This window comes from Populus trichocarpa, chromosome 19, assembly GCF_000002775.5.
Source record: "Populus trichocarpa isolate Nisqually-1 chromosome 19, P.trichocarpa_v4.1, whole genome shotgun sequence".
Taxonomy (NCBI): domain Eukaryota; kingdom Viridiplantae; phylum Streptophyta; class Magnoliopsida; order Malpighiales; family Salicaceae; genus Populus; species Populus trichocarpa.
In genome coordinates this window covers 7220647-7292735 of record NC_037303.2, presented here as the reverse complement: position 1 = coordinate 7292735, position 72089 = coordinate 7220647, and the positions used below count along the sequence as shown (strand labels likewise).

The following is a 72089-nucleotide window of genomic DNA, read 5'->3' as shown; positions in this document are numbered from 1 at the left end:
TTATAGTAAGTATTCGATTATGTGTTTGAGATTGGTTATTGATACGGTTTAGTATATGGTTCATTCACCTTGGGTTTTTCATGATGGGTTTTTACCAATGAATGCATTTGGTCAGATTGAGGTTCTTATGGATGATGGGTTAGACCCAATTCTTTTGGTGAGTAATTCGACCATATTAGGACAGGCTATATGCATGGGATGTTTTTGGGCAACAAAGAAAGTTTATTTGGAGTTTATTTTGGGTCTAATTTGGTACCTTTTAATCAGAATTAGTACTTAAAAGTGCATTTTTATCAAGGTTTTATATCATAATTTTGCACTTAAAGCATCAATAACTCCTTAACTAAACATGTTTTTATAATAACAAGTCTGATACTATAAGATACCTTAAATTTATGGTAAATGTTCATCTTAAATGCATATCACATAAATCAAAAGATTGATTGATGAGTTTAACTACTGAAATTGAGAAGACAAAGAGAGGGTTAAGCTTAAAAAAGAGATGGTGGTTCAGTCCAAACTGGAACACTGCTCAATCATTGGGTCATATCTGGAGCTGTTGATCTTGGATTTCAATTTGGTTTATATGGCTAGAAAGCTAAGACATGGGCCTAAAACATTTATGGGAATGTAAGACTCAATTCTGTTGTTTGGAAGTCCAAATCTTAGTAACAACGGAGAAGTCGAAATCTGTCCTACAGCCTAGAACTGTTTTAGTGTTCAGCTCATATCTCGAGCTCTAGAAGTCCACATGCACTGATTTTTTTTATGGTGGAAAGCTGATACAATTTCTTATAACTTTCATGATAAAAATTTGTTCCAATTCTGACGTTATAAATGACGTTTTCTTCAGACAAGAAGATAAGAATTGTTACCAAGTCAAGATGTGGCCACCCACTCAACAATTAGTCATCAAATCAATAGTTCCAAATTTTGGCCTATAAAAGGAGGCATTTGCCATGCATTTAGGCATCTTGGTTTTCAGATCAAGATTATGACCTTGCCCTCTCTCTTTATATTTTTGTAATGCTTAAGTTTTGTTTATATTAATCTCTTGTTTATGCTTTTCATTTCCTTTCCTTTACTTAGTTATCTATGTTTCTCTTCTTCATTATGTTTAGTTTATTATGTCAAGGTAAAAAGGTTACAATAATGGTGTAAGAATAGGTATAGTATAAACTCAACATGGACGTTAATGTTTGATACTAACATGTTTTGTATTTGTTATCTTATTCACTCTTAATACTTTGCTTGTTAAATGGTTAATCTAGATTTATGTTGTATATAACCCTTGGTACAACAAATACTTAAATTTATAAAACATTAAATTTATATACCTACTCAATACCTCTTAAACAAAATATTAATAAACCTTCCTTTTTATGTGCTCAATGTATGAAAACATAGATGATGAGGCTTTTATTGGAAGAAAACAATATTATGTTCTAATGTTTAAGGTTAACTTCATTGGGTTGAGATTATTATCTTTTTTCATCTTCTTTTTTTTTTCTTTTTTTTTCGCTTTTTTTTAATATATATACATATAACTTAAAACACAATGCATATTTAACCCATGTAACGAGCTTTCGGCTAATGACTCCCAGACTAGTTGGTCTTAGGGCATTAGGTGTTGAGACACCCCTACGAGCTTAGTAACTCGGGTTGCAGATACTGATACGTAGATAGTGCAATGTTTTTTTATCTACTTTGGATGCTAGATTTCTAGAATTTGAACACATAAAAGAATTGTACAAGGATGATAGTGATTTTTCTAATGTTTACAATGCTTGCGAAACTTCAGCTTTTGGGAAGTTCTATAGACTTGATGGATATTTGTTTAAAGAGAGTCATTTGTGTGTTCCATTAAGTTCTATACGTGAAGCCCATGGAGGCGGGTTGATGGGGCATTTTGGTATTGTTAAGACTTTGGATGTGTTGCATGAACATTTTTATTGGCCTAAAATGAAAAAAGATATGCAACGTATATGTGATAAATGCATAACTTGCATGAAAGCAAAGTCTAGGACTAAACCACATGACTTGTAAATACCCCTTTGCTTGTGCCAAAAGAACCATGGGTAGACATTTCGATGTACTTCGTCTTAGGTTTACCTAGATCAAAATAGGGTAGGGATTCCATCTTTGTAGTTGTTGATAGGTTTTCAAAGATGGCACACTTCAGCCCGACGATTGGGTTTAGGTGCATATGCGCAAGGAGAGATTTCCGGCCTATAAGAAATCAAAGCTACAACCACGAGGAGATGGACCTTTACATATCATAGAGAGGATCAATGACAATGCTTATAAAGTTGATTTTCCAGGTGAGTATGGTGTTAGTGCTACCTTACTATGTTTGATGTAGGTGATGATTCGAGGTTGAATCCTTTTGAAGAGAGAGGGGATGATAAGGATCAACCCAACACCAAGCTTAATCATGCCAACGACCCATTAGAGGTGTCAATTTGGCTAATTACAAGAGTTAGGGCAAATAAGCTTAAAGAAGTATGAAATGGGCTTGTTCAGAACATATGGATCAAAATAGACCTAGAGGGGCTTGGGACATTTAAGGAGCATAAAGGACAACCTATAATTCATCTAATTCAAGTCCAAGAAGAGCCCAATTCATGTGGAATAAGGGGCTGATGTGTCCCGCCCCATATTAGCCTTATTAGGCTTGTTTTTTCCTAATGCTACAAAGATAGAAAGTCAACAATTTATTATCCTAATTAAGTAAGGAAGTTGGTCAGATCTTATTCCTAAATAGGGGAGGATTATTTAATGGTCTTCCTAACTTAGGAAGGAAAGTAATTAAATCAGCAACAAAGGGGGGAATTTGTTTTCTTATTTGTCTAAGTTAAAGAAGGAAATCCAAGCTAATCAAGGATATCAAAGGGGTCAGCAACATAAATGTTCTAAATTAGAGTTCTCCTAGTTTATTTGGGGCTTCTTAAGGGTGACAAATCTGATTCTAGCATATTTAAGATGGTAATTTTCGGGTTTTTACTATTTTCTTCTTAGTCTTTGGGTTATTATTACTATTTTGGGTGAATTGTAAGTGGGCTTCATATAAGTCCACCTAAGAGGGGTCCATTAGGGTTTCTTTAAGTCTAGAGGCAGTATAAATAAAGGCATAACCAAATATGTAAGGTTATGCAATTTTCAGATTAATAAACTTATTTGTCGCATTTATTGTTTGTTGGTGGGATAATCTCCCTTCCTTGGTTCTCTAAAGAACTGAAAACGACTTATCGAAGAACAACTGCCTTCGTCGCGTCATCCTTATACTTCTCATTCGTGAATCAATATTCATTGGGTGGGGGTTTTCTGTTTTTAATAGTGCTAGTGCCTAGGTACAAGTTATTTTTGTGTCACACTCCTATCAAACCTGATTTACTTGGCTTTCTGGAAATTGGTATCTTTGCATGTGGGTTGCGTGACCACGTGATCACGAAGTTCGCATCAATAAGGGAGAATGGTTTGCTTGAAACTAACGTGTAGTAAAATAAAGAAAGCAACAAAGAGAAAAAAAATACAAAATGGTATAAATAAAACACTCTAGAAGAAAATAAAGATAATTAAATTGCTAAAAATAAAACCTTATAGGGGAAATAAAGATAAATAAATTGTTAAAATTAAAATATGTGGGGCTAGCCATTTTCTACAGTAGTATCTAACCCCATTTATATTATTATAGAGTTTAAATTCTATTTATATAAGTAATTATGCTTTTATACATAAATTGGTATTAGATAAAGAGGTTTATTGAGTCTTAATACAAGCTTAATTTCTCTTTTGTTACTACACATATCTAACTTATGAATAGTTATTCTATTGAGAAATCCTTATTTCAATAAAATTATATCCTTTTGTTGTGTGTGCGCATTCAAACTCTATTGGTCAATCGCTTGTTTTTTTTTTTTCAATAACGACTTTTAGTTGCTTGGTTTATTACTTTTTCAAAATTCTTGATCAATTAAGGCCTTTTTTCAACTTATTTGATTTTTTTATTCATGATTTTATCTTTGTTTCCTTGCTTTGTTGTAAACAATTAATGTTCTCTGTGTCTAACATGTATACATATATTTTAAGTGTAAACAATGCCCTCATACATTACTCTATTTTTTAGACGAAATAATATTAACCCCATTATAAAATCAACAAGGTATGATGTGAAATTAAACATTGTTCACTTAAAATCAATCGATCATGTTCTAAAACATATCCAATATGTCAAATGCTTTTAGTCAATCAATTTCAGTTTAAGCACTACGCATGAGCTTTTAGGTTAGATGTTTAGGCTTTTACATAAAAATCCTTAAATTTTCTAAGATCCTTGTAGATTATTTTCTATGGTTCAATCAAGAACTTCTCTCCTTCTCAAGATTAGTCTACTATGAGTGCGATTTAGAGTGAAAAAGGAAAATGTTTTGGTCTATTTGACAAAAATATACATTGAAAAGAAAGAAACCCTTTTTAGAGCAAACGTGTCACCTTAAATGTCTAAAAGAAAAATATCATATTATAACCAAGTGTTATTCCTACATATTACACCAAATGGATGGATAAGATGCAACACCATTTTGGTACACAATGGAGATCCTAAAGAATTTTTAACGTGATCCAAATTTCATGTGTTATATCAAAACCCAACAAACAACTCCTAACAACCCTTTTCTTATTCTAGTAGCAATGCTTTGATTTTCAAGTATGGATTACAGACCATTACTCCTATGACTTGGCCATAATAGATGGCTTCTACCCAGCTAGTGAAGAATTCTATATGACTACATAAATCGATACTAGTTATTTTTAGGAATTAGTAAACGGTGCACCATAATTTTCAAGTCTACTAAAATAAGGAAAAGAAAACACAAACCTTCCTTCCTTCAACAAACATGTAACCTTCATGTTATACTACGTAGGCAAGTACCTTATCTATTTCAAATATGAAAATACCTACTAAATCCTACTTAAAAATAACGGTAAACTTAATAAAAGTAGGATTATAGCTTTAGGTCCCTTTGTTTTAGGTTCTATCTATAAGGCCTTAAAAGAATGTCAAACCAGAATTGAGGAAAAACTTTAATGATAAAATGGAACATCCATGGGTTAATGGGTTCAGACATGGGGAACTGCATACTTTTACAGGTTAAACAATGTAAAAACAAACCATAACCCGAATCATTTTTTTTCAAGAGAAAGCTCCTTAACATCCTCCAATCTTGAGCATTTTCTTAAAGAATATCCCTTTTAAAATCAACTATGGTAAGGCCTTACTAGATACTAATATAGTACAATAAAAAATCAAATACAAAGAAGCTTCAAAATACTAAGTCTAGAAAAGCATCCTAACTTATTGAGATTTGCTCTTTGGACTAGTAACAGCACATGTCCCAACAAACAATTTCTCCATGGTATACCCTTTCTCATACCATATGATGTAAACAAGGGTGGTACAAATAAGGTAATTTTTTATATTTTAGATAAGTAAGGGAGGTCATTAAGGCATTATAAAAGCACCTCGACCATTGCAAAATAATGGATTTTGCACTCGATGTGGGTTATTAATCAAGCTTTATCAATGTCTTTAACAAAATAATTTCTTAAAGCGCCTCCTTTACTTTCCTCTAAATGCTACTAAATTGAATATGTTTTTCTCAAAAAAGCAATCCAATTACAAAATCAAAGAAAACTTATAATATTGTTTAATAGCATTATGATCCAGGCCTATCTCTTTTCACGATCTTTTCTCAACAAAGTAATACAAGGTCTTTTCACAAGCTTCTTAGGATAACTCCTAGAATCGAGTATATTCATTTTTTATTATTGGAAACAAATATTTAACCCATATCAGAGCACATGTCAAATAGTTAGTTTAATCTTATACAAAGACTGTAAAATATTTTCACTTCAAGAATCGGTAAGCACTTCAACTTGACTCCATAAACTTGATCCTAGCAAAAATATGATACTTAAGTAATGAGTCAAAAATCTCTACCTAAGAGTGTTTGATACGATCCAAGCTAGGTTAGATTCAGATTTTGGTGTAAAATTTTCTATTATCTAGTTTTACACTATTAAGCATAACTCCAAATTAAACTGTTGGATTGAGCTGAAACTTTACCAGAAGATTTCAGAAGTATGTTTCTATGTTAGGGTAAAATTGCAGGTGAATCAGAGTTTGGGAAGGACTTGCGATATAGGTCAGGACAAACTATAAATTTTGTTATTTACTTCCTATTTGGCAAGGATCATTTTCCTACGAGGATGTGGGAGCTTGTTTTGGGAGTTTTCCAGTTTCACAAGGATCTTTAATAGGCTGCAACATAATTTGCAAGTGTGGCAATGATTCATTAATGTTCCAAAATCCTTTTCTTATAAGGATTCCTTATTCATTATAACTACATAATGAAAGGAGAGTTGGTGGTATTTAATGACAGATTGGTTATTTTTATTATTTTCTTTCATGTTTTGGGCTTAATTAAAACTTTATTTTCAGCTAGGATCGAAGGCTTGTTTGGATTAGCGTTTGGACTTACTAGTAAAGGTTTTTAATGAGGATCAGCCCAACACCAAGTTTAATCATGTCAAAGACCCATTGAAGGTGCCAAAGGGGCCAATTAATAGAGCTAGGGCAAAGAAGCTTAAAGAGGCATTAAATGAGCTTGTTCAAAACATATGACGCAAGATGAACCTAGAGGAGTTTGGGACGCCTAGGGAACATGAAGGACAACCTCTAACTCATCTAATCTAAGTCCAAGAAGAGCCCAATTTGTATGGATCAATGGGCTTATTTGTCCAAGATATACAAGGAAATCCAAGCTAAACAAGGAACTAAAGGGGCGGCAAATCAGGTCGAAATTTTCCTAGTCTAAAAAGGACTTACAGTGTCGGAAACTACTACTGTGAATACAAGGAAGGGTTATTCAGCTATAACAACTTATAAACTATGGAAATTAGATTATTTAGCTTTTATTTTCAATAGTGTTGGTGCCTGGTACAAGTTGTCTTTGTGTCACAGTCCTATCAAACTTGATTTACTTCACTTTTTTGAGAATTGGTGTCTTTGTGTGTGGGTTGCTTGACCACATGTTCAAGAGGTTCGCATTATTTTTGGGTCAATTTCTATTTGTGGGTCAAAAACTAAAAAGTTGATGCGGATCAGCTCAACACCAAACTTAATCATGCCAAAGACCCACTGGAGGTACCAAGCGGGCTAATGATACAGTTTATAGCCTTGTGATACGATCCAAGCAAGGTTAGATTTGGATTTTGGCATAAAATTTCCTACCGTTAAGTTTTATGCTATTAAGCGAAACTCTAAATTAAACCGTTGGATCGAGCTAAAACTTTGTCGAAAGATTGCAGAGATATATTTCTATATTTGGGTAAAGTTTCAGGTGAATCCGAGTTATAGAAGAACTTGCAATATAGGTCAGAACAGGTTGTATGAATTTTGTTATTTACTTCATTTTGACTTGTGGATTTTCTATTTGGAAAAGATCTTTTTCCTATGAGGATATGAGACCTTGTTTTGGGAGTTTCCTAGTTCCAGAAGGATCTTTAATAGACTACAATATAATTTCTAAGTGTGGCAAGGATTCAATAATGTTCAAAAGGATTCTTTATTCATCTTAGCTACATAAAAAAAAGGAGGGCTAATAGTATTTAATGACAGATTAATTATTTTTATTATTTTCTTTCATGTTTTAGGCTTAATTAAAACTTTATTTTCAATTATAATCCAAGGCTTATTTGGATCAGAGTTTGGGCTTGCTTGTAAAAGTTTTGGGTTAGTTTTTGTATGTGAGTGAAAAAGTAAAGCCCACAAGGGTAGATTCATTAGGGTTAATTTTTTAGAACTATTTAAACACTTGTAAGCCTAAATTTCAACAATCATTGATGAATATTACTTCTGAATATAGTTTTAACGCGTGAGAGTGATTCTTGCATTCTTCAGTTCTTGAATAAACTAAATTGGACTTATCAAAGATTAACTGGTTTCATGTCTTCATTCTACTTCATTCCAATAGTATTGGTGCCTAGGGGCATGTTTCCATTGTGTCACACTTCTATTAAACCTATTTTAGCTTTCGTGGATCAAATCTTAATCTTGATTATGAGTTGCGTGATATCACGAGGTTCGTATCAGTATCTATATCCCCAACAAAAACTCACATGATCCTAAAATCATGCTTAAAAAATAAGTTTAATTGTAACCCACATATTAACAAAATCTAAAATTGGTTGAGAGTTTAATGTAGTCATAGACTCACTAGCATTATTTACTAAAACAATGTAATGATGTCTTTGCCCCTCTCACTAAAAAACTTAAAACTAGAAATTTAAGGCATTAAGGTCTTTTCACGAGGCACATTAGTCATTTCTAAATTGATTAGGGGAAATTATAGGTTTTCTTTGAAAGTTCAGATAGACATATTTGACACGATTCATCTAGTAACTTTGACCCTGTGAAATAATCTCTGAATCTGACCTTACTTCAATCATATCATTTATTGGATCATAGTAATAAAGAAGCCTTAACATGGTTGCGAAAAGTTGTTGACCCTCTTATCAATACCAGAGAGATACTGTAAAAAAAAAAAGTTACAAGTATACGAGGTTATCTTTTACAGCGTAGTGACAATTATGGAGGCTAAATATTATCTAACTAATAGGTTAATGATGCTTCTTTATTGTTCATTCCTAAGAAGCCCAGGTGGTTTATATAAGAAAAGAATTGGCCAACGCTAAAATAAGCTTACAGAGGGTAAAACCGATCTAGCTTATAGAAAGATTGAAATCATAAATCATATAAAACAGAAGCAAATCTCTCCATAATTCAGCCAACACTACCTTCACTTTTCTCAAGTAGCAAAAATCATCAAGGAAGCAAGCCTTATAAGACCTTAGTGTCATTCATCTTAGGATTCTTATAGATTTAGGGTTATTAGCTATTTTCCTAGAGAATAATGATTATGTAACATTTATTTTTAAATATAGTCATAATTTATTCTTTGCCTTTATATCAAACAATAATGTTCATTTTTTTGTATCTTACTCTTGTTTAATAATTCCAACTCATGTTAAGGAGAAACATAAATCCAATGCTCTTATAAACTCAAGGAAAACTAATTATACTTGAGGTATAATCAACATAATCCTAGAGTGATCTTAAAATTACAATCTTCAGGCTAACCTTTTAGTTCCTTCAAGAACTCCATCTTTTAGCTTAATATTCTATTATAGATAATATCTTTTAAAACATCATCCATTGATTGATTAGTAATGTAGATCTTGGTTAACTAGGAGATAAGAACATCCTTTTAGAACTTTGACAATAACATCTAGAAACTTGTAGTTAGGAGACCATTTGCCATATTTTGAATCCTCATGTACTTATTATATACCCTTATACAATCCTAGAGTATGGCTTTTCATACTAGAAAATTTTCAATGAAATGTTTTGATCAAAGAAACTTATTATATACCCTTTTGACCTTTTATACGGTATCAAATGATCTAATGCATGTAATTTTACCTTATCTAAGTCCATTGATAACATGGCCAATTAATAGTGTAAACTATTTGTGTCACACTATACAATCATTTAAAATGATTATAGTTTAAGCTTCATTGATAACATGACATCATGTTCATATATTAAGGTAAATGATGAAGTTCATAAATTAGTTTTCCATAAAGTCATGATTTATGATTGTTTCTAACCAATTTTTTAATGTTGAGGATCAGAGTCTTGTTAATCGATTCTACTTTCCTATTAGCTTGGGAATAATAAGGAGAAGAGTAGGCTATTTTGAATCCATACCATAATGCGAATTTCTTCATATCTTCTCTAGTGAATATTGATACTTGGTTAGTGTTATAGTTTTCAGGAGTTCAAATCTATGGATGATTTGTTCCTTAATAAATATAATCATTGTTTCTTGATTGATAAGTCAATAAAAATAACTTCAACCCACGTAGAGAAGTGATACGTGCTACAAGGATCTAGTTATTCTTTTTTGAAGATGAAGGACATACCTTGCCAATGATGTTCATTGCAGGTGCAAACCTCATGATCACACAACCCACAATCAAGATTGAGATCTTATCCTAGAAAGCAAAAATAGGCTTAATAGGAGTGTGACACAATGAAAACCTCTCCAAGGCACCAACATTATTAGAATGAAGTAGAATGACACCACGAAGCTAGTTAATCTTCGATAAGTCAGATTCAGTTTGTTCAAGACCTAAAGAATGCAATAATCACTCTCACATGTTAAAACTGAAAAATTCAGAAGTATATTCACCAAATGGCCTTCAAAATTTAGGTTACATGAGTTTAAATAGTTCTTGAAAAATTAACTCTAATGGATCTACCCTAGTGGACTGATTTGGCCCATTTAAAAAACTGACCCAAAAATCTTAAACTAAAAAACTCATAACCTAATCTAAACAAGCCTTAGATAGCTGAAAACAAAGTATTAATTAAGTCTAAACAAGCCTTGAGCTGTAGCTAACAAAATAAAGTCCATAATATTCAATTCATGTTCTATCGTGAGAAGAAGAGAAGGAAAGAAAATATTACAGAACTGATTCAAGGTTTATTTATAGCATCCCATATAACCCATTAATCCTATAAACAATAAGAAAAGATAGCCACCCATGTTATTTTCAAGTTGTAGTAGGATTCTTTTGTTTCTTTTGCTGTGTTTTCTCCTCAACTCATGGCTTAAATAAGGTTGGATTGGCCCCTCTTGCACATGGATAAGATGTATTAAGGCTTCCTCTTGATACTCAATGGACCCTTGAAATCCAACTTGGTCCAAAACCAATGTATTCAATGTCTCTTTCAATGCCTTTGTCTTGGACCAAGTAGTTGGCCCATTTGAAACATGTAATGAGTCCTTGTTGGTGTTTGTGGGCTGATCCATATCAGGTTGGTTACTTTGCAAAGCTTTTTTTTTACTATTTTAGTGATGGCTTAGGCTTTGTTTATGTTCTTAATGATTTCTTTCATCACTTATCTTTTCAATAGATCTTGATTTATTACAAACTCTTAAGACATTAATGTTGTAGAGACATGAACCCTCTTCATATTTTTTTACTAAAATTTATGGTTACCTAGTGATTTTATCCTTAACAAAGATCATTCTATGATCTACTAGCTTGTACATGAGTTGGTGAGATCTTGTCCAATATTAATTCCTTCATGTTTGAATTTCTTTCCTTTCTACTAACTTGTTGATCTATGTTCTTCTAAACTAAGTTTTGGATAACTTTCCTTGTTTATATCTCCTTTTCGAATCTAGGAGATGTTGGTTATGGTTAAAAAGATCATCATCCTTATTATCATTAAGCGTAGATGATTTATATTTGGCTAGTGTGTGGCATCATTGTTAGTTGATCTCCTAAGTCTTATTGTTTTGACCTATCATTAAGACACTACTTGCTCAATATTGCTCTCCAAGTCTTCATCTTTTAAAGGATTGTATTGTAAGTAAGGCATTTATATACCTCATTGTGAGGTATCAATTGGGCTTTTCAAACCATTCCTTAAGCTTTTCCTAGTATTCCTTAAGCCTTTGTCTTGGTCGATCAACCATTGTCTTTTAAAACTTCCATTTTCTAAGAAACCCATCGATTTAGATATAAACATTATTATAGTGATTTTAGGGAATGAGTCATTATCCATCTTCATCTTCTTCTCATAAATATAATGTGTCCAGATTCTTAAAGCATTCTAAATTTGATTCCTGAAGAATGTACAATTAGGTTTTATTGTTGTAAAATAATTTACCAAGTAGAAAGCTATTGTGTAAGTTAAAAAAATTTGTAAGGCCAAGTAGTTAGTTAGTGGTTGCCATCCCTTAACTTTTCTATCATGTGTTGTTCTGATGGAATATAATGTGGTGCGAATAGTGAGAGGTCATGAAATCGTCTCTTATACTCGAGTACTGATATTCCCTCCTATCTCAAGGCTAGGAATTCTTGTTCCTTCATCTTCCGATGATATTTGGAGTAATATTGATTCTCAAACTCTATTTTGAAGTCATCCCAGGATAGGGTTTCTGTAGCCCTCCTCAACTGAACTGTCTCCCACCAAATCATAGCACCGTCTGATAGTAATTGAGTAGCACAATCTACCCACAGATCATGTGGTATCTTAATTTAAATCATTGTTTTCTCCACCTTTCTAATCCATCTTCCCGCCACTTCAGCATCCTGTTCACCTGAGTAGGGTTCACAATCCATTTCTCTCATACTCTTCACCAAACGAACTAGATGTACCACGTCATTAGTAGCTGTAGCTGCTTCTGAAACGGTTGGTATGATGGGTGTAAGTGGGGGTGCTGGCATAGGAGTGACAACATTAGCCATACCTTCCATTACTGCTTTGACTAGCTAGGCCAGGAGCATCAGATCAACATAGGAAACAGATGGCCCTGCAAGTGTAGTATGAGGGGGCTCCTCTACTTGTTCCCGTGGGGCTGACATGGTCAGCCGAACATCCCCAGTTTGCCTTGGTGCCTGTCTAATTTGAGGCCCTGACGATTCTTCATGCCCTGTTTGAGTCGATACTACCGGTGCATGTGAAGTAGTATCTTCCAAAGGGCTCTCTTATTGCCCCTCGAAAAAGTCTATATCTCTATTCCCCCTCCCTGCAGAGGTTAGATCTATTCTAATCTCTTGACGGGTACATACCATCCTGCAATAAATTAATGAACATCAACAACCTCTTTTGAATTCTTCCCAGAACCCATACCAGGGCTCTAATACCAACTGTAACAGTCCGATTGTACAACTTGCTCAATGTTAAAATATCCCAACATATCCTCTTTATTTGAGGGTAAATTTTTTTTTATATATATACCAAAAATTCGGCAGAGTTTCGTTTGTATTTAAGACATTCCAAATTATCGACTACTATCAATTTACTCAATCAACCCATCATCACAAGGTCCCATAATTTCGGACCTTTCATCAAACATCATAATTCAACACCTCATACAATGCACACAATAAATATATATCCTACGAGTAAGTTCAATATGAACATAGTCTACATATCATATATCATAAAATTTAAAAGAAAAGGAATACTAACATGTAAAGAAAGCATTTACAACATAATAAGTGTTCTTAAACATTTCAAAAGGGTTAATTACAAGACAACTAAAATACTACATTCTAAGCTGAACTTTTATAAAAATACATCTAAGTTTACACAAAAGTATACTACATAAACGCATTAATTCCTTTTAGTTTAAGTTAAATATTTACATAAGCTTGACAAAGTAGAGTCCTAAACTAATGATCTCCCTGGATATTTGATGGACCTGATATATAAATAAACATATCATTATGTTGATAAAGAATATATATATATATATATATATATATATATATATATATGCTCATGTAATGTATACGAATAAAATATTAATTTTCTATCAGATCCATAAGAATTCTAACAGAGAACTTATATATATTGCTTGTAAATCTTTTAAACCCAATTAACACTCATTTGCATATTCTTTATTTGGATACTCTTATTTACTTGCGTGAATTGGGTGACCTTGCAAAGTCTAATCTTGAAATTCATTTCCCAGCAATCCTATCACGGATGCCATTAGCCGAAGCAAATCTTGTAATTCATCTTCCAGCAATCCTATCATGGCTAATCTTGTAAATCATCTCCCGGCATTCCTATCACGGATGCCATTAGCCGAAGCTAATCTTGTAATTCATTTCCCGACGATCCTATCACGGATGCCATTAGCAGAAGCTAATCTTGTAATTCATCTCCCGACAATCCTATCACAGCTAATCTTGTAAGTCATCTCCCGGCATTCCTACCATGGATGCCATTAGCCGAAGCTAATCTTGTAATTCATTTCCCGGCGATCCTATCACGGATGCCATTAGCCGAAGCTAATCTTGTAAATACGCTAGGCTTTATTTATATTGAACACGATATTTATTATAATTACATTCACCAAAAGAATTTTAAATTGTATAAGTGCAAATAGGAGGGAAAATCACGCACCTGCTTTGCCTGCCTCGCGACCTCCCCTAACAGAAGATCCAATCCTGGTTGCTCCTCCTGAATCACAAGAAAGTTTTTGGTTATGATTCCTTCAAGCCGATATTATAAAGAATCCATATTCATCCATTACTCATATGTTACTTTCTATGCATGTTCATTTCCTCATAATAACATACATACATATATCATGTATATTTTCAGAGTTAATATCTCAATGTGCAAGTGTTCGTATGACTCAATTCTTTTATATTCTTATTTATAGTATTCACATGAAAGTCTACTGTTACTGTCTAACTTTGAATTGTTACTGTCTAGACATTTGAACTGTTACTGTCTACACATTGAACTGTTACTGTCCAACCGTTACTATCTAACTTTGAACTGTTACTTCTACACATTGAACTGTTATTGTCCAACTGTTACTGTCTAGACATTTGAACTGTTACTGTCTGAACACTCATCAGATTTTTAACTATATCTAAAGTTCTAAAACTTCATTTTAAGTGAGATTGATCTCGTTAGAAAGCTAAGACACGAGGCTACCAGTTCTATGAAGAAAGGAGAACCCAGTTCTAAGAAGAAAGGAGAACCCAGTTCTACCTCCAAGATAGTCAAAATTGGTCATCAACTAATCAGTCCTACTACCCTACATAATCCGTCATGACTCAGTCTCGGTTGGTAACCCATAACTGGAGTTCTACATCTCCAAATTGAGCAAGACCAGTTCCCTTGGTTAGCTAACATTCAAATCTACAATTTCTATGAGGAATCCGATCCTAATTCCCTCATCCTCCTACCTGAAATCTCACCGAAAGTCAGGAGACAAGTCTGTCCAGATTCGTCTCCCCCTCCCCTTCACACAATACTTTCATAAACTACATACCACACACATGAATTAACTTAATCTTAACAATAAGTACTTTTCCCCAATTCATGTCTAAGAACCCTAACCTATGATTCAATATCAAGGCATCAATTCATTTTCGAATTTAAAATGAATTTTTAAGATCATGTTTAGAACACCTTACCCGGTACGAATTAAGATTTTGATCTTCAACTAGTTGAAGATTTTTAACTCCCTCCTTTCTTTTCTTCTTGTTCAATTTCTTGGTAATCCCTTGCTCTCAAGTGTTTATCCCATCTATAAACCTTTAATCTTGGGTGGGTTCTTGAAATTTTAGTGTTTCTCTCTTGATTTCGCAAGAATGGGTATAAAACTTCCTATTTTCTCTCCTTATGGTTCCTGCAGATTTTTGGTGAAGAGAGAGTACTTATACTCTATATTTTCCCTTATTTGCATTTAGGCCCCCTTTTCCTTTAAGTGTATTATTCTCTTCAATTAAATCCAACCCTCAACAATACCGAGTTTATTATAATGTCTCGAATTATTTCACCCGGAAATTTATATTCAAAAATTTCTGAATTACTGTTTTTATTTAACCATATGCATGAATATTTTCACTTTTATTTATTTATTTTTCCTGGGGTTTACATATTGTTTTAAAACAATTTATATGGTATAGAACTGCCTAGTAGAAAGCTATTGTGTAAGATAAAAAAAAGTTTGTAAGGCCAAGTAGTTAGCTTATGGTTGCCTATATGCTTGACTAGTGGCTAGCATGTTATGAGCTATTACACCCAAATTGTGTTATGTCTGTTACTATACCTAATATGTTGGGAAATACCCTCTTATAATAAGCATAGTTATTCCAAACACATATACTAGAGTGCTTGTTATTGTAAAACTCCATGGGATTTGCTTCTAAGTATGAATGTTCATATGGTATAAGGCCTATTATGATGAAGCTCATTCTATATCTAATTAAATTAATTAGATATGGTGTGCATGGTTTTGTTAACCACTACTATGTTGTTGTGATAGTTCATTTTGGTTATGTTCTCCATCTCCATCTAAAGTGCCTTATATCAAATATTAGTGACATTTATATGATGATAGTAAGATGTTCATTCAAAATCCACTATAATTAGTTGGCTAAAATTTTCCACAGTTGGTTGTGACTATCGTACAACATTTTTTTATCTATAAAATCGATACGTGTATGGCTACGTATGGGGTATTGATGCACCAATATGCATGTTTATGGTTAGTGGTAATGACCCTATTGTAATCAATGAAAATGTAAGGGACTACATAAAGGAACTAAAAATGTGTCTAAATGCAATTATATATTATAATGGTAACTTAGGTGATGAAAACCCAACTCTAAGAATGTCTACCACTATTTGATCCACCAAAATTTAGGGAGATGATGGATTTCTAGGCTCTTCACATCTAAGAAATTGGCCTCTTTTCATTACTTGTACTGACTATTCATCCAGCATAATTGTGATCAATTTACTTTTATTCTTTGTGGTAGGCATGTTCTAATGGCTTCTGAAATAAGTTTTTAATCTTTGTCCCACTAAGTGTACCAATATATTTTCAATTAAATTTTTTAAGGACCGAATCTACAACGAGGTATCGACTACCTTTAATCAAATAAAGTAAGGATGTCAATTCTTTGACCCAAGTGGCAACCTATTCTAAAAGCACCACAATGTAAAGAAAACACTTGAATTCTATGCGAGGATAAGTTTGTAGGAAACTAAAGTGCTAAAAAACAAAGAAAAAAAACTACAAATATAAGTTTCTAGAGGGAAAATAAAGATAAATTAATTAATGAAATAGAATATATGGGGTTGACCATCATTTATATTAGTATCTAACCTTCTTTATATTGTTATAGAGTTTGAATCATAATTGCATAATTAATTGTAATCATATACAAATATTGTTATAAAATAAAGTGGTTTATTGAATCTTAATAGAAGCTAAATTTCTCTTTTATTGACACACATGTGAATATTAGTCTAATTTGTTACTTTTTATTAGTTATTTTGATACGATCAAGGTAAGGTCAAATTCGGATTTCGATGTAAAATGTGCAACTATTCAGTTTTACGGCAATAGTCATAATTCTCAATCCGACCGTTGGATCGGACTGATATTTTACATAGAGTCTCCTGACATGTTTTCCTACCTTAGGTTAAACTTTCAGATCAATCAGAGTTTGGGAAGGCATCGGGTCAACAGAGGCTGTACGAATTTTGTTATTTACTTCCTTTTGACTTATGGACTTCCTATTTGGCTAGGATTCTTTTCCTAAAATGTTGTGACAACTTGTTTTGGGAATATTCTAATTCTACAAGGATCTTTAATGGGTTGCAATATAATTTTCCAAGTGTGGCGAGGATTCATTAATGTTTCAAAATCCTTTTCTTACAATGATTTCTTATTCATCCTAGCTACCACAAGGAAAAAAGATTTCAGAATTAATTCTACCCTCAGGTCAGATTTCCTAGTTTGTTTGGGACTTTTCAAGGGTGATAAATATGATTTCAGCATATTTGGGATGATAATTTTTGGATTTTATTTGTTTTTTTTATTATTTTCTTCTTAGTCTTTGAGTTATTATTACTTATTTGGGTCAATTGTAAATGGGCTTCATATAAGTCCACCTAAGGGGGGTCCATTAGGGTTTAATTAAGTCTAGAGTTAGTATAAATAAAAGCATAATCAGACATATAAGTTAGACAATTCAGATTAATAAAACTTCTTGTTTGCCGCACTTTGTGTGTGTGTGTGTGTGTGTATTGGTGAGATGATCTCCCTTCCATGGTTCTCTAAAGAACTGAAAATCGACTTATCGAAGAATAACTGTCTTCGTGGTGTCATCCTTACACTTCTCGTTCGCGAATCAATATTCGTTGGGTGGGGGTTTCCGTTTCCAATAGTGCTGGTGCCTAAGTACAAGTTATCTTTGTGTCACACTCCATCAAACCTAATTTACTTGGCTTTCCGGGAATTGATATCTTTGTGTGTGGGTTGCGTGATCACGTGATCACGAGGTTCGCATCATATTATATTAAGAACTCATGCTTTGAATATGACTGTATCTCTTTCATTATGCATGCAAAAATGCTCAAACTCTAACAATTAATCACTACCTCAACCTTTAACATTCCTATTATATCAATAACTCTTTTAAGTTGGTTGATTTTTTTTTATTCATGATCAATTTCAGCTCTCTTTCCCTATTTTATGGTGAACACTCAATATTCTCTACTTTTGACATTTCAAAATTATAAACCATTCATAAAGGATATGGGATTGTAATTACTTGTTATGTGATTGAGAATTATATGTTGTATTCTTTTATGAAAAATAATGGATATTTCAATTAGAAAGACATTTTTAACTAGAGTAAAACTATATAGTCAAATAAGGAAAATGATCTTTTAATAGATAATTAGACGAAAGACATGGATTGTTAATGTACAAACTACCATGACCTATACTCTGTCTCTCTGTGTTTTAATGACAATGGTAGAATGGAAATAGTAAGAATTCATATCAACATAACTCAACCATTTAACATGATACTTTTGAAACCATATTTCTTCTTGATGCACCACTTACTAGTAATCCTTTATTAGCTTTATTCTTCTCTATATTAGTCAAAAACATGACTCAATCCTGGCTTCCTTTTGATATCCCCTCATCTAACCATAATAGTCTTCTTACAATGATGAACTTTGCGAGACACAAAAATATTCAACTAAGCCAACTTCCTAATTAAAAATTACAGTGTCTCCACCAAGGATCCGTAAGTATTCCATGTCAATCTTAGAAAAATAGAAAAATCCTCACAAGTTAATCAAGCTATTTCAAATTGAAAAGGTTTTACTACTTAGGTAACATCACTAGGATTCTCCAAAGCAATACCAAAAGGGTGGTGATTTGATTCAACCTAATAACATATAATGGAAGCATTCATATTTTTCACAAAATTAGCAAAAGCTCGATCAAGTTTTTTAAAAAATCTCTAACACCCTCTACTCTTATATTTTCCAAGTGAAATAAAGCCCAACAAAAATTAAATCCATTAAATAACAAATTTCAACCTAGTTCTAAAACTTCATATAATGATTTAAATCCATTGAAAAGCAACTTCCAGCCTATTCATAGAAAACCCTAAAATCCACAATTACTATAATTAAAGATTAAAAAACAAGAAATACAAGCTGAAATTATGGTTTTGTTATTTCCCACAGAAAACAAAGAAAAGTGTCAAATTAAATTAAAATATATTGAAATAGGTTTACAAAAAGTAAGAGAAAGAGAAATTGTTAATCCCTTCAGAGAAAGGAAACACGAGGGAGAGGCTGTGATGAAAAACAATTTAAGAATAAGAGTGAAAAAGATGATTTAGACGTGAGGTTGAGGAGATTAATAATGATAGCTTGAGTAGGGTGAAATTGGTAACCGCATGAGGAGGTCGATATTACTGCTGATGTCGTTACTATTAGTGACATTATTTTTATTATTGTTGTTACTATTGCTATTGATCTCTAGAATCAATTTTATTATAAAATCTCTTTACATAGCTAGTGGTAGGAATGCAATTTTTATCAACTTTATGGACATAAGCGATATCATTACCTGTTAGAATCTTAATTTTTTCTTTACTATCCTATCCATACTTGAACCCGTTCTAAATCTAAACTATCAATAAAACATCCTATCTATTTGGGTTGGTATATAGTTCAAATGAAATTGCTAACCAAGTTTGTTATTTCCATAATCTTACTCTCAACAATAGTTGTTTGGCAAAAAACTAATAAGTTCTTAGCTCAACAACTATTCTTATAGTCTTATGTCCTATTTCCTTGTTTTGGCTTTGTTTTCGGTGTGAGTTATGTGTACTTTGCCTTTTAGGTTTCTCACTTTATTGCACTATTCTATTTACTTATTGAAAAAAAATCAAACTATCTCCTTTCTTTTATCAAATACTTTACTACAAATATAAAAAATTAAATTGTACAATAAAAAATCAAGATTTTTCTCTTTCTCTTCTCTCTAATAAAAGTCTCTACCCTAAAAAGATTCTACTTAATAGCTTCAGTGAAATATCATCAAGGATAACCACTTCTTTTACTTTCTTTTACTTCTATATTCTTTTTTTTTGTTTTTGGTTTTGTTTTAATATAGATATGATATTTTTTGGTTCTACTTTAGATCTTTTATATGTTTGTGAATAGGTCTAGATTAATATTTAGATCTATATTTTTTATTTTATTTTTATCTCTCTTCTATTTGAGGCTTGGTTTCCTCTTGTAGGGCTTTGATTCTCTATTTGTTGGGATTTTCTATTTTAAATAAAGATTTAGAAATTGTTTTTGATTGGTTGAAATATTTTGATACTAATTGACATATATGGATCTTTGGTCAATAGAGCATGATAATATTTCTTGTTTTCTCCTTTATTCATGATGAATTCAATCATATTTGAACATGTGTTGCTATAAATTTATGAAAAGGTAACCCATCTAAGTTGAAAGTTTTAAAGAATTTATTTTGTCATACATATCAATGAAAGGATCTATTGCTACTTAAAATACTTTACTGCTATCAAGATGTTTTTTTTCACGATTATATTTAATTTTTATATTTTTTAATTTTTCTATAATGGTAATGTAAAATAGTGATGTTTCTATACCTCTTTTGGTATTAATAAAATACTACTTTCCATTCTATAAAAAAAAATACAAACTTTTAATGTTCATAAAAGACTTTCTCGGAATTTCTTGAAATTTTAATGATATTATAGACATTACAAATTCTTGTATGCTTCAATCCCTATAGTTTATTTTCTTTATATTTTAGTCCTTCACTATATTGATATAATAAGAGAAAGTGAAATTTACCAAAACTATTATTTCCAACAATAGATTTGGAATGATTTTGATCACATCATATTGTTCTTGATGAGAATATCGAGTGTTTTCCATTTTCAAGTTCTTATATGGTAAAAACAAATGTAAAACTAAATTGATAATTGTTATTTTGATTTTGAATTGACAATTTTAAGTTTTCAAGTAAAATATAAGGCATTTTAAGGTTCCACATAAGATTTTTTTAAAATGATTTTTAAGATGATTTTGAGATGTTTTAAGTGGAAGAAAAATGAAATAAAATATGAGTTTTGAAAAACCAAATTGGAGATTTTGGTCGTTGGAAATAGCAGTAGGTGAGAGGGTGTCATCCTCCTTCGTTCTTTCTCTATCGTTGGAAATAGCAGCAAGAAACGGAGTGTCATCCTCCCTTTTTATTCTCTCTATCTTTTATTGTTATTGTTATTATTATTATTATTAATAATTTTTAAGCGGGGCTACACATCTAGGGTGGCACGTGAGCTTGGTGTACTAGCCTTTTTACTAAAATCTTATTTAGTTTTAACCTTTTTAAAAATTTATAAATCAATTGTTAACTATAGCTTTGCCGCAAACCTTAAAAAAAATTATTTAATATATATTTTAAATATTTTAAATGAAAATGATATTACATCATAGTATTATAATTTACATCTAAATTTAAGTAATTATCTTATTTTCACCTTGCAAGCCTTAATAGTATGATATATATTTTTTCTTTAGCATGCACTAATCAACACAATTGTGTACAAGCTTTATAGCTTTGTATTCATGAAAGATACAATTTTAAGTGATGATTTTGCATAATAGACTACAAAAGATACAAGCTTTATAGCTTTGTATTCATGAAAGATACAATTTTAAGTGATGATTTTGCATAATAGACTACAAAAGATTCTCTTTCGTAGTGGTAGTAATAAAAAAAATTGCTTACTCAATATAAAATTTATTTACAATCTTAATCATTATAAAATTACAAAATCATTATAAATCACAGTTAGTGAAGTATATTAATGATTGCGAGAGAACACTCTCAAAACAAGCGGTCATGATCATAATCAATGACGAGATTACTTTGAGCTTCATGAGATGACATTGAGTCAAACAAACTATTATTATAACGCATAATAGAAGTGCCATAGAAAACCAATGCATGGTCAAACATTTAAATTCAAAACAAAGATGGAGTCGTCTTGTTTTTCCCATTACAAATAAATTTATAAGGAGATAAAATTCTAAAGTAGTATTTAGTTATTGTCCCGTGATAAAAAGAATAAAAACAAAAATGTCAAAAATATATTTTGTTGAAGGGACAGAGATAAGACATAAAAATATATTTTATCGGGTTAAGTTGAGTCAATCTTTCCTCTATTTTTTTTTAAACTCGGATTAGTCCAAGTCTCGAGTCAACCCATCAAGTCAGTCTTGATTTTATAACTAGGTAATTATAATATTATTAATTTCAACACTCAATATAAACTAAAGTAAAAAAAATATGTAAGTTTAACAACAATATATATTAAAAGTAAAATAAACTTTTTCATATTTTATTATGTCTTATCCACCTTAACCAAATAAGATACATAGACAATCATTTTATCTTGTACAACAATACTAAATACAATCTTGTCCCCATCTCCTTTTTTTTCTTGTCTCCTCTATCTCCATCGTCATCGTCTCTTCTGTCCTGAGACTATAACCAAACACTACCTAAATAAAATATTGTAGTTATCCATATTGAACCAAATTTTGTTGTCTTTAAACTATTTCTTCTTTTTTTTTCAATTACAACCTTCTAGAACTAAACTATTACCAATTTGTTGTAACTTGTTAGAGAAAACAAATTCAACAAAAGAGAACTACAGTGTAAAACAAGGAGAAATTTTATGACCAATCTCAAATTCACTATAAAATGTTATGACACCTACTTTCTTTTTTCTTCTTTCACAGTCCTTATAGTTTTTGTAATTATGGATTTGGTTCAAGAATTCATTGTATTAATATTTAAGTCCCTAAGTTTGAAAGAGAAAGAAAGTTGTTTGAAAACAGTTTGACCACATTTCAATCATAAAAAAAGATTAATTTGGGTGTCAATGGGTTCCATTCGACGAATAAGTCCTATGAAGGTGTTTTTTAACCTTTTGTTTGCTTGAAATAGAAGATCGGGGTTGAGAGAGAAATATTTTCCAGTTTGATTTTTTATTTTTTGATTGTTGGGGGGGTAAGATTGATAATTTGTTTTTTAGATTATAAGAGTTTTTTTATATGAAAATAGATTTAAAATAGATTTTTATGTAAAAAAAAAAAAATTCCTTGATTTTTTGACCATCACTAGGGTGGTCGAATTTTGGGTAGCAAATGATAGGTTGTATGCTTTCTTTTTTCCAAAAACAAAATTAGGACGACAAAAAAAGGCCCACACGTATGAACATGGGCTGGCAAGCCCCACACGTATGAACATGGGCTGGCAAGCCAACATGCATGAGCTTTGTTTTAAAGGCCCAGACATGTTGAACCGTCCAAGCCCAAGTGCCTAGAATTTTTTCAATATTTGATTTTTTTTAATTTTATTCTTCAATGTTGGGTTTCTATTGAATTTTTTTAATGAATATTTTTTCAATTTCATCCTTCAACATTTGGTTTATTTTGTATGAACATGGGCTGGCAAGCCCGCATGCATAAGCTTTGTTTTAAAGGCCCATACATGCTGGACCGTTCAAGCCCAAGTGCCTAGACTTTTTTCATTATTTGAATTTTTTTATTATTTTATTCTTCAACGTTGGGTTTCTATTGAATTTTTTTAATGGATATTTTTTCAATTTCATCCTTCAACATTTGGTTTATTTTGAATTAGTCTTTATGATTTGTTTTAATTTGGTTTTAGTGAGGTTATGACGATCTTGAATGAATATCTCAACATTTGGTTGATACTCAATTTTATGATCGTCTATTTTTGTTCTTGTATAGTTAAATAAAAAATATTTTTAGAAAAAACAAAGTTATTAAACTTAGTAGAATCCATAATTATGATCACGAGTTGGCAGGTTAAATTTGGTTTGTCGAGAATTGAGTTTCATAATTTATTTTGATTTGTCAAGAAGCCCAAGTCTATCCCATATGTCATTATCTCAAAAAAAAAATGTATATTAAATTTTTTAAAGTCAAATTATGTTTTTACTGGTTGTTTGAGTTGTTTTTGAACCAATTAAGTTAATTAGATCACGTCAAAATAACTCCTACATGATTTAATTTAAAATTTAAGTTAGGTAAAAAATTAGGTGAAAAGATTTCATGTTTGATCCATTAGACTAGTTTAATAATAATATTAAAAAATTTCTCGCAACCTGAATATTCAATTTTTACATTTAAATTTTTTAGTAAGATACACATCCATGGGAAAATTATCTATTAATTAACAAATATCCTCGTATGCCGCTTTTTGTCAAAACAATATAGTAGTGCAACGTCTCAATTTAAGTTAATAATATCCTTGATTAAGCAATAGAAATTGGAAAATGAATAACATAACTCAAAATTGAACTTAAGTTATCTCTTTCCGCATTATTTTTAACCTTGTATAAGTATTTATTTTAGTTTTAGTTTTTTAAAGTTCATGTTTATCCAAAATAAATTGTGTTTCCATTCAATTCCAAGTTGAAATTTAAGGCTTTGCCATATTGAGGAGAGGGTCGATTGTTGGGCTGGGGTCGTGTCCACTAAGAAAAAAAGTCAACTTTCCTAACTTTTATAATAAAAAGAGGAATATGATCATATTTCACTTTCAATATGGAACATACCACATTCAAAAATGGCACAGGCTATCTACTCCATCCCTCATCTATCGTAAGCAATGATTTATGGGAATAAATCTAAGCAAATAACATCAAGCATTCCTTGTGATTTTGTCTATTCATTAATATTTACTTTTCAAAACTATAGTGGCCCGTTTTCTAAAAGATATATAAATTGGAAAATTTTGATTTTTCACGTAGGTTATCAACACTTGTAGATTAATATTTCCGACCTCTCTCTCTCTGTTTTATAAACAAAGATTCTAAAAGCAAACCATCTAGGTGGTGGCCCAGTGGTCAGAGCTTGAGACCAAGAGATTTGCTCCCTCTGTGGTCTCAGGTTCGAGCCCTGTGGTTGCTCATATGATGGCTACTAGAGGCTTACATGGTCGTTAACTTCAGGGCCCGTGGGATTAGTCGAGGTGCGCGCAAGCTGTCCCGGACACCCACGTTAAACTAAAAAAAAAGATTCTAAAAGCAAAATGAGGTCATATAAAACTTTACATTTTTAGGCAAGATATATAATTACTTTGGGCAAACAAAATTGAACACCCGGTAAAAATTAAACAATATTTTATTAAAAAATTATAATTTTGTAATTCCTCAAGTTTAATTAATCTCAAATAAAATTAAAATATAGTGAATTCGATGCATATTTTTCCATTCATGTACATAGTCACAAGTCATAGTAGGTGGATTGGCTAGTTAAAAAACAATTAACGGAAAAAAAAAAGAATATGTAAACATTTTCAATGTGTTTTTTTATATTAAAAAAATATTTATAAATCAAAAAGTTGATATATGCTTTTTAATTTATCTATTGTAATTAATCTCAAATAAAATTGAATACCCACTAGATGAGACATCTCATACACACACACATATATAATTAATCTTAAATAAAATTAAAAATTGTAATTCATATGTATTTAAACCATGTAAAAATTAAACAATATTTTATTAAACAATTACCATTTTTTAATTCATAAATTTTAATTAATCTCAAATAAAATTGAACACTTGCTAGGTCGGACATCCCACATAAATATTTAATTAATTTCAAATAATAAAAAAAATAATTCAAGTAAAAAAAAAGCTAGGCGTTTGAGCTTGAATGGGTTAGCATGCATGACCCATTAAAAGAAACTGTCAAGCACGCAAGCATAATTTTTTTTTCTTCTAAATTTATCTAAAAAATACCCTCCCTCAACCCTGATCACGAGTCAAAAACATCGAGGAGAGTTGCGAAAAAAGAATGTCAGCTAATGCTAAATAATGTCATAAAATTTCATAAAAAAACATAAAAAACAAAAAATCAAATGGTATTTTATCAAACAAAAGTTGCAGCAATTATATAAAATATTTATAAAAAAAAAAATCAGAAAGGGCTTTTGAAAAAAAACGCTCGCTAATATAAAAATAATATGATGTCATAAAAAATTGAAATTCCAATGATATCTAATGAAAAAAAATTGAACTATTTTTTGGTCAATCTATTTGAATGGACTAAAGTGTAAAATATAGGAAAAATAAAGAATAAAACACATAAAAAAAATAGAATAGGCATGTGTGCGGCCCTATGCACCTAGCCCATCCAAAAGAGGCTTCGCGTGTGTATTAGGCCTTTTTAATTTATATATATGAAAGGATGGATGATGCGCTAGGTATTTTTAAATTTTGTTATATATAAAAGAATGGGTGAGGCATTGTCTGTCCTTTAATATTTTTTTTAATAGCATAGACAACGCGTCGGTTGTTAGCCTAGTTTTTTACATAAAAATCAATCATCAACCAATGTTTTTATCCCAAACACCTAGAAAACACTATACTAACCTTGATAAATTCATTAATGGCCTTTAACAATCCTTAAATTGGTTCAAAAATCCAAAATCAATCTAAACTCAAAAAATTTATCGAGTTTAGATCTACCATTTTAAGCGATGAAAGGGACAAATAAAATATAGTTGAGGCTCCCCTCATCAAATGGAACATATTGACACCAAAATCAATCTTTCATGGTAAAAATTGGTGTTAACCAAGACTTTCTCTCTCCTCAATTGGTATATAGCGACTCTTTCTTTTCCCAAACCAATGACTAAAAAATTAGAAAAATAAAGTCTTAGACTAAAATTGAAATCTCATAAAGCAAAGGGACCAAAAAAATAGAAATTGAAAAATATAAGGAATAAAGTGAACTTTCAACTCAAACTTTGGAGTTGCCACTTATTTGTCCTGTTTTTTCACTTTAATCCTCCATCTTTCAATCCTTCCTTTTCTTAACAAATCAGAGCTAGTTGGTCATCAATTTAGCCATAAAAGAACTTAATCCAGGTGAAAAAACCTTTAATGACTAAAATGAAAAAAATAGTAATTAGGTATATAGTAGTAGCTGTTTTTTAAAGTGTTTTTCACTTAAAAATATATCAAAATAATATATATTTTTATTTTTTAAAAATTATTTTTAATATCAGTACATCACAATGATCTGAAAATATAAAATACAATAATTTGAAGTAAATAAAATTAAAAAATAAATATTTATTTTAAATACTTTTGAAATGAAAAATAAAAACTGTCTTAATCTAATAGAGATGAGAATAGTAATTAAATAGATGAACCACGTATTATTCTTGTCTCTATTTTTGTGTCTCTTTTTCATATTATTTGTTCGCTAAGTTAATGATCATTTTTTTCTCAATACTACATTACTACAGCTTGTGAATTGCATATCCAAATTTTATTCATGCATTTCCCATATTTTGTTGTCACTTGTGTTCTTGGATCGAGGCTCTAGGATTGACTTCCAAAATTTTCATCCCCTGCTGTCTGCCCTCCAATCAAATCATGAGATATAAATTGGCACCTAACTTTACAGTAGTGGAGTTTTTGTGGGCGCTACCTGAGTCCTATTGATCATCAATATTAATGATTAATACTTTGTGTACTGCTTATTTGGATTTAGTTACAACTTGTTCAAGTTGAGTTTTCACATAACATAATCTCATAATTATTGTAACAATCAATTAGCTAGCCACACCTAGACGAAAAAGGAAACCGGCAGGTTGCTAGTCAGCTTCTTACCTTACAAAAGGAAAGGTTTTTACAACGTTCAGTTAAGAATGAATGAATGTTACTTATTACGCCATGTTAAGCCCATAGTTCTGTGTGTGTGTGTGTGTGAATCCGTAAATACTACTTCGTACTGTATATAGAATCCGTAAATACTACTTCGTACTGTATATAGATGGAGTTTCTTTATCAATGAGGGTGCTGAATGAGAATGAAGGCTAGGCCAGGCTATAACCTTATTTTCTATCATACATATGTCATGGCCTTTGCTGAGATGGAGAAATCAAGACTTGCATGAACTTTTTCATATACAAGTACTGGACAAGATGTCTCCTTTTTTAGGTTTTCAAAAAAATTCGTTTACTTAACACTTGTGCTTCACAATAACGTATTAATAGTATGATGTGGACTTTTATAACGCCTTTATATTGGATGGGATGATGCTACTCGGTTTAGTGTATACTAGATAATTGACTTGCATTATTGTAGGTTGGATTAAATTTTTCTTGAATGTAAAAAAAATATTTAGATATTTAGATGTTTTTAATGTTTTTTTCTAACAAAAATAAATTAAAATAATATAAGAATTGACCCGATGTAACTCGGTTGATTTTACGGATCCAAAAATAACTTATAGGACCTGTAAAAATATAATTTAACTAAAAAAATTTCAAGATAACATCTTTTTTTAATATTAAGATAACAACATAATGGATTCACTTAGGTCAACTCAGATTAACATGTCAAATCTGTGACCTGTGTTATAAGACTATGATAACCCAATATAAAACAAATCAAAATAAACTATAAAGCCTAATTTTCAATCAATCCAATATTGAATGATGAAATTGAAAAAAAATCAATTAAAAAAGGACCTAAAAAAGCGACATGAGTTAACCTGTCAAACTTGGATCATGAGGCTGGATAACCTAATAAAAAAGCAAACTACAACAAATTATAAAGCTTAATTCCTAATCAAACATAATATTAAATGATAAAATTAAAAAAAATAATTTTTAATAAAAAATAAAAAAACATATTGAGTCAATTGGGTTAACCCAGTAAACCCACGACACTAGTCATGAGACAGGGACACCCAATAAAAATCAAATCCAATGTTGAAGGACCCGTAACTCAGGTTATAAGACTAAAATAATCTCTTAAAAAGGAAATAAAAAAATAACATGATTTAATTAGGGTTAAAATGTCAAAACCCTCTACCTCGATCGTGAAATCAAGATATCCCTATAGAAAGTAAATCAAAACAGATTATGAAGCTCAATTCTCAACTGACCAAGTGTTGAGTGATAAAATTGGAAAAGAAATCAATTAAAAAAATGACTAAAAAACGACATAAGTCAACTCGGGTTAATCCATTAAGTATTATTCTTGGGTCATGAGGTCAGAATAACATAATAGAAAGTAAATAAAATGAATTATAAAGTCTAATTCACAATCAACCCAATATTAAAAGTTAAAATTGAAAAAAAAAATTAAGAAATAGAAAAAAAAATTGAGTTGACTGAGTTAACCCGCCAAACCCGTGATTTGTGTTATGAGAGTATGATAACTCAATAAAAAAAATATAATATTAAAGGATGAAATTTAAAAAAAATGAAAAAAAAAAGTAAAAAAAAAAACAAAGCACTATTCCAATGAATAGTGCTTTATAAGGAGGGGTACAATAAAAGCCCTTCCTTTTTTAGTTTCTAGTTAACAATTCATCCTTAACAACAACAAAAATCTCATTACTTTAAAGTGTTTTAATAAATATTTGTTTTAATTTAAGCATATATTTTTATTATTAGTGTGCATGCTAGGATTTTGAATTAATATCAATTGTAAGTTTATATATATATTATACATGCTAGTATTCTATTATTATATTTATATTGAAAACATATTTTACAGGAGTTATTATTTTGCTTGTTTATAGATTTAAACTTGTATGAACTCTAAGATTTTTTTTGAAAACTTTCTTATATTTAGCATGATAAACTAAACATCATCATTAATTTAATATATATTTACAAAAAAAAATTTACAATCTTAAAGCTTTATTCTTTTTGTATTAGACTTAGTTTATTTTATCTTGTTAGAAAAAAATTATGAAAAATATTATATAGATTAATTGTGAATGAGGTTTTTAACATCTTTAAAAATTAATTTATTATTTAACTTTATTTTAAATTGCTATATTCTAATATATAGATTTAGTTTTAATTCTATATGCTTTAATCTATAACATTTTAGTTTGTTATGTTTTTTTTTTGTTTTTGATTAATTTTAGAAGGTTGTTATATATCTTTGTTTTAAAGTTATAGGTTATCTTCTAAAGTTGTTTTTCATGCAATTTGGATGGTTTGATGCATGTCATAAATCTTATTGATTTATATTTTCTAATAAGTGAATCATTAATTGTTTATGATAGTTTATGCTATCTTTCTTGCTTATACTCTATAAGATTGACATCAAATTTATCTGGCTAATGTTGTTCATATATACAAAATGTTAGTGTAGTGAATAGATACGGTCTAAGAAGTTCTATCTATGAAGATTGAGTTTTAAGCATGATAATTTATGACCCCTCCAATCTTTACTATAAACTTACTTAGTGAAAGTATAGTTCACATAATACTATTTTTGTATACGATACAGATCGTAAGTGAAATGATGATAATTGAATAAATATCAATGAACAAAATAGGGTTTAACATAGTAATCTAAGAGAATGAATGATTGTGGATTTTATCTTGCATAGTTTAAATATTTTTATTTTAAATGTTGCTCTTTTACAAGTTTTTATTTTATCACTAGCTTATTATGGAGCCAAAATATTTATGTATAAATATTATTGGCTATTGTTTTTTTATATCATTTATTCTACTCTTTCTACTTAAGATTTAGTTGTGCCAACTAATGTTACTTTAACAAGTACTAATTCGGTAGTAAGGATTCCACCATCATATTTTGTGGTGCATGGTGAGAAAACATATAAATTTAATGGATTAAACTTTAAGATGTGATAATAAAAGATGTTATTCTATCTGACCATCTTGAACTTGGCAAAGTTCTTAACTGAGAAAGCGTTAAAATCATCAAAAAATAAATTTGACCCACCTACTATGGGGGTTGTGGATGCATGGAATCATATTGATTTCATGTGCAAGAACTGTATCTTGAATGGGTTGGACAATACACTATATAATATGTATAATTCAATTACAAGTACAAAGAAAATATGAGAAGTTTTAAACAAAAAGTACGAAGCTAAAGATGTTGGTATGATGAAATTAATAGTCAATAAATTTCTAAATTTCAAGATGGTTAATTCAAGGACCGTAATGAGCCAAGTTCAAGAGTTTCAACTCATCTCGTATGATATACATGTTGAAGGTATGTCTCTAAAACTTACCATCATCTTGGAAAGACTTCAAGAACTATCTTATGCATAAGCTTAAATAGATGATAATTGATGATCTTATTTTGAGGTTGAGGATAGAAAAGGATAATAAGTTATCTAAAAAAAGAACCAACTCTTTTGGTGACCCTAAAAGAAAATGTTGTGGAACAAGTGGTAAAGTCCCATAACAAAAATCAAAAGAAGCATGTTATGAAAAGTAAAGGAATTGCCAAGAAGTTCAATGACAAGTTTTTTATTTGCAACAAGACTATGCATCTAGCCAAAGATTATAGAAATAAAGGTAAGCAATGAAGCCTTACAAAAAGGATTGTTCAAGTCAATGTCATAAAGGTTGATCACCTCACTAATAAAGTTTCAGAAATGAGCTTATCTTGTGTTGTTTCTAAAGTTAACATTATCAACAATCCTGAGTAGTGGTGGGTTGACTAGTGTGCTACAAGATATATATGTGCTGAGAAAATGATCTTTTCTACTTACATAAAGTGGATGAAGAAAACATATACATAGGGAACTCATCAACTTCCAAGATACTGGGTGTTGGAAAGGATATAACTAAAGATGACCTCTAGAAAACTTCTCAACCTCAACAATGTATTGCATGTTGTTGACATTATAAAGAACTTAATTGTTGGATCATTGTTGAGTAAAAATAGTTTTAAGATTATTTTTTAGAGTTGTCGTACCCTTCACGAGAGCTTGACATCACGGCAACCCTTCTCAGACAGGTTTAAATGGTTTTTTAGCTAGATGAGGAGTCGTTATCTAGCATTATGGTTACTAAGAACCCTAACTGGTCTTTTAGAGATTCTAGGTAAAAGATTGGTTACGTAATGAGAAGGTATTAACGCCCCTAGTAGTTTTTACCTATGGTAAACTACATTGGTTTTCTTTGTTTGTGGTTATTATAGTTAGATGGTGTTTTCATATTTATCATCTTATTATGTCGGGTTTGCTACGATGAACAAATCTTGGTTTCATAGGTCAAGAGCTTGGTTTGAAAGGTTAAAATGTCATCAATTATCATTGAGGCTTCTTTTAGGAAAAACTTGTAATTTTATGCTACTGTGTCATTCTAAACAATATTTCAGATAAAATTCCTTGCGCTTTATAGGGTTTTCTTCTCATTTTATTCTCCTCAACTTTGATTTTCTAGGGTAGTATTTATAAGGTTTTTTAATGGATTCAATCAAGGATTGATCATTATTGTTCAATGTTTGACCTTCTGAATGAAATGGGAGGGTTCAAGTTTTAACATTTGGAGCATTATACTTGGCTGGTTTTGCAATAATGGTTTTGGTTTTGAGGATTCTTGTTGGTTTCGCTAAACTTGAAAGGCAATTAGTTGTTTTTTACCTTTTGATCTTGAGAGAAAGGTTTTAAGCCCTTTATAAGAACCCATTTAGAAGGTTTAAAGTGTGAACACAAAATAAAAACAGTAGTTTTTGCACAATACGTATCATAATCATGGCTGACTAAGTTGACCACATTCAAAGCCTCGTTGAAGCAATTCTGATGTCATCATCATTTAAGAATACCTAAAGTTGGTAAAGTGGGTGCACACCTTTTGTTTGGATCCAACCTTACTTTATTTGGAGGTTTGTAGCTTTATATTCATTTGTTTGAAGATGCCCACTTAATCAGTTAGAATTTGATAATGCTGAGATGACAAATCAGGGACAAGATATTGTCAAGTTTGTTGAAAAAAATGGGATGTAAACATTTGATATGAGTAGTTGATCCTTGTAGAGAAGGTGTTTCTCAATCGAGTGGTGGTAGCTATAGCCCTCGGGGTGGTTAGAGATGCCACATTTATTCATCTAAAAGTAGCATATCGATATGCATTCTCGGTTAAAGAAAATGAAACACAGTGGTTGAACGATGTGTCACTCAATCCCTTCATTAAATCTAGTGACGCGTTGTCTATATTAAAGCATTAAACCTTTAAAAAATATGGTTTTAAATAGGAATTTGGGTATTTCAATTTGGTCCCTATATTTCCAATTTCGGTGTATACACTCCTAATTGACCCGAAACTTTCTCCATTTTTACAATTGTATCCATGAAAACTTTAATTTAAATTCTTTAATTTGAGCGCCTTTCATAAGATAATCTTTGGTTTTCAGATTATACAATTTGACCCCTATCAACCATCAAAATTTTAATTTCTTTCAAATTAGCCCTTGATTTCATCAATTTCAGTTGCGCATTCATGCTCCTTTTTCAGTTTGGTCTTTTTTTTTAATTTCTTCAATCAAGTCCCTAATTTCCCATCAGATTTCAATATTTATGCAATTAAACCCTTTATTTTTACCAAATTACCTTTTCAAAATTACAATCAACCTCTAGACTTCAATTTCTTCCAATCAAAGCCCAAATTATACTCAAAAATCAAATTTTCTTGCTATTAAGCCCTTAATAAATTCAATTAAACCCTAAAAAATTTCAATTGAGCCCTTAAATATCTAATTTTGAATTTTCCTTTCTAAATTAAATTTTTCTTATTAGTAGGGCCTTTACCGGTCAAAATTAAACTATCAATTTTCCTATGCTAGATATTTTAATCCTCCCCAACCAATCTTTGATAATTTTCTGGGCGTCCTGCATGTTTTCTCTACTGATATATTTTTTTTATTTTTTTCAACTTTTTTTTGTATTTCCTTTTTCTCACTTTTTTGTTTTTTTCTTGATTTTTGTATATTTATGTGGGGCCCTAAAAATGGGTAACAACAGATGCCCCCTCTTTACAACACTTACGTAGCTAAGACTCATCAAATGCTTTACGTAATAAGTTTGTAAAGACAAATAGATTGTTCTCAAAATTCAATCTTCTCAAAGCTTTAATTTGGTTGATCTGAAATCCTGTCTTCGTAGTAATCCCTTTCAACCAAAACTATGATTTAATTGTTTCTATTGGGAAATGAATTTTGTCATCTCGACAACTCTTGTTTTCAGCTCAGTTGACCTAAAATCTTGCAGCTTAGCAATTCCCTTCAACTAAAACCTTGGTTTTACAATAATTAGGAGAATCATATTCTCACAGTTTTTCTCTTGTTCAATTATTTTTTGCCAGAGTCCTAGCATCTCAGCAACCCTTTTTTTAAGCTTGGTTAACCTAAAATCCTGAATCTTAGAGATTTTCTTCAACTAGAACTTTGATTTTATAGTTATTAGGAGAACTATATTCTCACAGCTATTCTCTTATGGAACTATTTTCTAGTAGAGTCCTGTCTTGTTTTCAACTCAGTAAATTTTGCATCTCAGCGATTCTCTTCAACTAGAACTTTGGTTTTGCAGTTTCTAGGAGAAACATATTCTCACAGTTCTTCTTTTATGCAACTATTTTTTTTGGAAGAGTATTGTCATCTCAACGACTATTGTTTTCAGCTCTGTTGACCTGAAATCCTGTATCTCAACGATTCTCTTCAACCAGAACTTTAGTTTTGTAGTTACTAAGAGAACTATATTCTCATAACTCTTCTTTTATGCAACAATTTTGAGGGGTCCTATCATCTCAACAACTCTTGTTTTTTACTCAGTTGATTTGAAATCCTATATCTTAGTGTTTCCCTTCAATAAGAACTATCGAGAGGCATCTTAACTATTTTGATTGAGTCTAAAACATTTTGATTACAAGGCTAGTTTCTTTCCTGATTGTTAACTTATCCCATCTTGATTTCTCAACTCAAAGATTCCTTCTTTGTCAATCTTTGACTCATTTGAGTCTCATTTTGAGGATTTTTCTTGTAACATAAAAACATTGTGCAATTCTTTGGTGTTAGACACATGCATCCTTACCTGGTATGGAAACATAGGTCCCCCTTCATGGACTTTATTTTCAAAGCTTCAATCTTTATAGCAAGTTTTTATGACTCCTCTGCTTTTGCTTACTCGAGCTACAACTTGTAGACTTGATCTTTGGAAAAAGGATGTTTGATAAGCTCAGATGATCTTTGCATATCCCATTATATAGGCACTTTTGTCTCATTGATTATGACCTTTCAAATCTCTCATATTTATCACTATATTTAATTAGTACCATTGGTAGGGTGTCATGACCACCACTTAATATTCACCATACATATAGGGTCTCATGAAGGTTTAAATTTTGATGCATGTTTTTTTAATGACCTTCTGTTTTCATGATTTGTTAGTTAAAGAGCTTGATTTTCAACTTAAGAGTTTCAGAGAAAAGAAAATCTTTGAAGCATTCATTTTACTTGTATGAATAATAAAGCATAATCATAATTTTTTGAAGATCTTATTGCACGAGAGAGTATTGCTTACCAACCCAGATTGCTTTATTTTGATAAGAAAGGACTTTATCAGGCACATAATATTGACTTTAGCTCTTGCTTATGAAAGAAAATGATATTTAAAGTATTATTTTGCATGGCATGTTTATCATCATTATCATCATTTTTGCATGGCATGCTCAACCTTTTTGAATTTTTAAATCTCTATGTGCCCCTAGCTTTTGTTTGGGAATTTTTGGTCTTTCTATTGATCATTAAGGATTATTTTGTATAATTCCAAGGTCAAATTGCTTTCATAATCCTCGTACTTGCCCTTGGTATGGGGTGTGATCCAAATCAGGGTTTGTTTGCAAGAAAACAATTTACTAGGCTCAACGAGGACTTGTAAAGGATATTTTTCAAGTATTGTGAAAGGATTATCAAATATGGCTTTTCATCATCTCAAACACATGCATTTGGAATCGGTAAGTTTTGCTCTCATCCATTGTGATTAGTTGGACATGCAAAATAGTTTCCATCATGATTATGAATTCCTCAAACTCGCTTGTTAAAAATAAACACCAATTTGACCTCTGAATTTGTACTAATACCTTTGATTTTTAAAAAACTTTTAATTGTAATTTGTTTAATCTTTTGTTAAAATGATGTTTTTTTAGCCTATAAGATCATGTGTAAAGGCTATTCAGAGTTTTTCAGAGTTTATAAAGAGAAAAATACATCAAAGAATTCCTAAAAGCGAAAGATATTCTTATGCAAAAGTAAAATGAAACAAGACATATTTTGAATAAAGGAGATGTATAATCTCATTAAAATAAAGGCTCATATACAAAGAAAAAGATTGTGGCATTATTAGTGTCATAACCCATTTTTGGGTCACTCCTAAATTTTTTTCCTTTTCTTCAAAAAAAAAAAACTGCACGGTGCCGTTTTGAACGGCACAGTGCAGCTTCTTCTCCCCTGCAAATGCAGAGACAGGGGAGAAGAAGATTTTAAATCTTTTCCCGCTAACTTCTCCTTCTCTACCTCCCCACTTGCCTAACTACTTACACAACCCATACCTTCATTAATGGAGAAACAGGAGACCCATGCCCCCTACCATGATGAAAATCAGAAGACCCATACCCCGGCCACCATGCCCTGTGCTTGTATAGGGTATGGTGAACCTCTTCCCCGGCTGCCTATAAATACAGGGAGGAAAGACAAGAAGAAGGAGGAGAAATTTTTTGGAGAGCAGAGGGAAGCAAGCTGCAGAAACGGGGAAGAAAAGGGGAGGAAAAAGGAAAGAGCAGGGGAAGACGGGCAAGCTGCAGAAACGAAAAAAAGGGGAAACCAGAGGCTGCAAAATTTTGGAGAAGGAGAGAAGGGCAGTGACAGAGAGGGAAGCAAGACGAGAGAAGGGAGAAGAAACTAGATAGAAGAGAAGAAAAACAGAAAAAAAAGAGATGGAACGAAGCAGGAACAGGGGGGATTTTCGGGTTCCCAGCAGCTGCTCCTCTCTCTCCACCGTGGCCTTCGCCCACCACCATAGCAGCACCGCCATTCCGCCACCATCAGCACTGCCCAACGCCAGCAGAACCAGAGAAGGAGAAGAGGAAACACTGAAAAACAGAAACAGAGGAGAACAGAGCACAAGAAAAAAAAAACGCAGAGAAGAAGAAGAAAGGTCGACCACCATCCAAGCCGTTCTCCATCCTCTCTCTCTTTGCCGTTGGAAGCAGCGCCGCCAACAACAAGCTGCCACCGTCCTCCCCGTCATTGGTAACAGCCCCTGCACCGTGAGAAATAGAAGAAGAAACACTGAAAAAACAGAAACGGAGGAAGAAGAAGCAGCGAAGCAGAGGAGAAGAAGAACCACCGTTGCACCTCCACCAGCGCCTCCACCGTTCCTCCCAGCCACCACCGACAGAACCGCCGCGGAACCAGAGAGGGAGAAGAGAAACAGGGCAGAACAGAGAGGGAAGAAAAAACAGAGACCGCGGGCTCTGCACAGAGGAGGAGAAGAAAAGACAGCCGCGCCACCACTTGGAATCATCGTCATTTCTCCTCCCAGCCGCTGCCCCGACCACCTTCCACTACCGCCAGACCATAAACGGGGAAGAACAGAACAAACGAGGGGGAGGGGCAGAGATAGCAGAAGGCAGCAAGAAGAAGAAGAAAAAACTGTAACAGCAGCCGCCGCCTACACCACCACCCCTGCCGCATCCGCTGCCGCCAGCGTTGCCACCGCTCCAGGTAACTTTCTCCCCTCCCCTGTCGTTTTTCGCTTCAGCTTCATTTGCATGCAGAACGTTTACGTTCTGCAGCAAATGAAGATTAATTAGCTAGTTACTGTGCTGTGCACAGTAACTGGCTAATTATATTTTGCTGGTTACTGTGCGCAGCACAGTAACCAGCCCCTTTTATTTGTTACGGGCTGGCACATCAGCCCAGCCCACGCGGCTGGGCTAAGTCCAGCCCACAGTATATGGGCCGGGTCAGGCCCAGCCCAGGATGGTTGGGCCAGATCCGGCCCAGTTTTTTTTATTTTATTTATTTTTTGTTAAAAGAAAAATTCAAAAATATTTGTTTGTAATTTTACAAGTTTCCAGCGTATTTTTTATGTCATTTTGATTAATATCAAGCAATATTTTTTTTATGTTGCTAAAAATACAAAATCCGATATTAAAATACCTGGTTTTCATCAAAACTTCCAAAAAAAATTGTTTTGAAAAAAAGAAAAATATTTTTGTGCATACGGCCAAGTGTCTCAAAGCTAAAAAATCATATTGTGTTTTTCATACAAAAAAAAAAAAACAATGTTTTAGCATGCATTTTGGCTTTGATAACCAGTTTATTAGAGTTAAGAGAACATTGGCCAAAATTTCAAAAACAACAAAAAAATTATTTTTTTTGTCTTTTAGTATCCGGGGTACGATATTACACGTAATACATATTCCGGATATTAAATGTTTTTCCAACGTTAGAACGGTTAGGTTCTACCCCATTAAAGATAAGAACCTCCTTATTGAGGAGGGCTTTTCTTGAATCTTAGATAGACAGGACCAACAAGTAGAAAACACGACCAAACCTTAGATTTTGATCAGACAAATAAAACAATGCAGCTTAACTTAGGTAGGGCGTATTTGAGGTGCTAATACCTTCCCTTTACGCAACCAGTCTCCGTACCTGATCTCTGAGACCAGTTAGGGTTCCTAGTGACCATAATACTAGGTGGCGACTCCCATTCCATTTTACACTGATAAGAGACAAGAATTCCTTGTCTCCTCTATTTTCCAGACACACACACATTGAGTGTGGAGGACGATAGCCGCGACGCCGCACACGTGCGACAATTAGCTAGATTGCCAACAAGATCAGAAAAACAAAGCAAAGCGAAGACAACACATCTTAACATGCATGATCAAACAAGAACAATTACTTTTTAAACATAAAAGGAAAATGCTCAATTTTCAAATTCTGGAATTTTTCCCCGTCTGCTAGCCTCCTCACAAAAGCTAGTGCAAGAATCTCCTCGATTTATATGAATAGACAACTTGTTTTTATAAAATAAAAAAATGTTTCTTGTTTATTTTTAAAAAAAAGCTACGAAGAAAAATATTTTATACAAACTTTATTTATTTATTTTTTAAATAAAAAATATATTATTAATTAAAATATAAAACAAATAATATCATATATTTAATAAGATAATAAAATGATAGCATCACAACAACTATATGGTAGTTGTGGTGGTGATTGAGAAAAAAAATGATAATAGTTAATTTGATATTAATATTGGTGATAGTAATTATAGTATAGTAATTAAATCTAATAGTGTAATAATAATAGTGTACAACAAGACTCAAATTACTATTTATTATAATAATGTAATTATAAAATTTTCATTGAAAAACAAATCATTGAATTGACATTGAGAATATGGATGTCTTTTTATCATGACACAATTGTCTTTAACATATTATATGAGATTATAATTGTCATTTTTTTTTGTATAGTAAAATTACTAATTGATCCATAGAATAAAAAATATATTGCCTTTTACTCGGGATGTTTTAGTCCTTTTGTTTTCTTTCAAAATAGTGTTATCACTTTGATGCTCTTGGAAACAAAAAAAAATATAACTCTCTTGTAAGAGTTTCTTGATCATTTTACATCGGTTTTATTATAAACTTGAAGGTTATGCAGGGGTATTATTGTAATTAGCATATATTAAACATCATTTAAAAAAAAACCTTATAGCATGTGGATAGCACCACACCATTTAAACAACGTGTGTGGGGTTGTTTGACCATCAAATGTCGCCTTTCAGGGCATGTGTTTGGAAGTTTTTGACACCCTCTACACAATGGTGCAACGCGTGTACCAGAAACGCATCTCGTTTGGCACCGGCAACCGTTTTGTTTATTTCTTCTACTTTTCTCTCTCTCTCTCCTCCTTAAATTTTGTGCCATCCTCTACAAAATTTCATATCATCCCCTTCAATTTCTTTTACCTTCACATTTGGTTTGTATTCTTTTGATTGCTATTTTTTTTTTATTTTAGAATAAGCTTTATCATTATAAATATTTTTCAATTTCACACTAACATTTTTCAATCTATATCTATCAAATTATAAATATTTTTTCAATTTCGCCCCCATCATTTTTTAATATAATAATCTATTAAATTACTAATGTTTTTCAATTTCACTCCCTTATGATTTTTTTAATCTTTCAATTTCGATTCTCGTTCTTTTAATTGCTATTTATTTTGTTCGAAATCATATTTAATTTTTTTTTCAAATTTCATTCTTCTTTATTTTTTTTTTCTATCAAATTTTATCCTAATTCTTTTTGTTGCAATTTTCTTTTGCTTTTGCAAATTTTGTCCTTCAAAATTAAATTGGTTGAGAATTAAGCTTCTTAATTGAACCCGAGGCCAAAATTTTACAGGGTGCAAATTTTAGAGATTAAACCAGGTTTAGGATGTTCGCCTTGGTTTTCTTGGTTTCTTTCAAATTTTTTAAGTTGATTTTTTCTGATTTTTTTATTCTTTTTTGTTTTGTTTTGTTTTGTTATGTTATTTTTTGCAGTTTTCCTTTTATCGGGTTAGCCTACTATAATTGTTTTCAATGTCATCCCCTTATCATTTTTTAATCTATAAATAATCTATCAAATTAAAAATATTTTTAATTTCACCCCCTCTGATTTTACAATCTTTTAAATTTGATCCTTATTCTTTTAATTTCTATTTATTTTGTTTAGGATCATTTTTTAAATTTCATCCTCCTTGGGTTTCTTTCCTATCAAATTTTATTCTCGTTCTTTTTGTTGCTGTTTTTGTTTTTATTTGCTATTGCAAGTTTTATTTATTAATATGTTATCCATAATTTTATCATTCAAGATTAAATTGGTTAAGATTGAACCTTCTTGATTGAACCCAGGTATAAGATTTCATGGGTTGCAAGCTTTAGAAATTAGACCAAGTTTAAAAGGTTCGCTCGGAATTGCTTGTTTTCTTTCCCTTTTTCATGCTGATGTTTTCTTATTTTTTATCTCCTTTTCTTTTAGTTTTGCTTTGATAATTTTTGTGGTTTGTCTTCTATTGGGTTAACCTCATATTTATAACTAGGATCACCTGTTTCAAAGGTTAATATGAGTTCACTTTTGTGTTTTTTTCTTTTTTTTAAATTGATTTTTTTTTAATTTCATCAATCAATTTTTTTTTGTTTTTCTTTCTATGAAATTATCTCAGTCTTGTGTCCATGGTCGTAGAGTTTTCAAGTTCACTTGATTTAAGAGGGCTTTTTTGTTTTTTAAAATTGTGTTTTTTTTTACAATTTCACCTTACAATATTGGGTTATTTGATAATCCAGATAGGCTCAGGTCTCTCTTTTTTAACCTTTTTGTTGTTTTTTTTGTCAGTTTATTTATTGTTTGTGCCTTTTCTCATATTATTTAAATTACTAATTGAACTAATGACCCAGGACTTGGAATTTGTTTCCCTAGCTTCTTCTTTTTTAAGTCAAATTGTTTTTTCCCTGCTTGTGGCGGAGTATGAGCAACAAATCTAAGTAGTAATACTACATTAACAACAATTATTATTTTATTAATAAAGAATGATAATTATAGTATATAATGATAATATGATAAATGTAACCATAATACAACATTGAAGACAAAATTGAATATGTCTATGAAAGTTATAATGTCAATAGTGATAGTGTTGGTGATTTAGTTAATGATAACAATGATAATATTAAAATATGAGGTGATAGCTAATAAGTGATGATGAAAGTAATGATTATGATGAATATGATAATGATATTAAGAGATAACAATGGTCATTTCATGATGTACATAAAGTAACTAGTTATATCTTATTAATTATTTTTCTATATTCATTGTGACCTATGAAAACTGTTAAAAATATCTTGTAGCTTTTTTTCCCCCTTAAAGTGGACTTAGTTGATAATATTAATATCTTGCACAAAAAAACCAAAAATAAAAAAACAATATTTTAGATTTTAAAGATGTACACAAAAAATAAACACAACAATTTAACTAAAAAAAATATAAAATGAAAAACCACAGTAATACAAGACAACACCTAAAAATCAAAATTTTATTTTTCTTTTGTATATATGTATAATTAACTAATTGGTGTGACAAAGTACTGTAGATAAGCCAGGATTCACTGTTGATTGGAACAATAAATTTTTAGAGTTGCCTTCTAGGCAAAAAAAAAAAAAAAGGCTACCAAGTAAGGGTAAAAGAATCTTTTCATAAGGTCCGTTAGTTCTAGAATTGATCGGGGTTATCTTTGTCATTTCATAGTTTTTTGCGGAGTAAATCTGCTAAATTTCCCTTAAAAACAAGATAATATTTAACCAAGGGCTAGCGACATTTTTTAACTTTCACTTTTCTAGGCATAGTGTAATGACTCTCTTACCTTTTCCATCAAATTTTCTTTGCTTGTCTCCATGAGCTTATTTGTAATTTTATCATGGATTTTTTGCTATTATCATATGTTGTTGGGGGCAATTTGGTATTTTAATTGTCATAATTTATTTTTGGGTTATTCCTCAAATTCACCTTTTTTTCCAAAATAAAGATAAAAAAAATAAAAATAAAAATAGTAAGAAGACTGACATTTTGGCAAAAGCAAGCTGAGAGGATTTCAAATGTAGAAAGAAATCAAGATGCAATTTTAGATGGAATTGAGAGTCTAATTGTACCCTATTTTACCCAAAGTTGGAGAGATAATGCAGATTCAAGGTAAAATTAAATCACTATTGGACGAATCTATATAAAAATTAAGCTTAAAACATAATTAGATTTTTAATAGGTCATTTTGATTTAATCATGGGACAAATTAAAGTTTAATTATGTTTTAGAATTAATTTGGGTTTAATTGAAGGATTTAATTAGGTGCAAGGACTTAATTATACTTTAAATAGGTCAAATTAATTTTATTAGGGGCTTAATTGGTGAAAAATTAAGTCTGAGGGCCCAAATTGAGCTTAATTGAGAAGGTTGGAATTTTAGAAAACCAAATTTAATTTTTACCAAGTCATTTGATTAAAATCATGGATAAAATTGCAAGAAAATTAAAGTTTGGGGATCAATTAAGGGTTAGGATTAACCTTTGTGATTTTGTTTTATTGCTTTTTATAGGGTAATCTTGATCTCTTGACCTGGATCACGAGTTTAGTGCCCTAAGTTAACTTGTGTTTTTTTAATTTTTTTTAATTATGTTTTTCCAATTTCGACCTTAAACATTTAGTTAGTTGTAAATTGGGCTTCATTTTTTTTTCGATTTGCTTTCTATTAGATTATTTTGGTTTCATGACTTGAGTCACGTATTTGTTGGATTAACTCTAGTTGAGTCGGGTTTTTTTCATGTTCTTTAGAAAATTTCTTCTATGATTTTGTCCTTTAATAATCGATTGGTTGACAATTGAATTTCATTATTTTTTTTAGTTTTTTTTATGGGGTAATCTCGTTCTCATATACATAGTTGTGAGATTTAAGGGTTAGCCAAAATTGACTCGGGTTATTTTTTATATCATTATATTTATTTATTTTCATTTTCAACCATAAACATTTAGTTGGTTATTAAGTGGGCTTCGTGATTTTTTCTAGTTTGCTCTCTATTAAATTATCACAATCTCATGATTTAGGTCGCGAGTTCCTCATGTTAACTCTAGTTGACTCAGGTTTTTTTGTTTTCATTTTGTTTTAATTTTTTTTTCAGTTTTACCCTTCAACAATGGGTTAGTTTTTTTAGCTTACTTTCTATGAGTGATCCAGTTCTTATGACTCATGTTGCGTTTTTTATGGGTTAACTCGAGCTACTTTTACTTTTGTTTATTTTTTCAATGTCTTTTTTTTTTTGCTCTTAAACACTTGACTTTGAATGAACTAGGTTTTTCTCTTTGATTTATATAGGATTATCACAGTCTCATGACCCAGATCACGAGTTTTCCAAGTTAATCAGAGTTGATCTAGGTTAATCTAATATGTCACCATCTCAGTATTTTTGAAAAATATTGTCTATATGTTTGATTTTTCTGCTAAAAAACACACTTGCAATGCTTTTGATTTTTTTGTATTTTTTTAATGATCCAACCAGTGGCATAACGCGGGCCAAACATTTAGTATAAAACACTAAAAGACATGGGGGAATTATTATTCTGCATGCCACCATAACCCTCTCACAGTTCACTATAGACTTCCATAATGATTTTTTTTGTATTACTTTCTCTCTCGCTCTTATAGGACCAAATTGGAGGCTAATTTAGGTTAATATGTAAGGGAAGAATGAGATTAAAAGACACGGGACCAACGTTAAAAATACGGAGAAAATAGGTTGTTTTTAAAGTTTGGTTGAAATGTTCATTATGGACCCCAAACTTTCCAAATTAAAATTATTGGGGTCTTTCAATTTTTGAAATTTTAGAAAAAAAAATCATTTTTGGTTCAAAAATTTATTTTTATTATTTTTAGGTTCATAGTTTGAGAGAGGTGAGAGATAGAAAGAGTTAATGGGTTCTAGCGGTAGAGAGATAAAATCATTGTTGGCACTGATTCCAGCCACCAAAATAATCAATCTTGGTGTCAATGAGTTTCATTCAATGAGTTTAACTTAGTTGTTTTTTAGCCTTAAAATTGCCTAAAATAATCTTGGAAAGATTTTTTGTTTTGGGTTGATTTCAAGTTTTTATGTTGTTCTTTTTTAAGGCTATTAATGAGTTTATCAAGGTGTATAAAATATTTTTTAAATGTTTTGGGTAAAAAATGGACCAAAATTGGATTTCTAGGTTATAAAATCACAAGACCTAATTTTCTTACCGCTATAATGGTCTGAATTTGGGCAACACACAAACGAATTTGACTTATTTAAAAAAAAAACAATTGGGCAAACAACATATTATCCGTCATATTAGCTTTTTTTTTTTTTTTTAAAGGGCACTCACGTGGACCCTTCTGAATGTGCTAGGAGCCCAAGCTTGGCTTGCGAAGCCTAGCAGTACTTGATTTTTTTCTTTATTTTATTTTGTTTTATTTTATTTAATTTTTTATTGATAAAAAATATTTTTTTTAGCCAAGCTCTTCTAGCCATTTTTTTTATTTTGTTTTGCTTTTTTCCCCTTTGATCTTGCATTTTTTTATTGACAAAAAATATTTTTTAATTTATGTTTCAATTAATATATCTTTTTTATGATTATTTTTTTTGCTTATTTAGTCTTTTTTAAATATTGTTTTTAATTTTGTATGTAATTATTTTTTAAAAAACATTATTCTGATTCATCTATAATTTTTTATGCTTTATATGGATGAAATTTATTTTTTAAAAATAAAAAATATTTATTTTTGGATAATATTTCTAATATGTGCAACTTTGCATAATATTTTTATTTTATTTTATTCAATCAATTTCATGTGTGTCTATTTTTATTATCATTTAATTGAATAAAAACTAATTTTAATATAAAAAATTCATTAAATACAACTGAAAAAATAACTTATATTATGAGATTAAATATTTTAATTTATATCTATTTCTCGAATTTTCTAGTTTTATTTTTAATTATTTTTAATGATTTTTTTTATTTATTTACATATATAATTATTAATTTTTTTTAATTAGATTCTTGCATAACCTTTTAATTTATATTTAAGATTTTTTTATATAAAAAACTTTAGAAAAGCTTTTATATTTAATTTTCTTTTCTGAAAAAATAACCCATCTCATGTGAGCTCGGATCAGATAAAAAGTTTTAACTATCTTCAGTTTTTATACTTGAAAATCAAAATTGGCAGATGATTAAAATTCGAAGACATCTACTTTCCAGAAAAGTGGGGTCAGGGGTGGTCACACAAACGTCTGAAAAAGTAACCCATGGCACACATACCTTTGACAGACCATGCAAGACTCACCAGTGTACAACAGGGGCACTTAAGTACTTTTCTACCCCATGAACCTGAAAAATATTATTTATTATAGTAACTTAAAAAGAGGGGGCGAGAGAGAGACAGCAACTACTTTTGTGTGTGTGTGTGTGTTTTCTGAGTGTGGCCTGGCCAGTGGCCTCTCTAGAGACAGCAGCACCAACCCAAAAAATTTGGTTCTCTTCTCGCCTTCTGTAAATTCTCCTTTTTTTTATTGGTTAGCTACCTTCTTCCAACTCCAACTACTTGGGGTTTTGTTGCGCCATTCCTTCTGCTCCGTCGCTTCTTTACTATATGTCACTCTGATCTAAAGGAAAAAAGAAAAGAAAAGAAAAAAAACACACTCGCATTACATTACATTCTTTTACACAATGCCAGCATTTTAGCATTTACAACCCAACCCATAACACACAAAACACACATTTCCTTTCTAACTTCTCTTCTTGTCTCCTATCATCAACTAAGACTACAACATGTCTTCCAAAACCAAGTAAGCAGAAACAGGATATGATTTTTTTTATTATTACAGTTATTATCTTTACTTCAATGAATGTTACAAATTTTAAATTTTGATTCCAGATATGGGAATATTGTTTTAGATTATGCGATTAACAGGTTTGATCTGCTATTCACTAGGGGTTTTTTACTCTTTTATCTAGTCTTTTTTTTTCAAAGTGCATATCTTTTTCTTTTCTTTTTTGTTGTGTCTCTCTGCTTTCGCACTGCAACAGTTTCCATGTTTATCAAGTTTGAATTTTGAATTCATATTTAACATGGGTTTTGCTTCATTTATTCGTTCTTAATCCTGATCCATGGTTTATTATTTCTTTTCTCGTGATCTAATTGCTTTCTTGTTTGGATCTGTTCATGTATCATTTCTGCCCCAAAGGTTAAAATTTAATTTATGTATCTCTCTATGTAATTTCTGTACTGTTGTTATGTTACAAAAGAGTTCCCAAATTTGACACAGATCCATCCTATTGTGATTCGGGTTGAATTATTTTGCTTACATATTTCTTGCATTTTGTGTTTATATATATAATGGTTTTTCTATGAGATAGTGTAATGTTGGTACTTTAAAACTTGAACAGATCTGGTTTGTCTGAAACTCCTCCTAGCAAACCATCACCAGCAACTCCTAGAGTTAGTCAACTGAGTCGAGGAGTGGCTAAATCAGAGTCTGATTCACTTTCTCCCCTGCAAAGTTCACGTCTTTCAGTTGATCGATCACCACGATCCATCAACTCAAAGCCCACAATTGATCGTCGGACACCAAAGGTTACTAGAGCTACACCCCCTGAAGTAAGTGTGACTAAATGCCAACAAATTTTGGTGATTTTCATCTCCGACATTTTATGGCATGTTTGATTCTGCTTTCAAATATGTGTTTGGTAATTGGAAGAAAGAACTGTCGGGGGTACATTGTCGTTAATGGATTTTGTTTCCTCGCAATAATAATGAAAGCATGGAAAAATAATCCTTGAAATTTCTTGAATTGGAAACTATGAATGCTGGTATTGAGAAGCCGGACAATAAAGCATGTTTTTGTGACATTTCAAATAATGTTTTCGATGCGCAAGGAGGTTTGTCAAAATGGCTGCATGTGTCCTTGCTATGTTTAATTGTGAAAGGAAAGTAAATTTTTTGCTTTGATCCTTGATTTGTTAATTGAATGAATTTGGTTTTTAGAAACCTCAGACACGAGTGGTGAAGGCTTCAGAGTTGCAGGTGCAATTGAGTCATCTCCAGGAAGATCTAAAGAAAACAAAGGAGCAGTTAGAATTGATTGAAAAAGAGAAGGCACAAGCAATTGATGAACTGAAACAAGCTAAGAAAGCTGCCGAGGATGCAAATGAGAAGCTTCAAGAAGCTATGGTGGCTCAAAAGCGAGCTGAGGAGAATTCTGAGATTGAGAAGTTCCGGGCTGTTGAGCTGGAACAGGCTGGGATTGAGGCAGCCCAGAAGAAGGAAGAGGAATGGCAGAAAGAGCTTGAAGATGTAAGAAGCCAACATGCTTTGGATGTTACTGCCCTTCTCTCTACCACTCAGGAGCTTCAAAGGGTGAAGCAAGAACTGGCCATGACTACTGATACAAAGAACCAGGCACTGAGCCATGCTGATGACGCTACTAAGATTGCTGAGATTCATGCAGAGAAGGTGGAGATTCTTTCAGTTGAGCTTAGCCAGTTGAAGGTATTACTTGATTCAAAGCTTGAAACAGAGGCCAATGAAAGCCACAAGATAGTTTTGCAGCTTAAAGAGGAGATAGATTCATTGAAACAACAGCTTGAGAAAGGTAAAGGTTTTGAGGATAAGTTGATGGAAAGAGAGGCTTTCATAGAACAGCTCAATGTTGATCTAGAAGCTGCCAAGATGGCTGAATCTTATGCCCGTAACTTAGTAGAGGAGTGGAGAAACAGGGTTGAGGAATTAGAGATGCAGGCTGCCGAAGCAAATAAGTTGGAGAGATCTGCATCAGAGTCTTTGGGTTCATTCATGAAACAACTCGAAGCAAACAATGTTTTATTGCATGATGCAGAAACTGAAATGGCTGCTCTGAAAGAGAAGGTTGGGTTGCTGGAAATGACAATTAGAAGACAGAAAGGGGATCTTGAAGAATCAGAACATTCTCTTGGAATGGTAAAGGAAGAAGCATTGTTCATGGAAAAAAAGGTTGAGTCTCTGATGTCCGAGTTGGAAACTGTGAAGGAGGAGAAAGCCCAGGCTTTGAACAATGAGAAGCTTGCAGCTTCTAGTGTTCAAAGTCTGTTAGAAGAGAAAAACAAAATTGTCACCGAGCTGGAGAATGCCAGGGATGAGGAGGCAAAGAGCAAGAAGGCAATGGAGAGTTTAGCTTCAGCCTTACATGAAGTCTCTGCGGAAGCAAGGGAAGCCAAAGAAAGGCTGGTATCAAATCTAGTGGAGCATGAAAATTATGAAACCCAAATAGAAGACTTAAGATTGGTCCTGAAGGCAACTAATGAAAAATACGAAACTGTGCTTGATGATGCAAAACATGAGATTGAACTCCTTAAAAAAACTGTTGAAGAATCCAAGAATGAATTTAAGAACTCCAAGGCCATGTGGGATCAAAAAGAAGAAAATCTGGTGAATTCTGTGAGGAAATCAGAAGAAGAAAACATCTCTTTGGAAAAAGAAATAGATAGGTTGGTGAATTTGCAGAAGCAAACTGAGGAAGAAGCTTGTGGAATGAGGGATGAAGAAGCTCATTTGAAGGATAGCCTGAAGGAAGTTGAAGCTGAGGTGATATCTTTGCAGGAAGCTCTTGGGGAAGCAAAGGTTGAGAGCATGAAACTAAAAGAAAGTTTATTGGCCAAAGAAAATGAGTTACAGAATATTATTCTGGAAAACAAAGAGCTCCGAACTAAGGAAGCTTCTTCACTTAAGAAGGTTGAGGAGTTGTCTAAGTTACTTGAGGAAGCTATGGCTAAAATTCAAACGGTGGAAAATGCGGAGCTAACAGACAGTGAAAAGGACTATGATTTGCTTCCAAAGATGATTGAGTTCTCCGAAGAAAATGGACATGTGAGAGAAGAGAAGCCCAAAGTGGAGGAGCTTCCACCACAGCAAACTAGTGAGCTGAAAACAGAAAATGCAATGGAACAGTTTAATGGCGTGACAAATGAGGCTGTTCAGATGGATGCTCACAAAATTGAGAATGTGAATGGAAAACCGAAGGAAGATGAGAGCAAGGAAAAGGAAGATAACTCTGTGGAGGTTGAATTTAAGATGTGGGAGAGTTGCAAGATTGAAAAGGAGTTTTCACCGGAAAGAGAAATGGAGCAGGAATCCTTCGAGGAGAAAGTGGACTCCAAGGTGGATGGTGGTGAGAGCTTCGATCAAACAAATGGTTTATCTTCAACTGAAAATGTGGATGATGGTGGAAGCTCACCTACAAAGCAGCAACAGCAGAAGAAGAAAAAGCCTTTGCTCCGCAAGTTTGGAAACCTACTCAAGAAGAAGGGAACGAGCAACCAGAAGTAGGAGCAGTGACCTATTATGGCCTGACATATGCCTAATTAGCAGGCAGGTATATTGGATAATATCTTTCAACTGAGTGTTTGCTTTGTTGGTTTTGCTTCTGATTTTGAGATAGGTTTATAATGAAGAGGTTTGTATTATCATTAGTCTTTCCCCTCATCTGATGTGATTACATTTAGGGGTGTATCTTGCATGTCATGGAGATTTTTTCTTTCCTCTTGCCCCCCTTGTCTAAATTTCATGAATAGGAGTGGTGACGTTATAATTGTATTTTAACGTGTTTTCATCTATTTTACCTGCAAAAAAAAATTATTGTTAATTGTTGGCGATTTTTCTGGGATAGCGGGTCGGGATCTGTTGATCTGCCAGGATGTTGGATTAATTTTTTCTTACTAAAATTTTCGTTATAAATATCCTTTTTTTATCATAAGAAATTTCATTATTTTTAGAGGTGACAACTCTCGCAGCTTAATATATCTTTGTTCTTTCTCAAAGAAGGGGGGAAAGTGTCCACCTGAGAACAGGCAAATGAACTATTACGAGCTTATTTGAGTAACTGAACTGACTTAGCAATGCATGACTAAACAGGGACAGCTAAACTCAATCATTGTTTTTTTAGGACAAGAAATGCGCCATTTGTTTCTTACAAGTACGAGGTAAAACAGGAATCTGCCTAATTGCCCAAAAATAGGAGTGATGAGAAGATGGAGGTTACCTGATTAGGGATGCCAAAAGCAAGAGCTTTCAAAGGGGATATAACAACAAATAGATCGTACGTGGAAAATGGCTCCGAATTACTGTTTCAAACATATGTAGAAGTCGGTTTTTTTTTAAAAAAAAAAATTCGTGTAGTTAATTAAAAATATTGAAGGGATAGTATAATTAATTTTTTTTTTTGTGAAATAGCATAATTTGTAAATATTACAATTATAGTTATCAGACCCGATTCGAAAATTGATCCGGTCAAGGAGCTAAGTTCTGGGTTACATGAGTTGACCCAGGTCAACTCGAATAAACTCGAATTTTTTTTTAAAAAAAAATTTAAGTTTTAATATTTAATATGAAAAAATTAAAAAATAATTTATGTAAATATATGTTAGACATGTTATAAATAGTGAAGTTTAAAAGATTATTTCAAAAGGTTTTTTATTCCACATTGAAAAGATTAGTTTGTTATCCTTTTAAATTGAAGTATTTAAATAAAAAAAAAATTATCCTACATTGAAAAAACATAATTTTTTTTTATGAACATAAAGTATACTAAAGGACTTCAAATTCCACATTGAAAATATGAACATAAAATATACTAAAGGACTTCAAATCCCACATTGAAAAAATAAAACATTCTTCTAGTATTTATATAATGAACTTTGAAAATGGTTAATTACAAACTAAAAAATATATAAAAAAGACGGGTCTTTGGCTGGGAGAAAAAATACATTTGAAAAAAAAAACCGGGTCTCAACCAGGTTTTGCCGGGTCGCTCGGGTCACGAGTCAACCCGGTATGTCAACTGGGTTTTGCCGGGTTTTTGCCCATCCCGGTCTTTTGTCTTACCCGGATTGGTCCAGCCACTAGGTCGACCCACCAGACCGGTCCGAGTTTAATAACTATAGTCACAATATGGAAAACATGACTTTTATATCTTCTCATTAATCCAATAAAAAAATATTAAATAGACAGAAAAAAGAAGAAGAAAAGGAAAAAAAAATTGAAGACACTGAAATTCCGATTACGACACTATTGTATTATAAAAAGACTCGGCAATACGAATCCAATAACACCAAGGAAGGTAACCAAGAATGACTCGAGTAGGTCACACTTATCACCTAAAGGTGGAGGGTGGCTCACTTGTCTTTAACGACAAGTGTGATCCACTTGAGTCATTGTTGCTAATCTTTTTTGGTGTTGTTAAATTCATTTTGTAGAATTTTTTTTATGACACCAGTAGTGTCGTAATCGGAGCTTCCGTGTGTTTATCGGATCTTTTCTTTAACGAAAAGTGTGATCCACTTTGGGCATTGTTGCTAATCTTTTTTGGTGTTGTTAAATTCATTTTGTAGAATTTTTTTTATGACACCAGTTGTGTCGTAATCGGAGCTTCGGTGTTTTTATCGGATCTTTTTTTTTTTTTCTCTCATCTCTCCTATTTATTTAATATTTTTTTTTATTGGATGTCGCTATTCTCAATAGCGACAAGCTCTTCCAAAAACATCTAATTTTTCTTGTTATTTAACCATTATTTTTTAAAACATATGCCAAAAACCAAAAAAATAGCCGTGAAAGTCCTTTCAAAGTCTCCTTGACAGGAACCTCAAAATAAAATTACCTGGAAGTGTCTAAATGTATGTAAAGAAAGAAAGTGTCTGCGCATGTCTATATATGTATAACTGAAAGTTCGGTTCCTTAGAAACTATAAACTAAAATTAGAAGTATTTTAAAGTTTGGTTACTTGAAAATCTTATTGGGATGTGGAAAACAGTAGCGCCACTTCTAATCTCATACGCAAAAGAATTAAACCAAAACAAAATCGTCTGTTTCAAAACCAAAATGGTTGGATGTCTAATGCCTGCCGTTAACTTTTCAAGTTGTGATTTCAACCCCTTCGTCAGTTTGTTTCTCTAAAGGATTTGGACAATAAATCTGCACAACTGAATTAAAACTATATATGATTAGGAACTTGTATAAATTTATGAACAAGTCAAAAACATATTTCAAGAAGTGGGTAAAGATGCTTCAATTTCAAGATTGTGATATTTAAATATTAAATCTTAAAAATGCTTTTAGCAAAAGCAAGCATAACCGGGTCCATCCATCTGGTAATGGGTCCTTTCTTACGTCTATTGTCTGCCTGAACACATTTTCCACCTTCAAGAAAATATCCTCCCATCTTATTGATGGCTCCCCCCCTTGCATCATTATCAATATCATGTGACTTGTGAGCGCTTATAATAATTGTATTTGAAGGTATGAAAAGCAGAATTTTTTCTTTTCTTCCTCCCTGCTGCTGTAGTATAATTAATCTATGTCCAAATTATTGACAGCATCTATGCTTTACGTTCAGAAAGGCAATTGATCATAAAAAAACACAGTTTATTTGTTCATTTCATAGGATGAAACATTTTCTAACCTCCATTGTGTTGAATTGCCAAATCTTAGAATAACGAATAACATTTGAAAAAGAGAACCGCTTCAGATTCTAACTGTTCCCACACCTTAACTTTTTGCCTTTTGACCAACCCCCTTCATTCACCTTTTACTTTCATGCTAAGTTCACTATGATGATCGATGTCTTGACCCAGCAAACCTTTTCTTCTTCTTCCATGATAAAAATTAATATAGTTCCTCACTTCTTCTTGAGAAATTTGAAATGAAAAAGGTTTCATGCGTCTTAGGATTACCCTCCTCCGGCTTTACTTCCATTTTTGCGGAAAAACTTTTACAACATGATTACTACGGATAAAAAAAACAGAAGAGAAATAAACAAGAAAAATGATAAGATCCAAGAAATTTGGATCCTAGCATAACTGTATCTAATACTCAAACATAACTCTCTAATATCTTACTAGGAGTTTCTTGGCATATCTTTCTACGTTGAGTTAGAAATTCAATTCAATTGCTGTTTCAAAAGTTTTTGTGATACAAGTTAGTAAAGGTGATATAGATTCTTTTATTCGCTGCCTTTTGATTTTTAGATTTCTTATTTGGAAATGAATCTTTTCCTAATGATACAAGGATATTCAACAATTTATTTTGAGAGTTTTCTAGTTTTACAAGGATTTTTAATGAGAAATAACATAATTTTCAAGTGTGATAAAAATTCTTTAATGTTTCAAAATCCTTTTCTTATAAGGATTTCTTATTTATCCTGGCTACTCAAGAAAAAAAGAGCTGGTGGTATTTAATGACAGATTAGTTTATTTGTTTTGGACTGTATAAGCTTGTTTCATGAAGAACTATATTTTTTTATTTGAGTTTTGTGTTATTTTTATTATTTTGGATTTGTTTTAGTTTTCATTTGGACTTTTACTTTAATTGGGGTTCATAACAACCCATTAGTCATTGTTTGGGGTTTATTAAGTGTTTTGGGCTTTAGTTTTTGTTCGGCTTTGTTTTGGGCCTTGGATCTATGATTCATTATGGTTATCAGGGTTGTTTCTTGAGTCTATATAAGTTGTTTATTTCCTCAAATTTAAGGCAGTCATGATATTTTGAATAAACTTATGTTTTGCATAACGCAACACTTTTCTCTTTGCTATGACAAAGAACAAATTTGACCTATCAATATATAACTGATCTTGTGATATCTTCACATACTTCGGGTTCTTGATTCTGTATAATCAATGAGTACAAGTTCAATTTCAAATACCTTTGGTCCTTAAGTATATGGTTATCTATAGGTTAAGTTTATCTATAAAAACTTGATTTTTGGTTTTTCGGGTTTGTCATCAACTTCATTGTGGGTTTCTAGATCTTTATATTCACTGGTTATCATTAAAAAAGACTTGTAATTGTAGCATATTACTATCTTAGTCTAGACCAATGGACTTAAGCAGTTACAAGAAAAGAAAAGTAATGGACAAAACAAATTAATTTCACCTTATATTCCATCCATTTGTTAAAAGAGTTGCTCTATTATCAATTCAATTAAATGCAATCACATTGATTGAAAATATACATCAACCAATTAAGTTATTATTTTTCACTGCTCATCATTATCATCAATTATCCTCCTTTTCTTATTACTATTGATAAACTAAATTTAACGGACCTAAAAAATCCCTATGGGCTTGGGCTAGCCCATATACTACCAAGGTGCATGGGCTTGGATATAGTAGCCCGAGCCCATACTAGGTCCACATCCACATGGGCGTGCCATGCCCACCTCAGTATTTTATATTGATCTAATACATATTATTTTGAGTAGAATACAACTTAAAATATCATAAGGATGAAATTACACTTTAACCCCTCCTCTCCACAAAAGACAAAACTAATGAGCTATAAATTCATCATGAATCCTTCAAACTAAAGGATCACAATGTCTTCATTTTTAATATTTTCAGCATATATATTTTCAAAGTTTATCTCTTTAAAATATCATTACACTTTCTCTCTCTACAAAGTTACTGACTTAAGCATCTGAGAATCCCCACATTCATAAAAAAATGACCTTTTGCAGATGCCAGCTATGCCATTTTGGTAATAGGCACCACTAGTTACCAATTACCACCACCTGGGTTTTCCATATCAAGTTATTAGACACCTTAGCTAAGAAGAATGAATCAAATTATTTGTACAAAGAGATTAACCGATTATCCAACACATCAATCTTATTCATAAACATCTTAGATTTTGGACCTCATCAATTGACATTGTGGGACTAATAAAAAGCCATCAATTTCTAAATATTTTTTTGACATTTCCAGCTCATTCAATGGCACACAACCAAGACATACCTGAGCTAAGACTCATGACAAATCTACGTGGTACCGTGGATACTTCTACCCAACCGGACCTTCAACAACCTTCCAATCAAGTGCAACTCCTTACTCAGGTCATGTTAGCAACCTAAGGGCATAATCATACATTGTCACCCCATCAAGTCTTGACACCATTAGTAACATACGATGCCTTAACACCATGGCCACTGGCCGCACCAGGCACCCGTAGACGAAATGATACGGTTCAGGTTCAACCTTGGATTTCTTATAGTAAACATCCAGTTATGTGTGAGATTGGTTTTTGATATGGTTCAGCCTTGTGATACGACCAAACAAAGTCATATTTGGATTTTAGCATAAAATTTTCTACCATCCAGTTTTACGCTATTGAGCATAACTCCAAATCTAACTGTTTGATCGAGCTGAAACTTTACCATACAATTCTAGAGGTATTTGTCTACGTTGGGGAAAATTTTCAGATGAATCGAAGATCATTAAGGGCTTGCGATATAGGTCAAAATAGGCTATACGAATTTTGTTATTTATTTTCTTTTGACTCGTGGACTTCTTATTAGAAAAGGATCTTTTTTGTAAAAGGATGTGGCAGCTTGATGCAAACCTCGTGATCATGTGGTCACGCAACCCACATGCAAAGACACTAATTCCCAGAAAGCCAAGTAAATCAAGTTTGATAGGAGTGTGACACAAAGATAACTTATACCTAGGCACCAGCACTATTGGACACGAAAACTCCCACCCAACGAATATTGATTCGTGAACAAGAAGTATTAGGATGACACCACGAAGCCGGTTGTTCTTAGATAAGTTGTTTTCAATTCTTTAGAGAACCATGAAAGGGAGATTATCTCACCAACACACACACACAAAGTGCGGCAAACAAAAAGTTTTATTAATCTGAATTGTCTAACTTACATGTCTGGTTATGCCTTTATTTATACTAACTCTAGACTTAAATAAACCCTAATGGACCCCCCTTAGGTGGACTTATATGAAGCCCACTTACAATTGACCCAAAGACTAAGAAGAAAATAATAATAAAAAATAAAAATAAAAAAATTATCATCCTAAATATGCTAGAATCAGATTTGTCACCCTTAAGAAGTCCCAAATAAACTAGGAAATCTGATTTGAAGCTAGAATTAATTCTGAAGTCTTCTTTCCTTATTGTAGCTAGGATGAATATGGAATCCTTGTAAGAAAAGGATTTTGAAACATTAATGAATCCTTGCCACACTTGGAAAACTATATTGCAGCTCATTAAAGATCCTTGTAGAATTAGGATATTCCCAAAACAAGCTGCCACTTCTTTTAGGAAAAGAATCCTAGCCAAATAGGAAGTCCATAAGTCAAAAGGAAGCAAATAACAAAATTCATACAGCCTCTGTTGACCAGTATTGTTATGCCTTCCTGAATTTGGATTGAAATAAAATTTTAACCCAAGGTAGGTCAACATGTCAGGAGACTCCACGTAAAATTGTATTACAATCCAACGGTCGGATTGAGAATTATAATTGTTACCGTAAAACTGGATAGTTGCACATTTTACATCAAAATCTGAATTTGACCTTGCCTGGATCGTATCACAGCTTGTTTTGAAAATTTACTAGTTCCACAAGAATCTTTAATGAGTTGCAATATAATTTCCAAGAGTAGCAAGGATTCAATAATGTTCCAGAATCCTTTTCTTATAAGGATTCCTTATTCATCCTAGTTATACAAGGAAATAAGGGCTTGTGCTATTTAGTGACAGATTAGTTATTTTTATTATTTTATTTCATGCTTGGGCTTAATTAAAGCTTTGTCTTGAGCTAGGATCCACGACTTATTTGGATTAGGTTATGGGCATTTCAGTTACGGTTTCTGCGTCAGTTTTGTATGAGAGCCAGTTCAGCCTACAAGGGTAGATCCATTATGGTTAACTTTTAAAAACTATTTAAACACATGTAACCTAAATTTCAGCAACTATTGATGAATATTACTTCTGAATTTTTCAGTTTTAACGTGTGAGAGTGATTCTTGCATTCTTTAGTTCTTGAACGAATTGAATCTGACTTATCGAAGATTAACTGGTTTCGTGGTGTTATTCTACTTCATTTCAGTAGTGTTGGTGCCTTGGAGCAGGTTTCCATTGTATCACACTCCTATTAGACCTATTTCGGCTTTCCGGGATTAGATCTCAATCTTGATTGTGGGTTGCGTAATCACATGATCACAAGGTTCGCATCAGTTGGTATTAGAGCTTGGCTCCGAAACAAGGTCATATCCTTTTGTTATTTTTGTTTTTTTAGTGTTCCTTTAAGTTTTTCAATGTTTGCGTCGTTCATCTTCTTGTTCTTTGTGTCTGCATCATCTAAGGAAAAAAAAAGGGTTATATTTCATCTTGTTACTGTCTCTAATCATATTAGTAGTTAATATAGAAAAAAAAAGAGATTAGATGAAATTTGAAGGATGATTCAATTCTTGTGCAGAAACACAACTCTTAGTGAACCATAAGAAAACCACCTTAAAAATCAATTGAAACTTCATATTATGTCTATTGGGGGTGAGGTTGCACCATATATCAATTTTGGGCTTATTTTTTATATCATTTGCTTGAGGTTCTAATTCGAGGTTCAATTCTGCCTTAGAAACACAACTCTTAGTGAACCATAAACAAAAAACCTTAGAATCAATTGAAACTTCATATTTTGTCTATTGGGGGTGAAATCGCACTATATATATATATATATATATATATTAAATTTGAGCTTATTTTGATATTGTTTTCTTGAGGTTTTAATTTAAGGTTCAATTCTGCCGCAAAAACACAACTTCATTGAAAGGTTTAATGACTTTTGCACCAAGCTAATGACACGTTAGCACCAGTATATCTGTCTAGAAAAGATCTATGTAGCTATTTGGTGTTATCCAACAAGTAGGTGAGTCTATAAGGGCATATTTGAAGAGGTTTTAAGGAGATGCTTAATGAGGAAGAATTGCTTGAGCCAGTAGATTTAGAGGCCTTGATAAGAGAGGTAAGGGAACATGCTCTCTGGAGAAAACTTTATGTCGTACAAGATAGAAGCTTGCTCAAAGTGAAGCAAGTTATGGAAAACCACATACGAGCGAAAGATGCTAGTTTGCAATGACATGGGCCTCCTTGTTTTTACAAGGACAACCTATATGAAGGACCTTCCAAGTGAAATCATTCTCCTAGTAGAAATGAAAGATTAAGGAAGAACCATGAGGGCTTAACCCGTGAACATTTGGTGTATCCTAAGGATTTATAACTCCACTGAATCAAAATAAGATCACCTAAGATGGAAAACTCCTATCACCCAAGCTATTGGCTGGCACCCCATTTTAGAAGCTATTCCTTCAAATTCTAATCCTAAGATGGGGCAAAAGGATGAGATAGTTTGGTTGGATTCGCCAAATCACAGATTCTCGGTCAAAGTAGCTTGGGAACAACTGATGTGCATCATGGGAATTATAATCCATCTTGTAAAGCTAAATCTAATATGCAAGATGATTCAGATGGTCCAATGACAAGAGCGAGAGTGAAACAACTACAAAGGGCCTTGACGAGTCAAATTGGAATGATTGAAGCTACGTCGGAGTTAAAAATTAGCAATCAGTTTGAAATTGGTTCAAGGATGTTTATTTGCCTACAATTAGAACTTGGAGATGGGAAAAGCCCTTAATGGTTCTTTTGATGCTGGGCTACTTGAATTTGGGTTGATATGCAAATAAGTGAAGGAATTGATGCTGTTTATGGTCAGAACAGCAAATGAATTTGAACCCGAATTTGAAGTCATCCATTGCATGTGAAAACAAGACTAATCTAGGTGGATTTCAAGTTCAGAACGTGTTCTTTCTAGATTGTCCAACCATGATTGCATTGGACTTTTGTGTAAGAAGATATGGTTGTTTCAAATTTGGTCTGTTTATGTTAGAAAGGTCCAAAAACGTGTGCTAGTTAATTTGTCTAGGTTAGTTTGTCAAAGTCTGTTTTTTGGGCTTGACTTCTGCCATGTTGAATTTTTCCTAACTTTGGAGGGATGTTCCAAATATAAATATAGTATCAGAATATGTAATAAAGCACTTTTTGGCCAAGATTTGAAACTTAATTCACAGAATTAAGAGTTGTTCTTCCAAATTGATTTTGTGAAGAACCCTACCTGACTTATCACTCTTCAATCACAAAGAGTGTGGCGTCGAAATCACTATAATCCAGCCTAAACACCAAAAGAAAGACAACACAACCAGACCCATCCTTCATCCATTTTCGTCAGATTCATTGTTGCCGATTTTTGAATCATTCACGGCACATCAACAACTAAGACGTCATCGTCAGATGGTTGAATGGCATGACATTGTATGGTTCAAGAATGTTGTTCCAAGACATTCATTTCTTCTATGGATGGCTGTCCAACAGAAACTCACAACTCAAGATAAACTTCACCGGTTTGGTATACATGGTCCTAATAGATGCTCACTTTGTCTCCGCAACAATGAGGATCACTACCACTTGTTCTTTGAATGCTCCTATACTAAAGCGATCTGGTGGGATGTTTGTGACAGATGCGACATTCCAAGAATGATAAAAGGCTGGGATGAATGGATTCGATGGGCCACTATCTCTTGGCATGGCAAGAGTTTCGTCAATTTTTCTCGTAAACTGAGTTTCGCAGCTACAGTGTATCATGTATGGCAAGAACGGAATGCAAGGATCTTTGCTGGAATGTCTAGAACTTCGAATTTGGTCTTTAATCAAATAGAATGTATCATTCGTGATAAACTTGATTTGATGAGGAATGTCGTACCAACAAATGAAAACAAAAGGATCCAACGAGCTTGGAGGGTGAATAACATAGATTCTTAATTTGATAGTTAGCTGATTGTATTAGTTTCTCTATCGAATCTAGTGAGGTTTCAATTTTATGGTCGGTGGCTAGCCTGTAGCCACCTGTTGATTTTATGTTTCTGTTATCATTGTAAATCTGGGGTATGCCCCTTATAATGTTTGTACCTTTTTCTTTTAATACATACGTCAACTTACCAAAAAAAAAAATTAAGATCACCTATTCAAAATTATCAAGGTTGTCAAAACAAACACTTTTAGCACCACCTCCAAGATATATTCCTTATATGAACCTCCTCTATACATATCACTCAAATCAATTCAGATGCATAATCCCTAATAGGAATGTAAGTTTATTTTTAAAATAAAAATAATGTATCTCTAACATACATTACCTATCTATAGATCTCTAGTGGGGGTTTTCAAATACTTTTCAAGGAATGGATTGACTTGGTCTCTCTAGTACAACAACACCATTCTTCTTGACAAGGATTGACTTGGTTTCCTTAGGGTAATAGTCCCACAATCTCCAAGGGATGGGTATGAGGTCTTCCTATTGCAATAACATAATTCTTTAAGTGACGTCTAAAAGCCTCTCACCAATCATGTAACAACCCAGCTTTTTCAAAGCCAAAATCAGTGGAATTTTTTTTTTGGTTCTCAATACTTCTCACAATGACATTCCGTGAATTAATAATTAGGTTTCCTTCCTTATCATGGCATCATACGGATATAGCTTTCGTAAATCAACATTCTCATAAGACGGATAATCAATACACATGCCCACAATATTATATTTTTATATTCATACATTTACGTTACTTCATATTGACATACTCATGAGTTTGTATTCTTGTCCTAGTTTCATTATCAACATGATTTTATAGCCGAGTGCCGAACATCAATTTTACACAACTAGTTGATACGATTCAGCCTTGTGATACGAACCAAGCAAGATCAGATTCATATTTTGGCGTAAAATTTTCTACCGTTCAGTTTTACGCTATTGAGCATAACTTCAAATCTAACAGTTGGATTGAGCTGAAACTTTACCAGAAGATTCCAGAGGTGTTTGTCTATGTTGGGGTATATTTTCAAGAGAATCCACGTTCGGAAAAGACTTGCAATATAGGTCCGAACAGGCTATACGAATTCTATTATTTACTTCTTCTTTTTTTGGTAAGTTGACGTATGTATTAAAAGAAAAAGATACAAACATTATAAGGGGCATACCCCAGATTTACAATGATAACAGAAACATAAAACAATAGATGGCTACAGGCTAGCCACCGACCGTAAAACTGAAACCTCACTAGATTCGTTAGGGAAACCAATACAACCAGCTAACTAACAGATTAAGAATCTATTAATCTATTATTTACTTCCTTTTGACTCGTGGACTTCCTATTTGGCAAGGATCCTTTTCTTACAAGGATGTGGGAGCTTGTTTTGGGAATTTCCTAATTCCACTAGGATCTTTAATGAGCTGCAATATAATCTCCAAGTGTGGCAAGGATTCATTAATGTTTCAGAATCCTTTTCTTATAAGGATTCCTTATTAATCCTAGCTACACAAGGAAAGAAGGGCTGGTGGTATTTAATGATAAATTAGTTATTTTTATTATTTTCTTTCATGTTTGGACGTAATTAATACTTTGTTTTCAGTTAAGATCCAAGGCTTGTTTGGATTAAGTTATAAGCTTTTCAGTTTAGGGTTTTGGGTCAGTTTTGAGTGGACCTCATATCAGTCCGCATAAGGGGTCCATTAGGGTTAATTTTTCAAGAACTATTTAAACTCATGTAAGCCATAATTTCAGCAGCTTTGATGATAATTACTTCTGAATTTTTCAGTTTTAAAGTGTGAGAGTGATTCTTGCGTTCTTCAGTTCTTGAACGAACTGAATCTGACTTATCGAAGATTAACTAGCTTCGTGGCGTCATTCTACTCAATCCAATAGTATCGGTGCCTTGGGTTTCCATTGTGTCACACTCCTATCAGACCTATTTCGGCTTTCCGGGATCAGATCTCAATCTTGATTGTGGGTTGCGTGACCACGTGATCACGAGGTTCGCATCACTAGTACTTTCTTTCATATGATCCTCATGTGATTTCACAACACAACATCCTCATAAAAGAGAATACCACATAATATATTCATAACATCGTATCTATATGTTCGCACATCCAAATCCGTGTTCCATTACAATTTTCATTACATGTCCTTACAAAAGTGTCGAATGACAAATATTCAACATAACACCTAAGACATACTATTACAAAGCTCATTTCAAAATATGTGAACCCCTGGAATGGGCTTTCCTACGCACCTTGATTGTGTGATGTCCTTGTTACAAAACAATATGGATATGAGAATTGTAAATAATCTAACATAATAATAAACAACTTGATGCGAACCTCGTGATCACGTGGTCACACAACCCACAATCAAGATTGAGATCTGATCCCAGAAAGTCGAAATAGGTCTGATAGGAGTGTAACACAATGGAAACCTGCCCTAAGGCACCAACACTATTGAAATGAGTAGAATGACGCCACAAAGCCAGTTAATCTTCGATAAGTCAAATTCAGTTCGTTCAAGAACTGAAGAATGCAAGAATCACTCTCACACGTTAAAACTAAAAAATTCAGAAGAATAATCAAAGACTGCCAAAATTTTGGCTTACATGAGTTTAAATAGTTCTTGAAAAATTAACCCTAATGGACCCCTTATGTGGACTTATATGAAGTCCACTCAAAACTGACTCAAAACCCTACACTGAAAAGCCCATAACTTAATCCAAACAAGCCTCGGATCCTACCTAAAAACAAAGTATTAATTAAGCCCAAACAAGCCTTGGGTTGTAGCTAACAAAATAAAATAAAGCTCGTAATATTAAATCCATGTTCTGCCATGAGAAGAAGAGAAGTAAGTAAAATATTATAGAACTGATGCAAAGCTTATTTATAGCCCTTCCATGCAGCCTCTTAATCCTAGAAACAAAAGGAAAAGGTAGCCACCCATGTTGTTCCAAGTTGTAGTAGAATTCTTTTGTTTCCTTTGTTGTCCTCACCTCATGGCCCAAATAAGGTTGTATTGGACCCCTCTTGCACATGGATAAGATGTACTAGGGTCTCCCTTGATACTCTAATGGACATTTTCAATTCTGACTTGCTTGAAACGTTCGAAACCAATGCATTCAATGCCTCTTTCAATGACATTACATTGTTAGGGAGATTTATTAAACTAATGCATTCAATGCCTATTTCAAAACCAATGCATTCCAATGCAGTCTCGGATTGACATGACTTTCTAGTGGGGCTACCAAGCTTTATATTATCTTTAGGGATGATCTTAGATCTCCCACTCTTAGGTATAACCTCTCTTCAGTAGAGGGGCCATTACATCATTAGAAAGGCCACAAGCTATCCACTCTCAGAAAACAACCACTCTCTAGTGGGGGCCTTCCACATCTTATGACAATTTTAGGGAGGTCACATGGCATACTCTCAAGTGAGGGGCTCCTAAGCTCCCACGCCATCGCCTAGGAGGCTACAGACCTTTCTTCAATTGAGGGTTCTCATGCCCCATACCATCTTAAAAAGGTCACATACCTCCCACTGATACGGTTCAGCCTTGTGATACAACCTAAGCAAGGTCAGGTTTGGATTTTGGTGTAAAATTTTCTACCGTCCAATTTTACGCTATTGAGCATAACTTTTAATCCAACTGTTGAATCGAGCTGAAACTTTACAAGACAATTCCAGAGGTATTGTTCTATGTTGGGGTAATGTTTTAGGTGAATCGGTGTTCTAGAAGGACTTACGATATAGGTCAGAACAGGCTATATGAATTTTGTTATTTACTTCCTTTTGACCTGTGGACTTTCTATTTGGCAAAGATCCTTTTTCTACAAGGATGTGGGAGCTTGTTTTGAAAATTTCCTAGTTCCACAAGTTTCTTTAATGAGCTGCAATATTCCATCTTGTTACTATCTCTAATCATATCAGTAGAATATATAAAAAAAGAAAAAGAAAAGAGAGATTATACAAAATTTAAAGGATGATTCAATTCTCCCGCAGAAACACAACTCTTAGTGAACCATAAGAAAACTACCTGAGAATCAATTGTGAAACATCAAATTCTGTCTACTGGGGGTGAGATCGCACCATATATTAAATTTGGGCCTATTTTGATATCGTTTGCTTGAGGTTTTTAATTTGAGATTCAATTCTACCGTATAAACACAACTCTTAGTGAACTATAAGCAAACCACCTCATAATCAATTAAAACACCATATTTTGTCTACTGGCTATCGCACTACGTATTAATTTTGGATTTATTTTGATATCGTTTGCTTGAAGTTTTAATACGAGATTCATTTTGCCGCAGATACACTACTTTTAGTGAACCATAAGCAAACCACCTTATAATCAATTGAAACTTTATATTATGTCTACTGGGGGTGAGATAGCATCATATATTAAATTTGAGATTTTTTTAATATCGGTTTCATGAGGTTTTAATTCAAGGTTCAATTTTGCCACAAACTGATCATACAAGGGGTTTGGATACCTAGACATAATAGAATGACCTATAAACTGAAATTTGTTGTTCTATTGGTATCCAAATACTATATATTACATTTGAGGTCATTTGGATAGCATTTACTTTAGGTTCTAGAATCGGGTTTTGTTTTGCCGTAACTGGTCTGTTTTGCGTTATTTTTCAAAACTTGTTTTGTTTCTATTGATTTTGTTCCTGCCAGTATATTATCATCATATTTGGGATATTTGGCTGTTTTTTGAGTCATTTTCATCACTTTCATATTTGTTTGTTTTCGATCAGTTCTGATCCAAACAAAAGTCAGATTTGTAATTTCGAGTCTAAATCAGTGTTCTTCCTATTGTAAACTCTATTCTTGTTGTGTCTTCATCTTCTTTTATTTTTTCTATTAGTGTCATGTATTCAGCAACGGAGAGGGAGCGAAGGAGGATTCTAGCTCAAGGATGCGAAAAACTAAGTCATGGTTTGGGGGTTTTAGAACAAGAAGTTGATAAGTGTAATAGATTATTCTATGATCTTCAAGCTTTATAAAAAAACGAGGTACAACGCTAAAAAAATGAAAGATGAAGGAGAGCCGCTGTTGTTATCATTCAAAAGTATGTACACAAGTGGTTAGTACGGCGTGCTTATTTGAAATTCTTATCAGTCACTACTTCCATACAATGTTGTTAGAGAATGGTGTTAGCAATATGGGAATTCCAAAGGCTTAAACAAGAGGCTAATGAAGTCCCTACTAATCCTATTCAAGATTTAAGGGCGAATCTTCTTGAAGAGAAAGAGAATGATACGGTTCAGCCTTGTGATACAACCCAAGCAAGGTCAGTTTTGGATTTTGGAGTAAACTTTTTCAACCGTCCAGTTTTAAGCTATTCAACATAACTTCAAATCCAACCGTTATACGAATCGGTGTTCGAGAAGGACTTACAATATCGGTCAGAACAGGATATACAAATTTTGTTATTTACTTCCTTTTAAGTTGTGGACTTCCTATTTGGCAAGGATCCTTTTCCTACAAGGATATGGGAGCTTGTTTAGGGAATTTCCTAGTTCCACAAGGATTTTTAATAAGTTGCAATATAATCTCCAAGTGTGGCAAGGATTCATTAATGTTTCAGAATCCTTTTCTTATAAGGATTCCTTATTTATCCTAGCTACACAACGAAAGAAAGGTTTGTGGTATTTAATGACAAATTAGTTATTTTTATTATTTTCTTTCATGTTTGGACTTAATTAATACTTTGTTTTTCAGCTAGGATCCAAAACTTGTTTGGATTAGGTTATGGGCTTTTCAGTTTAGAGTTTTTGGGTTAGTTTTGAGTGGACCTCATATAAGTCCACATAAGAGGTCCATTAGGGTTAATTTTTCAAGAACTATTTAAACTCATGTAACCAAAATTTCAGTAGCCATTGATGAATATTACTTCTGAATTTTTTTAGTTTTAACATGTGAGAGTGATTCTTGCATTCTTCAGTTCTTGAACAAACTGAATTTGACTTATCAAAGATTAACTGACTTTTTGGCATCATTCTACTTCATTCCAATAGTGTTGGTGCTTTGGAGCAGGTTTCCATTGTGTTACACTCCTATCAGACCTTTTTTGACTTTCCGGGATCAGAACTCAATCTTGATTGTGGGTTGCGTGACCACGTTGATCACGAGGTTTGCATCACCCACACTCCATCAACCACTCTTTGGTAGGGGGCTCTCTCACCCCATGCTATCTTAGAAAGGTCACATATCTTATATACTTCAATGCAACCACTCTTCAAGGGATGAATTTGGTCTCCTCAGTGCAATAACACCGGTGACCTTCCAAGGGTCCTTCCCCTTCACCCCTTAGAAATTTTCCAAAGTACGGGCATCGACATGAGTCCGTCCCATAGACACTTTGAATTTTTTGAAGCATAGGTTCTTCTACGGCTCCTCTCTACATACTTAGAAATTATTTTTCCAACTATGGTGCATGCCCCTGCCCACAAGCTTTCTGATATATTACCCGGGGTTTTCACCCTTCTCATATGAAAAAACTCAACAAAACTAATTGTATCAAGCATTTTTACAAGTCTTTGCGTATCAATACCACAAAACTTAGAGGGTTATTAATAAAACCAAATATAATAGGCCCAAAACCCCCCTAAAAGGCCTAAAAAATTCTCATGGACTCAGACCACCACACCCGAGCCCATTAACTATCATGGTGCATTGTTGGGCGCACTCTTAGGTAGGATTGGGCACACACCCAATGCTAATCAGACGCCCGTCTAGGGGTTCTAGGCATATATCCAAACACCCATACCTACCATGCCCGAGCCCAACATGCTTAGGTTTAAGTAGCGCACCTAGATCTATTTTTCATATCTAATAGGCTCAACACTCCCTTGAGATTTTCTCCAAGACCCCCCATATGGATCCATCCATATTTTTTATTGATCCAATACATATTATTTTGAGTAGAATACAACTTAAAATATCACAAGGGTGAAATCACACTTTATCCTCTCCTCTTCATTAAAAAACAAGACTTATGGCCTATAAATACACCATGAATCATATAAACTAACGGTTCACATTCTCTTAATTCTTAACATTTCCAGCATACATATTTTTAGAGTCTATCTCTCTAAAATATCATTGCACTTTCTCTCTCTACAAAGTTATTGATTTAATAAGCATCTAAGAGTCCCCGCCCATCAAAAGAGCCCTTTGCATAGATACCAGCTACTAGTTATTTTGACTTATCAGACACCACCAGATATCAGCTACCAATCACTTGGGCTGTTCATATGAAGCCACTAGACACCTTAGTTAGGGAGAATGAATCAAATTACTTGAACTAAAAAATTAATTGATTATTTAACACATCAACTTTATTCCTAAGGATCTTGAATTTTAGATACTCATCGATTATAATCTCCCATCTCCACTATTTACACCTTTATCATTGAGTATTCCCTTGTTTATGTTAGCAAATTATACTCCACGGGGTAAAATTGAAAATATAAATAAGACTTCTATTACGAATTCACAAAAACATAGGTGCAAATAATCGGTATAAACTAATGGCCAAAATAAATGTTTGCCGAGCAAAGAAAGGCATTTAAGAACTATGACTAGGCGTAACTAATAAGATAAAAATATTAGGCCGATCCCTATAAAGTAAATTTCTTCTATAAAAAGTGGGCTAGACTAAAGAACTATTATTTGACCTAGTTCCGGATCCCCTTAGCGAATTATTATTATTATTATTATTATTTATTTAGGTTAAGTAATAATAAATGAAGTTGTAAAAATACGTCTGAAAAATTTTCCTTAATGATTAATTGAATACATAGAAGATTGTCGTTCAATTCACAAGTTAAAAGTTAAAATTATTTTAACTTTCTAATCGATTAGCTGGTGAAGTTGCTAGCTCTTCCATCCATTACTCAGCTAAATGGGTTTATGGATCTCTGAGTTCTAGATCCCTACAAGGTTTACTAATAATGTCGTTTTTCACAATCAAAAGTACATAAGAAAATTAAGCAAAACAATTCCACATCTACATCTAGCACAAGGCCGTCTCCTGAAAAGGATTTTTCTTTTTTTGCGTATTCTTTCTGGTTCACATCTTTTGTAACCCAATTTTCATGTTTAGTTTTAAGATGATAAATGGAATCTGGGTGTGCTTGATCTATATAAATTTATATATAGGGCTTAAATCTTGGTTTTAGAAGAAGAAATTTATCGTTTTCGGATACAAAATCTGGGTGTGGCTTTCAACTGGCATGTGCAGCGGGTCAATTTTGTAACCCATAGGAATAATGGACATGGAAAAATGTTTGTTTTGGTTAGGTAATGTGGTGACATTATTTTGTATTTAATGTAGAAAAAGAAGCTATTAAGACCATTGTTATGGCTCCAGAATTGAAAGCCTAAGTGCAAGAAAAGAAGAAGATATTAAAAAAATTATATTGATTAGTTGATAGAAAAGTTATAATACTTAATCAGTAAGGGTTATTGAGTTACTAATTCAATTATAATGACAATATTGTAATATTTATAGACTTTTTTGTTTGCTAATGTCGGACATAGCATATAAAATGTTATCAACTATATAAATACGTGGATGTAATTTCTAAACCTATAAAAGAAAAGTGAAATCGTGTTCAAACATTGGAAGGGTCAGGGTGATTTTACCTTAAAAATATGATTTTAAATATGAGAAACCCTCAATATAAAATTCCTTTATGATAAAAAAAATAAATTAAAAATATACTTTTAACGTCTATTTGAAAAAAACTTAAAAATCCTTGAAGCAAACAGATGCAAGTAACATGTGTAAGGACTCTAATCTACCAATCAGCGCATGTATCTCACTAAAAGCTATCCCATCTTCTAAGTTGTAACCTCTGGCTTAAAGCATGCTTTGTTATGAATCATGTTTTGGATAAATCAAGTTTGTTTTAAAAGACCTAATTTTTTCAATAATTGTGTGACCCTTGGGCCAAAGGATTAGCTCCTAAACTTGGATTCTCTCAAAGTAATTGATTTTCTCTTGAATAACATTATTGGCATGGTTTTAACATGATTGGAAATGTCTCCAATTATGCATCTAGAGATAATTATATTAGGTTTCTTATAACAATTAGGATATCACAAGTGGCTTGTACATCATTTCATTGATTGATCTTATAGTTTTGAACAATTTAAGATTCCTCTAAAGGTTTATCATTCTTCAATATTTCTTTTTGATCCCCTTCTATGTTTAACTTGTTAAGACAACATGAATAAAAACTTCTTTAACATTACTCGTATTAAAAGATTTAGATTCATTAAAAACCACATGTATTTTGTTCCTTCAATAACAAGAACCCTTCTATTATAATTTGGTAATGCAAAATCCGATATTAACTTAAACATTACCCATGACCCTCTTATATGTAACTTGGAAGCAATATAAATTTTTAAATTATAGCTTATGGACTAAATGAGTTTGAAATAAAAGATTCATTGTTGAAAATTTTGTTCTAAAGTTTTTTCTTTTCTCATGGTATCAAATCACAAATCACTTTTCTCAAACACACCTTTTGATTTCCTGAGAGGTTGTTCAAGTTATCTTTTCCTTGTATCAACTTGGTTAAAGTTGAATTCATTGACTTAAGCTTTCAAGCTTTATTTATTTTTAGCAAATTTCACATAACAAATTGATGAATTAAACTTGCTACATAGCAAGTCAGGTTGCCTTTTCCAAACAACATTTATTTTTAATAAAGCATTCTTTAGTTTTTACATAGTCTCAAGGTCCATTGAAATCAAATCAAGCTTTATTTTTAAAAAATTCTTATTTTTCTTACACATTTTTCAAAAATCATTGTATAATTCTTCAAAAGTATTTTGCGCTTCTTTATAAAAAAATATCATTGTCAAAGTCTATGAACTCGATATCATTGGTGAAGATACTTGCCATTAAGCACATCATCTCCATATGATGCGAACCTCGTGATCACATGGTCACGCAACCCACAAGCAAAGACACCAATTCCCGGAAAGCCAAGTAAATCAGGTTTGATAAGAGTGTGACACAAAGACAACTTGTACCTAGGCACCAGCACTATTGGAAACGGTAAACCCCCACCCAACGAATATTGATTCGCGAACGAGAAGTATTAGGATGACGCCACAAAGCCAGTTGTTCTGATGTGCATCATGGGAATTATAATCCATCTTGTAAAGCTAAATCTAATATGCAAGAGGATTCAGATGGTCCAATGACAAGAGCGAGAGCGAAACAACTACAAAGGGCCTTGACGAGTCAAATTGGAATGATTGAAGCTGTGTCGGAGTTAAAAATTAACAATCAGTTTGAAATTGGTTCAAGGATGTTTATTTGCCTACAATTAGAAACTTGGAGATGGGAAAAGCCCTTAATGGTTCTTTTGATGCTGGGCCTACTTGAATTTGGGTTGATATGCAAATAAGTGAAGGACTTGATGCTGTTTATGGTCAGAACAGCAAATGAATTTGAACCCGAATTTGAAGTCATCCATTGCATGTGAAAACAAGACTAATCTAGGTGGATTTCAAGTTCAGAACGTGTTCTTTCTAGATTGTCCAACCATGATTGCATTGGACTTTTGTGTAAGAAGATATGGTTGTTTTAAATTTGGTTTGTTTATGTTAGAAAGGTCAAAAAACGTGTGCTAGTTAATTTGTCTAGGTTAGTTTGTCAAAGTCTATTTTTTTGGGCTTGACTTCTGCCATGTTGAATTTTTCCTAACTTTGGAGGGATGTTCCAATTATAAATATAGTATCAGAATATGTAATAAAGGACTTTTGGCCAAGATTTGAAACTTAATTCACAGAATTAAGAGTTGTTCTTCCAAATTGATTATGAAGAGCCCTACCTGACTTATCACTCTTCAATCACAAAGAGTGTGGCGTCGAAATCCTAGATTGATCTTTGTGGCGTCCAGATCAACTTATCAAAGTATCATGAGTCTATCCTCCATCTTATTTACCTTGAAATCACTATAATCCAGCCTAAACACCAAAAGAAAGACAACACAACCAGACCCATCCTTCATCCATTTTCGTCAGATTCATTGTTGCCGATTTTCGAATCATTCACGGCACATCATGTTCTTCGATAAGTCGTTTTCAGTTCTTTAAAGAACCATGGAAGGGAGATTATCTCACCAACACATACACACAAAGTGCGGCAAACAAGAAGTTTTATTAATCTGAATTGTGTAACCTTACATGTTTGGTTATGCCTTTATTTATACTGACTCTAGACTTAAAGAAACCCTAATGGACCCCCCCTTAGGTGGACTTATATGAAGCCCACTTACAATTGACCCAAATAAGTAATAATCCCCCATTTCTGGGATAAAACAACAATCTCATGTCAATAGAAAAACAGAGTAGTTAATTTTTATTTTTTTATATATATACATATTCATGGTCTTCGTATTAACATCTACCGGAATTTCGACGGAGTCCCCCCTATACCGGAAGGTCCCAAGTTACCGACATGTAACCTGTTTACACTTCTAACAGTTCGCATCTCATAACTTAATTCCCAACCCAATCATCCTGGGTTTCAATTCCACAATTATACTCACACCTATCAACCATAATATTTATGATATGCATTATATAACAAAAATATCATTATGGATGGATAATTTAAATAAATATAAATACATAGACATGAAATATGGTTATATAAACTACAGCGTTAAATTCATCCAATCAAGTTTAAACATTTATTATACAAATTAAGTTATACAAACATTTTCATGTTTACAAAATACAAGGGTATACTCCCTAGAACCTAGATTTCAAGAAGGGAACATAAGTTAGGATCTACTCCTGTCGTGCATGCGATGACCCTGAAACAAAATACATATTATTGCAAGGTGAATATCACAATA

The 72089-nt window shown here is 32.5% G+C and overlaps 1 protein-coding gene across 1 annotated transcript; it reads left to right on the top strand.

The window, feature by feature from the left end:
• Positions 1-45879: 45879 nt before the first annotated feature.
• Positions 45880-50118, top strand: LOC7453566 (WEB family protein At3g02930, chloroplastic). The gene is made up of 3 exons (XM_002325768.4): positions 45880-46287; positions 46889-47099; positions 47487-50118. Exons 1-3 carry the CDS (start codon positions 46271-46273, stop codon positions 49800-49802), a joined length of 2544 nt encoding a protein of 847 aa, XP_002325804.2. The 5' UTR covers positions 45880-46270; the 3' UTR covers positions 49803-50118.
• The last annotated feature ends 21971 nt before the right edge of the window (positions 50119-72089 follow it).

Bases quoted from the DNA above. Each gene is read 5' to 3' on its own strand.
- LOC7453566 (XM_002325768.4), top strand. The intron at 47,100-47,486 runs GTAAGTGTGACT...TTTGGTTTTTAG, and splicing joins CTAGAGCTACACCCCCTGAA to AAACCTCAGACACGAGTGGT.